We start from the raw sequence: 72,089 nt of genomic DNA on the forward strand, positions 1-72,089 counted from the left end.
GTCGTTTACGTGTAATCGCTATGGGAAATGTTTTGGTATATCGGTAACGCACTTGACTTCCTATCTCGAGATCCCTGGTTCGAGTCCGGGTGTCTCCAACAATTTTTTCTCCACCTTTTTTTCCTTTTGACCTTTCACTGTACCATCTCCTATGATTTTTTAAACACGTAGCATCGCAAATAATGTCATAAACAACCCTTTTTACTTTATTATTACCCTATTTTCACTTAATCCATTACTTTTTGCGTGTAATCCCTATGGGAGATGACTTTTTCTCAAATCTGGATTCTACATTCCTGTCTTTTGCGAGCAATATCGCCGTTATTTCGGGTTGGATTTTGTTGATTTTTGAGTTTGTTGTAGCTGAGACTATTTGCTATCTAAATCAACCCTCATTTTTTCAATAAGATGTCATGATCATGATCATGATCATCATGATCATCATTATCATAATGATGCTAATCATTTATCAATTACATTTTCATTTCTTTGAATAAGATAAAATCGTCAAAAGGTGTTCTTCATGATGTAAATTAGAGTCAAATGTGTAACTGGTTACTGCACAGGGTCAAAGGTCATATATTGTTTCAATCTATCTTCCCTAGATCCATGATGAGCAAGGAGACACAATTTAATCTTGACATATGAATAGATCATAATGGGAGAAGCATATGAATGGGAGAAGCAAAATAATATATCGTGTAATGCATTATTCGTTATGTAAACCATTATCATACGTATCACCTAATTCGTCTAAGTGACGAATTAAAGTCTAGTTATTAGGTGATACGTAACGAAGTCTACGTATCACCTATTGATTTCGTCAAGATTTTTATTTATTATTTATTAGGTGATACGTACGTAGACGTATCACCTTTTGATTTCGTCAAGATTTTTATTATTTATTTATTTATTTATTTATTAGGTGATACGTACGTAGACGTATCACCTTTTGATTTCGTCAAGATTTTTATTAGGTGATACGTACGTAGACGTATCACCTTTTGATTTCGTCAAGATTTTTATTATTTATTTATTTATTTATTTATTTATTATTATTCTTCCTCGAATTTGTTCGCAGGATATCTCAAGACTGAATAAAGCCATTATCGTGAAACTTGCCATGATGATAGATCTTAGTCTAACTTAGAACTGGGTGACTTTTTAGAGAGTCAAAATTATCGTGACGTCATCCAGGCGCCATTTTGTGAAAATCAACTAATGATCATATCTTCATAACGAAAAAGTATTTCTCATTCATAATTAACACGATTAAGATAAATATCCGTCCGGTCAAGTTGAGGTCAATAAAAGTGCGCAAATGCGCGCGTGCGCGTTCGTCCGCGCGTTTACGCGCGCGCAAAAATTTAAAATGCTCCAAATCATCCTAAATTTTTTTTGCATACGTTTCAGGCCATATGGAGCATTTGATAAAAAATTACGCGCACGCGCATGCGCGCGCGTTTTCGCGCGTACTGGCATTTTGCAACGTAGAATCGCCGATTTTTTTCGGTCATCATATTCGGTACATTTTTCCAAGCATTTTGATAATTTGTTCACCTTTTATTAACGCAATGAGCGTCCGTCAAAGTTGACAGCACGCGCGGATTTGCGTTATCTTTATCCACAATACATGGGCAAAAACATGCCTATATAAAACTCATTGTAACTCTTTAGAATAGATAGAAACTCCTAATATTTTTTCATATTTAGATAGATTATGAGTTGGAAATATGATTTCATGTCTCATTTTATCCTCAATTAACTCATGACGTCATCATAATGGCCTCCAAACTCAAAATTTCAATTTGCATATTATGACGTCAGCATATTTTTGGAAAATTGATTGTATCTCTGTAAATATGGATCAATTTTCTTTTTAATTTTGATATGTTCTAGCTGAGACAATTTTCTACAAATGTAGTATTCAAAATTTTATTTTTGACAAAAGTATCATGGTGCATTTTTGCGATTAAAGGAGGCATGCCAATTTTTCGCATTTTGCGTGTATTCTCTATGGGACATGACTTTTTCTCAAAACTGGATTCTACACTCCTGTCTTTCGCGAGCAAAATCTCCGTTGTTTTATCTTTGTTTTCGCTGAGCTTTAGATATGTTGTAGCTGAGACAATGAGCTATCAAAAGTGTGCCTTTTATTTTTCGATTAGATGCCGGGATCATGCTCATATTTCACTTGCAAAGTAGGATTTCTGAATTCCATTTCCCGTTTACGTGTAATCGCTATGGGAGATGTTTTGGTATATCGGTAACGCACTTGACTTCCAACCTCGAGATCCCTGGTTCGAGTCCGGGTGTCTCCAACACTTTTTTTTCCACTTTTTTTTTCCTTTTGACCTTCACTGTACCATCTCCTTTGATTATTTAAACACGTAGATTCGCAAATAATGTCATAAATAACCCTTTTTACTTTATTATTACCCTATTTCCACTTAATCCATTACTTTTTGCGTGTAATCCCTAGGAGAGATGACTTTTTCTAAAATCTGGAGTCTACATTCCTGTCTTTTGCGAGCAATATCGCCGTTATTTCGGCTTAGATTTTGTTGATTTTTGAGTATGTTGTAGCTGAGACTATATGCTATCTAAATCAACCCTCATTTTTTCAATAAGATGTCATGATCGCGCTCATGATCATTATCATGATCTTCATGATCATCATAATCATAATGATGATAATCATTTATCAGTTACATTTTCATTTCTTTGAATAAGATAAAAATCGTCAAAAGGTGTTCTTCATGATGTAAATTAGAGTCAAATGTGTAACTGGTTACTGCACAGGGTCAAAGGTCATATATTGTTTCAATCTATCTTCCCTAGATCCATGATGATCAAGGAGACACGATTTAATCTTGACATATGAATAGATCATAATGGGAGAAGCATATGAATGGGAGAAGCATTTTACAAAATAATATATCGTGTAATGCATTATTCGTTATGTAGACCATTATCATACGTATCACCTAATTCGTCTAAGTGACGAATTAAAGTCTATTTTATTATTATTATTATTATTTATTATTATTCTTCCTCGAATTTGTTCGCAGGATATCTCAAGACTGAATGAAGCCATTGTTATGAATCTTTCAATGATGATAGATCTTAGTCTAACTTAGAACTGCGTGACTTTTCAAAGACTCAAAATTATCGTGACGTCATCCAGGCGCCATTTTGTAAAAATCAACTAATGATCATATCTTCATAACGGATAGTAATTTTTGATTCATATTTATCATGATTAAGATCAATATCCGTCTGGTCAATTTCAGGTAAAAAAATGCGCGCAAAAATGCGCGTACGCTTTTGTCAGCGCGTTTACGCGCGCGAAATTTTTTTAAATGCTCCAAATCATCCCAATTTTTTTTTGCATACGTTTCAGGCCATTATAAGCATTTCATAAAAAATCACGCAAAACACGCATTTTTGCACGTTTTCGTTCGTCACGGCCGAACGAAAAATAATTTCTCCGCAAAAGCTTTTGACCGAATATTCCTCATGTTTTTCCGGAAAATTTGATACCATGTTTAGCTCTTTATCACTATTAAAAACGGAATGAGCGTCCGTTCAAGATAACCGTCCGTACGCGCGATTTTTGTAATACATTGCATATATGGGCAAAAACATGCCTATGAAAAGTCCATTGGGATGAATAGGGATTGCCCATTTTTTTTTCATATTTAGATAGAGTATGAGTCGGAGGTATGATTTCATATCTCATTTGGCCATTAAGTACATCTTAACGTCATCATAATGGCCTTGGAAGTCAAAAATACAAAATTGCATATTATGACGTCATTGTATTTATGGAAAATGTAGTGTATTTCTCTCAATATTCATCGATTCTCTTTGAAATGTCGATATGTTGTAGATAAGGCAATTCTCTACAAGATCACCTTTCACTAAGTTTCATTTTAATGAGGTCATCATAGTACAAAATTCAATTAAAGGCCACATGTCAGAATTTTCGTCATTTGCGTGTCATGTCTATGGAAGGTGAATTTCGTTCACATCATGAATCTACATGGCATTCATCTATGAGCACTATCTATCTTATGTGTGCTCTGTTTTCTCCCAAATTGGGCTATGTTATAGCTGAGACCATGGGCTATAAAAAAGGGTGACTTTGTTTTTTAATCAGATGTTGGGATCATGTTAAAATTTTCGATCGAAAGTTGAAATTGCAAATTTTGAAGGAATCATTAGGTGATACGTAACGAAGTCAACGTATCACCTTTTGATTTCGTCAAGATTGTTATTTATTATTATTATTAGGTGATACGTAACGAAGTCTACGTATCACCTATTGATTTCGTCAAGATTTTCTTTATTATTATTATTATTAGGTGGTCTGTTGAAAACAGATCACCTATTGTTTTCGTCAGAATTTTCTTTATTATTATTATTATTTATTTATTTATTCTTTATTTTTATTTATTTCCTACACTTTTTTGTTCATAGGATAACTCAAGATTGGTTATGTTAATTTCTTTCAATTTTGACACAGTGATAGGTCATTGTCATGAGACGTGACAGGAACATTTTCAAGGTCATCAAGTCATCGTGACGTCATCCAGGCGCCATTTTGTGGAATCACATTATCCATCATATCTTCATGATGCATTATCAAAGGTCATTCATATTAATATCATATATACTTCAGGTCAAGGGTCAACAAGTCATGTCATCAAAGGTCACATAAAGGTCATGACGCGCACGTACGCGCGCGTCAAAATTTTAAAATGCTCAAAATCACTAAACTTTTAAATGAGAGTACGAATCAGGTCATTTTAAGCATTTCAAAATTTTCCGTCCGTACGTGTCCCCGCGCGCGTTGCGCGCGCGCACGGCGCGTGGAAAAGGTCAAATTCAATTTTTTTACATGATTTAGATTCCTCCTACCGTAAATGACAATTTACAATAATTTCAGTTACTCTTGACTTTTCATAAGGCCGTGAGCGCGCGTCAAAGTTCAAAATCCGCGCGTGCTGCTATGGGCAATATTATGCAAATTTGATCAAAAACATGCAATTTTAAAAATCAAAATAGCTTTTCAGATAGTCCATTGACCCCAACTTTTATATCATGGTTAGAAAAAACATGAGTTGGAGATATGATTTCATGTCTCATTCGACCCTCAATTAACTCATGACGTCATCATAATGGCCTCCGAACTCAAAATATCAATTTTCATATTATGACGTCAGCAGATTTTTGGAAAATTGATTGTATCTCTGTAAATATTAATCAATTTTCTTTCAAATTTTGATATGTTCTACCTTAGAATATTCTCTACAAATGCAGTCACCACAATAATTCATTTTGACAATAATATCATGGCGTATTTTTGCGATTAATGGAGGCATGTCAATTTTTCACATTTTGCGTGTATTCTCTATGGGACATGACTTTTTCTCAAAACTGGATTCTACATTCTCGTCTTTCGCGAGCAATATCTCCGTCGTTTTATCTTTGTTTACGCTGAACTTTGAGTATGTTGTAGCTTAGAAAATAAGCTTTCATAAAATGCCCTTTATTTGTCGATCAAATGCCGGGATCATGCTCATATTTCACTTGCAAAGTGGGATTTGAGAATTCCATTTTCCGTTTACGTGTAATCGCTAATAAGGGAAATGTTTTGGTATATCGGTAACGCACTTAATTGTTCATTTTTATTTTTCCACCACTTTCTTTTGAGCGTGATTGCTCAAATTTGGGTTGATCAATTTTCATCAATTTGTTGTCAGTCATCAGGCTTATCAAGGTCAAGTGCAGGCATTTTTTTTAAGGTCATCAGGTCATCGTTACGTCATCCAGGCGCCATTTTGTGAAATCACATTATCAATCATATCTTCATGATGCGTCATCAAAGGTCATTCATATTCATATCACATATACTTCAGGTCAAGGGTCAATAGGTCATGCCATCAAAGGTCGTATAAAGGTCATGACGCGCGCGTCAAAATTTCAAAATGCTCAATATCACTTAAATATTAAAGAAGAGTACGAATCAGGTCATTTTAAGCATTTCAAAAATGTCCGTCCGTGCGCGCGGCGCGTTCAAAGCGTAAAAACGCCGTTTTTTTCGCATGGTTTGTATTCCTGACACCATTTTTGACAATTTTCAACTATTTTCAGTCATTCTCGACCTTCCATAATGCCACACGCGTGCGTCACTTTAAAATTTGTGCGCGCGTCAAAGGGCAATATAATGTTAAAAGTGGTAAACTTGAAGCGAAAACATGTCTATACAAAATCAATTGTATTAATCTCTTTAGGATGCAAGGTGACCCCAATTTTTTCTCATTTTTTGATAGAGTATGAATCGAGATATGATTTCATGTCTCATTTGACCATTACAAATGTTTTGAGGTCATCATGCCCTCGGAATTACCTAAAATACGAATTTGCATATTTCGACGTCAGCATATTTCTGGAAAATTAATTGTATCTCTGTAAATATTGATCAATTTTCATCCAAATTTGTAGCTTAGATGATTGTCTACAATTTTCATTTTGATGAAGTCATCATAGTGAAAATTTCGATTAATGGCGACATGTCAGAATTTTTTTAATTTTCGTGTTATGCCTTGTACGGAAGGTGAATTACGTTCACGTCATGCATCTACATGTCATTCTTTTTTTTAGCAGTATCTCGCTTATTTTTGCTCTATTTCCCCCCAAATTGAAGTATGTTATAGCTGATACTATGAGCTATAGTGTGCCTTCCGTTTTTTGATCAGATGTTGAAATCATGTCGAAATTTTCAATTGAAAGTTGAAATAGCGACTATGCCAAGGCCGTTTGTCAGCTTTGCATGTATTGTCTATGGGACATATTTTGGTATATTGGTTAAAGAACAAGCTTCCATTCCGGTGAGCCAGGTTCGATTCCTGGTGGGTCAATTTTTTTAAAATTTGCTTTCGTTTCTTATTTGATTTTATCATCTTCTTCGACTACTACCTCTCTCTCTCTCTCTCCACTATTTCACCCTCTCCCTCTCTTGCTCTGCCTCCCTCTTCTTTCTGCTCTGCATGTCTCCCTCTGTCTCTGCCTCTCTCTTTCTCTACTCTCTCACCTTCTACTTTTCCCGCCTTTGGCTCCATGCAGTCCCTCTTTTATGTCTTATAGGATGTTCCTTAATTTCCTCTAGCTCTTTCTTTTTCCCTTTGTATTCTTATTTCACCCCTACCATGTTTCGTTATACTATCCTCTCTCCTTCCAACGGTATGCATTCTTATTTCTCTTTCATCCCTCGGTTCAGCTCATGTATTTTTACATGACTATAACCGTCTTCCTCTCTCCTTTTCTATATTTATATCTCAACATTTTTCACTTTGATGACGTCATTATAGTGAACATTTCGATTAAATGCGACATGTCAGAATTTTCTTAATTTGCGTGTCATGCCTATGGGAGGTGACTTTTCCGAAAATTTGCATTGCACATTCCAGTCTTGTTTGAGCAATATCTGGATTATTCTTTTCTCGATTTTCTGCCAGCTTCGAATATTTTGTCGCTGAAAATTCTCTACACTTAAGGTCACAATTTTTTTTAAAAATCAGATGTTGGGATCATGGCGATATTCTAACTACAAGATGTGATTTGAGAATCCTATTTTTCGTTTACGTGTAATGTCTATGTATTTTGGAATTATAAACAACCCGACTCAAAGCCCCTGGACAACTCGACCAGACCAGGTCGACTTGTCCAGGGTGGGATGCTTCGGAGGACAGCTCGACCAACTTTTTTTCTCCTCATGATTTCATGATCTAATATCTCTCATCTCAGATAAAATTGTCATTTGATGTATTAATTATGCTTTTATAAACACCCAACCCTAACCTAACCATAACTCTAACCCGGCGATTGTACGTCTTCGGCTCGTCAAAAATATATTCTCGTTGCAAAGAATATCAGCTTTATTCTTTAGAACAGCTCTCAAAATACTCACAATTTCCATGTTCCCTGTCATGACTGTGCTAATTATAAAAGCATTAATACATAAAATGACAATTTTATCTACGATGAGTTATTTTCAGCCCATGTATACGCAATGTTTACGTCTCTAGCTCCCACGGACAAAGAATTGTTTACATGTCAATAAATTTCTCTTTCTACATATCTATCTACTCACATCTCGCTTTTTTTCTCCTCTCTTTCTACTCTTTCAGCCTCTCCCTCTCTTGCTCTGCCTCCCTCTTTTTCTCTTGCTCTGTCTCTCGATCCTTTTCTCTACTCTTTTACCCTCCCCCTTTCCAGCCTCTGGCTCTCGTTCTCCCTCTTTTATGTTTTTGGATGTTCCTCAATTTTTGTCGATAAAATCTATTTTTCTTATCTAAAGTCATCATCTTATTGAAAGTCATCATGACAACTTTTACCTTAAACAAAAATATTCTTTTCAAAAATAATTCCTAGGTACTGAGCTTCCTTCTCACATTCCTAGATATATACTTATAAAACAGTACAACATACACAAATCAATACAATAACTACATATCTCATGAAAATGTTTGGAACAAACTGTTTCAATTTTTACTGCACATAAATTATCAGTTAAGCTTTATCAAGGTAAAACTTTAAAGTCAAACATAACATTCTTCATCTTATCAACCATTTCATGATATCAGGAGATCATGACACTACATAGCTCATATCACTAAATACCAATCCTAGTCAATATAATAATAATAATAATAGTGGGTTCTTGTATAGCGCTCATGTCAGTCACATTTGACCCTCCTGGCGCTCCCGATTATTACCCTGGGTTTAGCACGGATGCCATACGGCGCTCTAGCATTTCAAGAAATAAATTCCTACCAGGTACCCATTTACTTAACCTGGGTGTAGTGTGGCAAATGTAGATCAATGTCTTGCCAAAGTTGTATATCCAGAAATCTCAGTTCTCAACCTATGGTTTAATCAACCAAGTTTTATAATGTACAATAAATAATATAACATTCTTACTTTTATCAAGTCATAAGGCTTAGATACATTAAATTTCCCTTGTATTTGAGTTGAAAATTTGCACATGCAATTACTAAAACGTGTTTTCAATGATCTGATTTTTCTTTTTTAAAATGATATTATATAGCACCCGTACCTCAGAACGTTAATATCATGGAAAAGGTTAAGCATGGTTATAAGTCTATAAACACCTTTGAATAAAACCTTTGCTAAAAACAATGCCAACATAGCACAACAATATCATGCTGTGGGATAATTAGCATAAAAACAATCCATGTATAAATATGTTGGACATATTCTGCACAAAGTTGAAAACCTATAACATGGCTATACGTTAATGTCCATAGAGTTTGTATGTAACCTGTTAATACAAAGTAGAGATTATCAAATGTTCACATCATCACCTGAAGACAATGTCTTTGACTCAAAATTAAACAATTATCCGGCATTAAAGAGCACAACCCAATGGCCCGAATTCACAAAGGAGGTTTGTTGACAAACCGAGGTTTATGTACGTCATATGACGCGTTTTGACGCATTTTTTTACAAACCTGGTTTGTAAATAACAAAAGGAGGTTGACAACCTCCTTTGTGAATTCGGGCCATTGTGTTCAGCATCATTAAGCCCTCTCTGATATATTTAGATACATAAGGTGGCTGTCTAATTATCATCTCTTTCTGTCTTTTCTGTTCAAAATGTAGTGACTAATATTCCTGCACTTGCATAAACTACAATGCGTATATATTGCTGTAATATTTTCTTCTTCATATCAAACTTCAGTAGTGAATTTCATGCATTTCTACAAAACATATGCTCAGGATAATAATTTTGTATGTGCTATCATAGAAAGTTTGATGTGTATACATTTGTGGCTGGCAAGATCAATATAAAATAAATCTCAACATTACATAATCCTGGTAAATGCAATATGTATTCAACAAATGACATTAACAAAATATGTTAAACCGTGATACACATCCAATAATTTACAATGGTAGACAGAAAAAAGAAATTGATGAGTATAGTGCATTTTACATTCTGCTCATATATTCTGTGTGTAATTTTTTTCCCGTGGTAATGACTTCTTACTCGCATAAGCAATCAGGAATTCTTCTCCTGAATGTTACTGCATAAGCCCAGCACCCACATTTACCTTCAATACAAACAACTGATCCTCGGCATTTTCCACAGAATCCTGACACACTTTCATACTCTCTGTACACAAATCAAAGCAGCCAGCCACTGACATGTTAACCTTCTGCCTGGGAAATTATTTGTTGAGAAGATTAATGTGATATGTCTTAAGAACACCACTGCCAATGTAGTCATAGTCTACTTTACCCCAGCACAGGGAATGGACCCTTCCATTTCAGCAACAACTTGTTCTGATCAGTGGGAAGCAAGATCAACACCTGATCTCCGATATTAAATTTCTTTTTTCTAGCATTCATATCCTAACACTTCTCGTATTTTCCTGCAGCACCTTTTAAGGCTTCCTGGGCTAACTCCCATGACTTCACCAACTTCTCACGGAGCACTATGTCATATTCATACTCATCTTTCAACTCCGGTATTACATCATCATTTGTCCTCAATTCCCTTAACATATCAAAGACACTCGCCAAGACCCAGTCTTCACTAAACCAAGTTCTCTGAAATGGTAGAAATTTTGAAGATATTCAATACCTACACATGGTGATAAAAAAAAGGTCATATAAATCAAACATTTCCATTGTCACTGCTAATATTAAAATATAATCAGTGTCTCCGTTACCTTTACTACTGCTATCACCTTCCCCAGTATTACTGTTAGTAGGTGAAAAGCATTACCCTTGTTTATCTTTCAGATAGATGTTATTACTGATCACTGGTTTAACGCTAATATAATCGTATTCATTTAATCAATGACTGAGGAAATTAAAAAAAATTAACAATTTGTGTACAAAGCAAAAGAGATATGAGCTCGCATGTGATGTCACAAAGTTTCCAATTTGTGCTTCACTGATTACAACTCCAACAATTCTCATTTCTTTTTGATTTTCCTCAACATTTCATTGATTTGTTTCTCTCATTTATCTGCTTTTATGAAGACCAACTTATTTTTGGGGCGGACTTCCCCTTTAACACTTTACATGTATGAAGATCAACTTATTTTCGGGTGGACTTGCCCTTTAACACTTTACATGTATATGTAAGCATCTTAAAAAATGCATATTTATAATTATATGGCTAACATCATTTAATCCTTACTGTACTTGGGGGGGGGGTGGTGTAAGAGCCCCCCCCCCCCCTCCACCCCACATTTTTGGAGATAGCGCCGCAACCGCTTGGAATTTTAAATTGTTGTTCTTGAATTTTTTTCCTCGAGTCTTACGCACATTTTGCTACCATTTTCATCGAATTAGGATACACCCGTCAGGTGTTACATAGCAATTAGTATGCGCATATCATCAAAAAGTGCTACAATTGCATATATCCATGTACAAGCAGAAATGTGAATACAGGTAAAAAGATGTATAAGTGGGAGATATGAATTGATATCAAATTGCTTTGATACATTTCTCAAAGTAACTTGATGTATTCCAGAACAAAACAATACATTAGAAATAAAACAATAGATTGAGGGCTTAAAAAACCACAACTGTCTATGTCCAAATATGCCATTTTGAGTAAAAATGCATTTGAAAGTAGTTTGATTGCAAGCATAAAATCTGACAAAATGAAGTTGTTATGTTCAATGCCATTAACTTATGAATAATACTTGGTCAAACATCATGCAAGGAAGCCATGACGTTTTGACCCTGTCAATGTCAAAAACTTACAAAATGGGAGTGCCAAATACCATCCATGGAACTCTTCAGGAATAGCTAGGCTATTGCACAAGTTGATGAGATCCTTTCTTCTTAAGGTTTAGTTTTTGTTTTAATGCTTCTCTTGGTAGACAAGGTCCAGATTACGTGGAACTGATGATCTATCTTCTTGTAGTCATCCAAGTAGTTATAGATGGTAGCAGATGGTGCCTTGCTCTTCCTTCCTGTATTGGAAGCTCTTTACATGTAGCCAGTTGAAGACGTGTCCATCTTCGTCTGGGCGTTTGTTATTCATGATCTGCTGTGAGAGTTTTTTCAGATCATAAGAGTCTCCATGGCACATGTTTATGACCTTGTATGGAAGCCGACGTCTTAATTTGTGGAAGCTTTTTTACCCAGTCATGCATTGTGAAGACATTGATGTTCTTTTTTTCTGTTTCAATAGCAGAATGCATGCTATTGTATTCCATGTGGGAATGCCCACTCTCCAGAAAATTGTGTGCGATGACTTTGAGATGTGTGTTCTGGATGGCATAGAGTAACGTTGCAGCCACATTTACTTTGCAAATCAAAAGAAGCCGAGACAAAAGTCCTCTTTCCAGCAACTACCTTGGCCTGGCATAGCTGCCAACATTTGGAATTTTCAATTAGTAACATTTAAAGTAAAAGTGAATATCATGTGCGCATAGCGCACATCACGAGCGCGAAGTCTCTTTGCACTAAGTACAGAAGCTGAGCAAGTTGATAGATAAGAAACTGGTTCTCCAAAGCATCTAGGGCACTGTGCTTGTCTTCTTCTTCCTGAAGCAGCATGCAGGGGAACTTGTTGATGAAGAACTTTAGAGAAGTGAATTTGGCATCCTTCTGACATGCAATGTCAGCCACTTGCACATGGATGAGAACATCAGACTTGAATGGAAACTTACTTATAATGTAGTCACATGCCTTGGTATAATATGAACGCACTGCTGCATAAAACTTATGGCAATCAGACTCATCTAAAGTGTTCACAATTTCTCTTGTTGCACTTCCTATGACCATTTCAGATTCTTCGAAAAGATTCTCCTTGTTCTTGTAGTCCAGAAGGGTCAAGTCTGTGGCTGCAATGATTGCTTGTGGAGCTACAATTAGCTGTACAAGTCACGCAGTAGACTTTCTCGTATTCCTTTCAGCTTGTGTATCAGAGGACTTCTCGTCTGGAAGATGACACTTTTCTTGTCAGACGCAATGATGCTGTGGCTGAGAAAATGTGCAATGGCTAATATTGGGTTTGAGTGCAATGACTTCAGAATTCTTTCCTGTCTTGTTTCATCCTTTACTGTCTGTCTTGTTTTCTTTTTTCCTCCACATCTTGTTTTTTCCATTTCCAGTCATTTTACTAGAAATCGTACTGGGATGACTGGAAGTTCCAGCCTTGAGCACTGTTGAGCCTGTTGCCTTGCCGACAACTTTCCCAGTCTTCTGCTTCTTGCTAGGTGTATCCGAAGTGTCCCTCACTTGTCGTTTTTCCCCGAGTAGTACAGCTTGAAGATGGTCTACTGTGTTGTGGCTGTGGTGCTTGAAGTTGAACCTGGGAGGAACAAAAATTATTGATTACCATATGAGAAAGAAATAAGACTACTGACACTGTTTACAATTAAAAAGATACACTACATTTGAAATCTTGGCACATGACTAGCATTATTGAATAAATGTTTATATCTGTAAACTGAACAGTGGAGTGAAGATGATTGGAAGAGAAAGAGCTAACAAGTAAATGAACTAAAAATAAGGAAGAATAAATGATGAAAAGGTACATATTTAACTGTCACCCTGTATTATATGATTAACTTTTGTACTCACTTGGGTCTGAGACTGGGCAGGTTTGCTTACATGTGGTGGATCTGCAGACACCTTCTTGGGAATGCGGAATGCTTCATGGAGTTGTGGAGTCATCTTGGTTTGGTGAGGAGGCTTTTCCTGTAGGACAAGACAGGTTTAAAAATTTCATGCGATGCCTGCAACACTATTGATAATGACTTTAATTTATAAGCAAACAATTTAATTACACATTAAATTAAATTTTGCAATTACCATTCTGGTTCATGTAGTTTTTTTTAATTTTTTTCAAACTATTTTACAATGTAAAATGAAAATAACTATTGCCAATTTGAGGAGTAAAAGCTGATTAATTCAAACATTTAGAAAGCTCTCTACTGCTTGGGATAATCTATTCAAATCTGGTAATTTTAATGATGGCCATATTTAAATGGAATAAAAAGGAGTAGATGCCTTGTAGTAATACATTTTCTAGCCTTACCTGTAGTTGAGATCCCTGAGCAGGTTTATTTTTCACAGCTGGAGTTGGCTTCTTTGGAACAAGTGCAGTCTGGACACAATTCTTGGTTGCCTTGGTCTGTTGAGTAAGCTTCTTCTGCTTTGTCTGTTGAGTAGGCATCTTCTGCTTGGTCTTTTGAGTAGGCTTCTTCTGCTGGGCTGACACTTCTCCTTTAAAAAAAGGACTAGAGCTTGCCATTGCTAGATAAATCTTGGCAAGCATTGGCCCAAGCTCAGCCATCTCGTACAAGCATGTTTCAGAATTGCCTGCACTAGCTTCATTCCCAATTAGCATCTGGAACTTTATGAGATTCAATTTCCTGTTCACGCTGGCTTCCAGATAGTAGAACACATCAATGAGGAGCGAGTCAATTGAATATGGTAATGCAGATGACACAGCTTTGGCAGCAAGATCAATTAGTTGATTAGGGCAACCAAGTTTGGCTGACACTTTCTGAGGCATGCCCCAATTCCCTTGTGTACACCAGTCATGCCTGATGCATTGTCTTATCCCAATGATGTGCAGTTGTCCCATGAGATATCATGTTTCTGCAGCTCTGTTATGAGCAATTGTGCAATATTTCCACCAGTTCCTGCCATTTCTAAGGTTGGGAGGGAAAGCAGAGTGCAAGAAATTTGCTTACCATCATGGTAGTTGATGACAATTGGGTATAGTTACTGTTGCTGACATTACTCCCATCAGTTGATATTGCAAATGGCTGTTCTCTCATGGCTGAAACGATCTGTCCTTGTTCATCTTTTGCCATTTCACACACAAGACAAGAAGTTTGGTCCTTGCACTGGAAAACTTCTTAACCTCCTCAGAATTAGGAAAGGCTTTCCTGAACAATGGTCCCATGTGACTTGCAGCTGACAGAGGAATATTGTGCTCCAAATAAAATGATGTAAATAAGCACTCAGCTCTAGTTATATTAAAATCCTTGGAGGTTGACAACCATGATGTTATTTTTCATGCTGACGATTCAGACTGGAAAGCAGTGATGTGTTGCTTTGATTTGCAATGAACAACAATGTCATTACAACCGCCATGCAAAATTGACAAATCTTGGCGACATTATTTGCAAGTTGCATGATGTTTGCTCTTTCCTGATGATGCAATAAAGTCAAAGTCAAGTCAAAGTCATCAGCATATTTCTTGTTGTAAGCTTGTCCTCTTTTGCGCTCCATCTTATTCACAATGATTTCCTGTCTTACACGATGCAAGGGTACTGCTTTGGAACCTTAAGCCTCTGTTTTTCGCACGAGATGGGTTTCCATGAAATTCTCCTTCTGTTCTCCCGACAACTGGTCATACTTCGTACATGTTGCACATTGGTCTTTTTTATTCATCATTACGTTTTTTCCGGGCAATGATATGGTGTTGCTTGGCCACAATCAGTGGAAGCTGCATAGGAAATCTAATCTGCTTAATTAGTAGAAAACTGCAAGTACTGCGCAATTCTTAATGAATGCATGAAAGTACTTGAAACAGTCTGGACATGAAAAGTAAAATGGCTAATGGACATACATGGGAATAGACAGTTCTGGCACACAAACTGAAATGAATATACAGTACTTTGATGGATTTAACTCAATTTCACCAAAAATGGACATAGACAGTTCTGGTTTTAAGCCCTCGAGATATAATAAGAAATAAAAAAACAATATAATATATATTAAAGAAAATAAAATGATGAAATTTGCATATTCATAATTTATGCAAATTAACCTTTGCATTTTCAAATATCGACAGCCCCCCCCCCCCCCCCCCCCCTGCAGTCAGGGGTTGCTCAAAATAGTCCACTACGGTAAGGGTTAAGTATCATGTAAACATCATTGACAGTATAACATCCATATAATCCTATAATCATCACTGTCCTACTCACTGAGTGATTTCAAGTTGGGTGTTTAAGGCTAGTGTTAGTGTTTAATAAACACCAACACCAGCCTAAACACCGAAATGGAAATCAGCTGGTGTTAAGGCTTTGACCTCTGAATATTGTCAACTTCCGGTAGCTAGTGTTATCGATTTTGCAAAATTGTCGTCTGCTGGACCGACCTTTGTGGCTGGTGTTAATATTTTACGTACAAATGTCCTATTCACTAACACTAGCCCCTAGGGATTAAGCAAATGTTGATTTCCAGTTCGGTGTTAGTGTTGTATCCGCACAACATTCAACGCACGAACGACGCCAATTTATTGTCTGATGATCAAATAAAAATAGGTGAAACAGGTAATTCATATATTCTTATGTGTAAAATGAGTTATTTTATAAGACCAGAGAAATAGGTGTAAATTTATTCTGTTCTTTTCATGATATCTTTAGTTTTGATGTACTATTTTTAAATCATCGTCGTGAAATCAAGTATGTGGTGACGTCACAGCTGGTGTTAAGCTATCGATTTTGATATCGGTATCGGGCTCTTAATTTCATCAGTAAATTTTCCGCTCGATTTAAGAGCTCTTGACTGCTCTAAACACTAACACAAACACCCAACTTGAAATCACTCATTGTCATCATATTTACCACCATGATCGTTGAGACAATATACTATAACCCTCCAATTTTCATTAACTCAAACAACTTAATACATCATAGTGAATAACATACTATTGAAACGCATTATCACTACCAAACAAATCATCTTTCAGAGAATAACATTCCAGCATTGCATCATGATATTAGTATTTATTCATTATCATTAATCTTCCCATTTTGATATTCCATAACCATAATAACAACCTCTTCTTTACTTAAATACTTGCATGTCTCATTGTCCAATCAAGCTTGATCTCTGATTTGAGTGTCTCCTTCAGAGTGATGGTTTCCATGTACCCTGTCTCCTACTCCAACTCAGTCAAAAAATGAGCACTTTGCAAGGTTCATGGAATGCTGCAACTTCAATATACGGATCAGGTCGACAATCCTTAACCTGGGAAGAAAAAGCATGGATGTATGATCTTGTTATCCATCTACCTATCAATCCAGTTTTCTAAATGTGTACCATTGTTTTAGATTTCTAAAATGTTATCTATCAGTTCGAAATACATGTACATGTCATGACGTGAGTGATATGTTTAAAGATACTAAGGTTTGAAAGTCAAGGAGTGACAACACATAAATCCTTCAACTCATCACCTTAAGAAAAGGGTTTTACCATCTTTACAACCTGCTTTCAATGTGATGTCCAAGGCAGATGATATCATTGATAAGTGTAAGGTAAGCCAACAAAATATTGACAACCATTTTAAGAAGGAAAATATTATTTGTTTTTATGTAAACATTTATTCATTTTTGCTAGCAATATTTAATATCTTGTTTTTTTTTGTATTTTTGTTCTTGTTACTGCTTTGATATTTTCATGTGAACATTTATTAATTTTTATATATTTGTTTTCATTTGCTATTTTTTTCTTTATATATGTATATATATATATATATATATGTATGTTTTGAAATGCCTTTTTTTTTATATGATTGTATGTTTGATGTTAACTTGCAATTTTAGTCTTTGGACTTTTTGACAAGTCTTGAATAAAACCTCATTTGAATTGAATTGAATTGAATTCATTTTTGCAAGAATATGAAGACATGATAAATGAAAATATTTTATTCATCAACAAAATTAAGAAATTTACTTGTTTATTCTTCTCATTTTACTACTAATATTAAAAAGCAACCTTAACAGCTTCATGGTAACTATAATATGTAGGGATGACCTCTGTTTCCAATAAATCTAGTCCCTTGCTGTACACATGATCTATCAATGTTCCCTTCTCAGTAGTAGCATTAACAACATGCTGTTTGTAACCTTTATTACACATTAGCTTGTTTACCTGTGAAGAACCTTTAAACAAATCCTCATTAAAATCTCCCATCACAATACACCTAATGTTTCTTTTGTGTAATGCATCTAGCAAATTGTCTAATGATTCACAGAATGATTTGATACTATATGATGGAGGTCGATAAACAACTGAAATCACAACAGAAACTGGTTTGGTGACAAGAATTGCGATAAACTCTAAGTTGTCGACAGATATGTTTAATCTACTTGAATATGTATTCTTGATATACATTGCAACACCTCCGTGCGATTGTTCTTTGAGTACATTTCCAACTCCAGAATTACAGTATGACAGATGTCGTGGCTGATGATAAAATCGAAAGTTATCTAAAATAACGTCACAGAGATCATCATCATTAATCCATGTTTCGGTCAAGCAAATACAATCTACATTCACAAATTGGCACTGGGATTTGAAATCAGTAAAATGCTGTTTTAATCCTTGTACATTTTGCATTACCAAAGAAAAGTTATAATTGTGAATATCTTCAGAAGTTTCATTCTCGATAAACGGCTTCATAATCTCAATGCGTTCTTTAATTTCTGGATTACAATATATACGTTTAGGATCGAAATGTTCTATCACAAGTCCAGATAACGAAGTAACGCGACTAAGACCAACATATGCCTGTCCAGATTGAAATACATTTTTTAATGATACAACAGCTTTGTCTAATGTCAAACCTTGTACTTTATGAATTGTGCAAGCATAAGCAAGCTTAAGTGGAAATTGTTTTCTCACATATTTCTTACCAATTGATTCTTGAGACATTTCGATTGAATGAATACCAATATCAGCCTTCTCAAAATTAACTTTGATGCAAACTGGATTCAAATTTGTATGATCCGTTATTATTTCTGTTACATTTCCGAAACATCCATTTGTCAGGCCTTTACTAACATCAATGTTTTTGAGCAACATCACTCTAGCATTAACTGCAATCCACAGATAAGGAGGCAACTGGGTTTTCATCTTTGTATAAGGTTTTTCCAGTATTTGATTTCCTTTTTTAACATCTTTGTCCATGTCTTGTGCTTTTACGCATATCACATCTCCACATTTTGTATGCAATAATTTCTTGTTCCAAGCATCTACTTCATTGTTACATGCATAGATATGCAGAGCATTTTCACATTCTTCGCCAGTTTCACAGGACTTGAGCATTGCTAGGTCTTCATCACAGAGAATTTCATCCCCTTCTTTTACACGTAATCTATTTAAGAGAAAAGCGAATTGGGTATCGTCTTTTTGTCTCATAATGTCTTCAAGTTCTACTTTCTTGAAATTAGCATTCCACAATGCACCATTGAGTGTGTCTTTATATAAAGGAGTTCCTAAGACTGGAGGTAACTGATACATGTCTCCCACAGCAATAACTGAAACACCAGCAAAAGCAGTTTGATCGCGTGATTGTTTTATTTGTCGTAGGCGGCCGTGAATGTAAGACATCATCTTTTGATCTACCATTGATACTTCATCTATGATTAAAATTTGCAATTCAGCCAGCTTATTTCGAAGGACACTTATTTTTTCATCACTCAGCGGTTGATACAGTTTTTGTGCTGTGATTGGAATAGAAAGAATACTATGTATAGTATTGCCATTGATATTGTATGCAGCTACTCCGGTTGGAGCCATTTTTAATACTGAGACATCATCAGGATGTGGCAACATTCGGGCTAGTATACGTGTTGCTTCATAGTAAAGACATTTGATCAAATGACTCTTTCCAGTGCCAGCACCTCCAGTTAGAAACATATGAAACGGTTCGACCGATTTTCCATTTACTCTATCTAAACACCACTGTCGTATTTTGTAAAAAACACTCTGTTGCTTCTCATTCAAAGACCTCATCAAAGAATGTCCATCTTGTTTGGAAATTTTTACTGAACGTAGTTCGATGCTATAGTCATCTTTTTTCGGTTCATTCTTTAAATCTGGAATATCAAGATCTCCATCACAATCTTCGACATCTACATTTTCTTTGGGATGTTCAAGACGCTCTACTTCCTTTTCCGGACATAAAAGACCCCATGCATCTTCGTGTGGACCAAATTTGTCAAGATGCTCCTGTGCATGATCAATTGCATCGGCATTCATTTCAAACTTCTTTCGGTTAGTACAGACAATTGACCAGACTTTCTCCAATTCACGTCCACATATTTTCACAGAACCTGTCTCGTAGAACTCTTCATGTGTTTCAAATGTTGGGGGCTTTAATTGTCCATCTTCAAAATATGGCAGAAAGAGTTGCAAAATGCTCAAATAATATTTTTCGGGTGAGATGATGGGTGAGAATCGGGGATATCTTACAACTGCATCTCCAGTACGAGTACGCTTCTGAATATACCCCAGATCGTTATCTAATTTAAAGACATTTTTACTTCTTGTACTTGGCGTTTGGGATGCAGTTAAGATTCTGTACTGAGAACAAAACGTTGCAAGACACATATCACTGAATTCTGCGTTTCTAGGTCGAGCTTTGTATCTGTCGAGCTTGCTAGGCATCCAAACATTCTCATCATCATCATTATCGTTTTCTGGTCTGCTTTTTATAACGCTTAATGGTAAACTCATTTTGACAGGGTCAGGTCCAACAGGAATGAATTCCACTTTCCTAGAACATTCTTTCAATCTGAGACTGCAAACACGATAGACGCTTTCTTGAGCAGACACTTCACGATTTTGCATGTACACCTGGCCAAGTTTTTTCATGCTTTCCTTTGCGTTCTCATTTCCCTCTTTCATTTCTGATAGTGTATGACTCAATAGCATTCCGATTTCTCGTTCAGCTTTTGACATGTAGGATACAATATAAGCCACGCATGCAAATACATTTGTTACAAACTGCAAATCCATGTTGGCATTCCAGCTTCTTAGTAGACTTGGATTAAACTGATTTACCCATACATCTTGTATTTCTCTTTTGATGATTATACTTTGTTGTGATGCTAATTCATGATGTGCATTCTCAAATTGATTTTGTGTAATGCCAAGCTTTTCAAAGAGATGGTTTACACTGTTGTACTCGATTCCATTGGATAATGCATCTTTAACTGACTTCAACAATTTCTCTGCATCATCTTTAGTCTTTTCAGAAGCTTTAACTTGATCTTTGTCTTTTCCCTTATTTTGCACTTTCCCACAATCTTTAGCTGAAATCTCTTCAACAGGTGTTACAATGAATGTTTTTCCAGATGGTGGTCTCGGGAAATTAAATCTACATGCCTTCCCTGTTTTTGTGCAAGATTTAGAATGTTTTTTACTGTGTTGTTGGACCTTGCTTACTATTTCATGCAGTTCTCGATCTTCCTTTTCATCCGGTTTCTGGCAAGAAATGTATTTATCTACGAATTGTACGACATCATCATCTTTATCGATACCCAACTGTGGAGCATTTTGAACCCAGAACAAGGCATGAATGTGAGGGGAACCACGAGCTTGATACTCTACTCTCCAAAATGAATCAACTATTTTACCAATCGGTGCAGCGGGAGATAAAATAACTCTCTTCATAAAAGTGTGAAATCTTTTATCAAACATTCTGGCAACTGTTACTGGATTTGATCTTAAAAGATTACATTTTTCTGTATAGTCTAATTCACTCGATTCCCTGGTGTCTCCTTTTTGTCTAAGCAATGTATTCATTAATTCCGGCCATCTCATATCGGCAGATGAGAAAGAAGCAAACCATGTGGGCTTTCCAAGCTGTCTTACCATTGCGAGAACATCTTTTTGTGTCTTTTGCCAGAATGGAGGTGTTCCACGAATTTGCTTTAAAAATTTATAGCCCTTGTCTGATTTTAGTATTTTTTTAACTTTCTCTGCATCTTTCAAATCTGAGGCAGTTATTGAAGACGAATCATCTTTTTTGTTTGGACTTTGCCTTAAAGCGATAGAAACTTGTGATATAACCTGTTGAATTCATAAATATATTGTGCATAAAAGATGTAATCTGTATTCTGAGCAAATCTATTGTCCACGTGCATCAGTCGGTTATGCAGATAACGTCCTAATGTTATTTTTTCATCTCTTCTATCATGGAATGTTGGTTGACCTTTAGGAAATAACACTGGGAAACATTTGGCCTCATTGCTTTCATCTTGTAGAATTGATACCGGGCTTCTTCCTTCACAAGGAGCACAACATATTATGTCTTCAAAATACTGATCTAATATTTCCTGTCCAATATCTACTGGCTGGAGACACGAGTCTAACTGAATACCGCGTAAGCGTTCTTCCATATCGTCTTCAGTGTCGTTGTCATCTATTTTTTGTAGTAGTTTACTGTTGTCTTGCATGTTTTCATTAGCATTTTTGTCTTTGGACAAAATGTAATCAATTTGTTCTTCCATTTCCTTCCAATATTTTGCTAAACGAGCTTTACCACCGATTTCCACTGCTTCTTCCTTTTCATTATCCTTTTCATTTCGTTCAAGTGAGTTTTCCCATTTATCATTTACTGTAACATCAAAATACCACTTATTATTTGCTTTTAAATACTGCAGAGCATTAAGCAAGTTAGATTTATCTACAAATTTGTACTCATAATAGCTTTTGTACGACAATTTTCGTTTGAGTTTAACACGGATCAATTGATCTTCAGTCTGTGGTCTTGGCAACATATCTACTGTTTCATAAGTGTTTGAAGGCACGCACACCACTGGGCCATGGACTCCATTTTGACCACCTTTAGGCAACGCCATTAACTTCATAAAAGGGATATTCAATGCAATCAAATGCTGTTCTAAATTGTTCAGATTGGCAAGTTCTTCTGGAACTTCATGTAATTGTAAATTGTTCATATTTGCTTCTGGAGGTACTTTTCCAGCTTTCAATTTTCTATGACAGGTGAAGCATATCCATAGTGACGATCTGGCTGACTGGCCTATTAAACATTTTGACCGGCATTCTAAATTGCAAACATGCAAATAATCTTCACTTATGCATGTCTGAATTTTATAATTATTCTTTTTACATTTCAATACTTGGTTCTCAAAGAGAAGTTTTAAGCATACACAGCACACATATTCTGGGCCATGAGAAATTATCTTTCTAAATTCTTCAAGTACAATATCAAACTCGGACAATTTTACTGTTCGAAGTGCAAACCTTTTTCGATTTTGTTTTATTACATTTTGCCTATATTTTTCAATTTTTTTATATTTCATTTTTAAGCTCATCAATTTCTTTTCCTTAAATTCTTTACCTTTGTATCTAATTTTTGACAATATTTTCATGGTATCTTGTTGTTTTTCCTTGAAATGTTGATCGTTTAAATATTTACTTCTTATTTTGTCTTTGTGCATTCGTCTGAAATGTTCATTGTTCAAATATTTACTTTTTATTTTGTCTTTGTGCATTCGTCTGAAATGTTGATTGTTCAAATATTTACTTCTTATTTTGTCTTGGTGCATTCGTCTGAAATGTTGATTGTTCAAATATTTACTTCTTATTTTGTCTTTGTGCATTCGTCTGAAATGTTCATTGTTGTGATATAATTCCTTTATTCGTTTTTTCATGGTATCTCTTTGTTTTTCTTTGAAATGTTTATCATTGCGATATAATTCCTTTATTCGTTTTTTCATGGTATCTCTTTGTTTTTCCTTGAAATGTTTATCATTGCGATATAATTCCTTTATTCGTTTTTTCATGGTGTTTCGATGTTTTTCCTTGAAATGTTCATTGTTCAAATATTTACTTCTTATTTTACTTTTATGCATTTGTTTGAATTGTTCTTCGTTCCAATATTTATTTTTCATTTTAGTCCTCATAACTGTTTTAACATTTTCTTTGAATCCTTCATTTATCAAATATTTCTGTTTATTTCTATACAAAATTTTCTTTTTATAATGTAAATCAGAATGATATTTGGTTTTCATAATATTTAGCTGTATGTTCCTGAAATTTGAATCCTCTTTATACATTTCTTTTTGCCTTTGTTTGACATAAGCTCCTTGCTTTATTTTGTGTGATAAATCAGTGTTGTAATTCTCTTTTTGTCTTTGTTTTACTTCATTTATTTTTTTGATTTTGTAGGTTAAATCATTTTGATATTTATTCTTCGATTTAATTTTCCTAATTTGCGCATTGTCAATACACTTTTCCTTTTTCTTAATGATTTCATCTTTGGTCAAGGCTCGTTTTTCTCTCATTCGCTGTCTACTGCGCTTCCTAATTTGATTAGAACTTTGTCTGTTTTTACGTGTTTTTTTTCCTGGGTCTACATTTCTAACATGAACTTCTCCAATTATTATTAATTTGTCATTACTATCAACACATTTGCTTGCATCAATTCTTAAGCTGTCGTTCTCATTCATTTTCACCCATTTGCATTTTCGAATTTCCTTGCCAAGGTCAACATCAACTTTTGCATCGCTTTCAAGATTACTCCATTTTCGTTTTCTGCTTAAGATAGAGTTGGAATTCTGAACTTTGGTCACTAAATTCAATCTATCAGAGTCATTTTCACATTTAGTACCATTTTTTGAGTCTCCCTTTTGTTCATTTTCATATTCTGTTTTCATGGAGTCATTTCCTTTCAGAAGACAACTATTATTCAGCTGTGGTTCTTTTAGTTTGGTTAAGGTAATTGTCACACTCTTCAGTTTTAATTCCTGACCGTTATAATGTACATCATGACTGATTGTTTCATTTGCTTTTTCAGGGAAGAGAAATACATTTGGGTTATCAATCATCTTTTGTGGGGAAACACTCTCATCCAATATTTGAACTTCATCAAAGCTTTCACAATGTATGGAACATCCAGAGCTTCCAGACTGACTTTCACTATGCGTATTTGACGAAGGAATTGGATTACAAACAAAATCCTGTAACTGTGGATAGCCTTTCAAGGTTTCATTCTTACCGGAAGTTGCTTTAGCACATACACTAGTTACTTCATATTCGGTGTGCAGGGGGCATCCCATTGATTTTGCTAACCTCATGCAATGCTTGTACACACCTTGCCAGCTTTGAGTACGAAGTACAACACTGTGTCCGTTACAACTCAGGAAACCTCGACTGCTTCTGGAATGTGAATCAAATATAAAGAAACCATCTTGACCAGATAATACAATGAAAGTACTTCGAGCAAATGTCACAAAACATGCATCAGAATCAGTACAGAGTTCTTTTTCAAGTGCTTGCTTCAATGTCATCGAAAGAGACTGGGCCAATATCAATTCATCTCCATCTAACAATCCAGTGACTGGTTCACGGCATACTATGTTAAACAATTCATTGTACGCATCCAAATATTCAAATAGATCAGATATCAATAAGTATTCGTTGTCGAGTGAAGTGGATCGCCGTATGTAACAGTATAATTCATTACCGTTATTCAAAATCCTGTCTAGATCTGCACTTTTCCAATCATTGGCATTTTTTACCTTGCTATACAACAGTGCAGATAGTGAATTGGTAACACACTGCTTTCCACTTAAGTGACCAAATCTTGTATCACCTTGATTGAATGTCCCTTGGGCAACAAGCGTTATTTGTGTATCGACTCTCGTGCATTTGTCTTTGTGATCACTTTCAAGGGTTTCATCCTTGGTGTTACGTTCGTTGTGAACGACTGATTCAGACTGATTACTTGCACACTGTTCATATGTCATGTCAAAAAGATTTGCAGTACTTTTCCTCTCATCGTGATTTATTGTACCAGTCTCCAACGTGAGCCTACGTTTTTTTTCCCTTTGGATCAGCATGGTTTTGAAATGTTTCAGGAGACTTATCCACTACTTCATCAATTTCTTCCTCTATCTGACACTTGGATCTACACTTCTTCAACAGATGCTTTACTTTAACATCAGCCTGAATTGATTGACATGGCAAAGTTCTCTTTGACGTTCTATCTTCTTTAGTTGTTCTTGTCTGTTCCAATGAATTGAAATTGACAAAATCTACAGATTCAACAACATTAAAATGAACATTTCCTGTGTACAGTATATAAATTCCCTTATCAGATGTTACAATATTTATTCTTCCAGGTTTCTTTGCAGAGAACAATTGCCAACATGGTACTTGGTCATTGTATGAATAAATATCAGTATCGATTAAATTTGCTAAAGCGCTAATTTCAGTGTCTGTAGCCCACGTTCCGTCTTCCTTTATTCTACGTTTCAAAACATATTCTCTGACTGTTCTATATTCTTGCCTCAATGTATTACTAAACATGTCCTTGGTTTGCAATAAATGTTTCACAGTGGCATTTCTTAAAATTGCATGATTACGCTCAGTTCCAGAAATTACATAGGAAATTGCACGAAAGAAACAATTGCCATCACCAGTAATTTGTTTACTCTGTAAAGGAACTCCAATACAGCTATTTCTATCTAACCTTGAATCACAGCCTTTGCCTATATATCTGATATTCAGTTTTGAACAAATGTTCCGTTTGTCATTATTCTGGAGGGGTACAAATTTGAAATCTTTATCTGGTCTATCACGTAATCCAAGATCTGCTACAAATTCAACTTCTGTTTCTGTTTCATCAGTACATGTGTACATATTAGCATCTATTGCCTTTTCAATGTCTTCATCTTTGATATTTGAATCTGAAGAAGATTCTAAAGGATTCCTTGAATAAGCATGATCATTAAATGACATATCAGTATCATTGTCTGTACCATCTTTTACTGTATCAAAGCTTCTATTCTTCAGGTCATTGTCAAACAGTACTGCATCTTCTTCTACACCATCTGAAACATATGAAAAATCATTTTTCATCATATCATCATTTTCCAATACTGATTCACAGATATTGTCTACTGGTTCATTTATGGGCATATCTTTTGGTCTATCACAAACATTCAAAGGCATATTGCGTTGTGGTAAAACACTTCTATCGAATAAATCATATCCAGGACTTGTGTCTGTATCACTATCAGATTCTATACAATTTCTTGCACACGAACGTTTCACTGGTATATGAACATCACTGCCACTATCATCATCTGTTTCAATTTCCCTATTTTCATCAAAATTTGATTTCAACAGATTATTCTTTGAATCGTCCTGCACAACTCCATCTGAACCTTTGTTGTTTTTCATATTGCAAATATGCTGGTCTGAGTGTTCATCATTTTTACATGTATTTGGATCAAGTCCTTGGTCACTTGCATTCATAGATTTCTTTGTATCCAGCTTCTCATTCTTTACTGCTAATTCTATTCCTTCATCTTTGTCAAATCTAATCTCTGATTTATCAGAAGAGTGATTTCCATCAGTGCCTTTTTTCCCCGCTTTGGAAGACTGACCTTTTTTGTTCCTTGCTCGACCTTTCTTGTTCTTTGCTTCTTTTTTCTTGCCACCAGCATGAACTCTGTACATTCGGAAATCCTTGATCTGTTCAAAAAGATTACGAGTGCAGGCATGAATATCAACACATGAATCTGTTCTTGATCGAGATGGCAAATAACCTGCTACGTCAGCCCAAGATCGTGTCTGCATCGTTTCAATTTGCACACAGGTCTCACTGTACAATTTCATTGAACATGGGGATTGCACACTGTATGCATATATAGCCAAAAGAGTTTCTACATAAGACTGCAAACTGACATCTTCTCTTTTCACATTCTTGTTTTCCTTACATACATTTTTCTTTCGGTTTCCATTTTTTTTCTCATGACTTTCATAGAATGTCTTCATTGCTTTGCCAATGTAAGTCACACCTGGTTCCAAGACTACACCATTCACTGATTTTCTTCTGATTTTCCTGTCTGTTTGATGATCATCTATTGATTTGGGATACAATTTTCTTGACTTTAGTTTCTCCACCCATTTCGTCTTCTTTGATTTCAGAGTTACCCAGTCATCCTCAAATTTTTCATTTTGCATCTCTTCGTGTTCTATTTGGGATGGATTTTCCATGGCCAAAGGATTATGTCTATCAGACTCATTTGTTTTCCTGTCAGTTATATGATGTTGTGTTCCTCTCAATCGATTGGTTTTCTTTCCCTTTTTACCATACCTCTTCTTTGATCTGCCACATTTTCTTTTGTTGGTCGTACTTGATAGGGTCCTTGATTGGTTCAAATCCAAGTAACAGTGTTCATCATGATCACCAAGAAGTTCGTATCTATTGAAATGAGAAGGGATACATACTTGATCAAACATGCGATGAGCCATGTTGTTATTTCCACACAAAGAACAAATCCAAATCAATCTCCTATCATTCAGTTTGTCTTCACAGGGCAGTTGCATACATGAAACATGAAAATGACTATTGCAAAACTCACAAACTGAACTTATTTCATTTCCGATCTCACTTTCACATATGCAGCATGCATCAAACTCTGAATTCATCAGCGGTGCACAAGTAGACAGTACATGTAAGATTTCATCAACAACTGTCTTGAATTCAGTAGTGTCTATCAATCTTCTATCATTTGTGTCATTGATTGTCTCCTTACATGGAAAACCCATACAAGTAACATGATAGGGACCAGTACATGACTTGCAAGTTACAGTAATCTCATCCTCTCCAATTAAATTCTTACAAACACAACATGTATCAGTGTATTCATCCATCACAAAATATCTCGTACAAAGCTTTGAACTATAAGATTACAACTGCCCTTTTGCTTCTTTGCCAAGACAAGGTTTTCCGTTCCAAATTATCTTATACAGTGTATCTGTATTCAAATTATGATGCACAATTGTAATTTGAAGTATCACTGTTATCAATATCAATTCAAAATCTTTACTGAAATTCAGTGTATATCAAAGCCTGAACTACAGACTATTATGTTTTTGTTTCAAGATAAAAACTCCTCTAGAGGAAGCCTTCTATTCGAGCTGTAATGTCTTGATCACCTCAAATTGCCTTATAATGGTCTTTGATTTGCTGTTCAAAGTGTTTGCTTTTGGGGGGATTTCTTTATTTTTTAAAGTTAAATGTATGGATTATAGGTCAATGTATGTTGTATTTTGTATAATAGACAATGCAATATCTTGTCAATACTGTATTCCTTCTTGGAATTATTTCCTTTCAACAAAAATGAAAATTAATGCCTAGAAAAATATATAGCTTTCGACAAAAGATGGCGCTCTTCGGCAATTGTGTTAAATATTAATCTAGAAGGTATTGATTGCGACGGAATTTCTCTTAATTATATTAGTTTGCCTTGTGATGGCGCTCTATTAACAACAATCTGTATTAAATCTCTGTGTAAAAAAAGTCCACTTTATATCCTAATTTAAATATTTTTCTGATTATCTTTCTAATCAATCAAGCCGATTTATATTTATAAAACTATATATATATATCCTGATACAATGTTCCTTCTCAACCTCTCTGCAATCGGCTTACTTATAATACTAAAGCTATGAACACTACAGGAGCCTATATCCAGACACAAATTTCTTTCTTTATCAAATCAATTCACTTTTTTTTCTCTGTACACTAACAATTTTCTCCAATATCTTAAACAAGCAATCAACCAGTCAACTTTATTTCTTTCACTAAAAATCAACTCAAAAAAGAAATTTTCTTTTATTTATTGTTTATTAACACTCTTGTTGGTCTTAAAGTTATGTTTCTATATTCAACCTTATATGCTAAAGGTAATATTCACGAATTTCACTTTTATCAAATCACTCAATCAACCAACCAATCAAAAATATCTCTATCTCTCACAATCAATTTCTAACAATTCAGTTATTCAATCAATTCACTTTTTTTTCTCTATACACTAACAATTTTCTCCAATATCTTAAACAAGCAATCAACCAGTCAGCTTTATTTCTTTCACTAAAAATCAACTCAAAAAGAAATTTTCTTCTCTTTATTGTTTATTAACACTCTTGTCCAATCTCGTTTCGTATCTTATTTTCTAGTTTTCACACAATTTCACACAGTTTGAGCAACACAACACAGAAATTGAAGATTCAATTTCAGAAAGACAGAGTAAGATCAAGATTGAGTTTCAGTAAGACAGAGTAAGATAATGAAGATTCAGATTGAGTAGATAGAGTAAGATAATGAAGATTCAGATTGAGTAGATAGAGTAAGATAATGAAGATTCAGATTGAGTAGATAGAGTAAGATAATGAAGATTCAGATTGAGTATAGATAGAGTAAGATAATAAAGATTCAGATTGAGTAGACAGAGTAAGATAATGAAGATTCAGATTGAGTAGACAGAGTAAGATAATGAAGATTCAGATTGAGTAGAAAGAGTAAGATAATGAAGATTCAGATTGAGTAGATAGAGTAAGATAATGAAGATTCAGATTGAGTAGATAGAGTAAGATAATGAAGATTCAGATTGAGTAGATAGAGTAAGATAATGAAGATTCAGATTGAGTAGATAGAGTAAGATAATGAAGATTCAGATTGAGTAGACAGAGTAAACAGACTTTAGGATCAAGGATAAAGTATCAAGTATAAGGTATAAGATGTAAGGTATAAGATATAAGTAGGTAAGTATGTAAGTAGGTAAGTAGGGAAGTATATTCAGATATATTCAGATAAGTATATTCAGATAAGTATATTCAGATATATTCAGATATTGATATGCTGTGTACCACAATTCGAATTGACTCACACCTAGCTTATAAGTGCTAGGGCTATTGTCGTGAATTGTGTATAAACAGACTTGAGAATTGCTGTGTACCACAATTCGAATTGACTCACACCTAGCTTATAAGTGCTAGGGCTATTGTCGTGAATTGTGAATAAACAGACTTTAGGATGGGATTCTGGATGAAATTTCAAATGAACTTCTGAATGAGTACTGCTTTTCTCAAAAACTCAGATAGCGAGTTCCGAGGGTGAAGATGGAATGGTATGGTATGGTATGTAATGATTTGAATATGATATCTGGAATGGGAATGGGATTCTGGATGAAACTTCAAATGAACTTCTGAATGAGTACTGCTTTTCTCAAAAACTCAAGATCACGAGTTTTGAGGGTGAAGATGGAATGGTATGGTATGTAATGTTTTGAAAAATGAAGATGATTTGACAACACAAACACAAATTGCCTTCCAAAGCAACCAGTACCTGCCAAAAGAACAGAGACAGAAAATTGAATACATAATCAACCTTACATACAGTAGCTCAAATCTCTTGGGATCCATAAAATAGCTTTCTGAGAGACTGAGGGGTCATAAAACAATAGGACAAAACAGGTTGGGTTCTGTGTAGACCTTCGACTTTGGCAAGTTTTGACTTATCCAAGTTCAACTTAGGCAAGGTCACATGTACAATATGTATTGCATTAGACTAAAATCAAGACATTTGTGCATGTTTGCACTATGTGTTTAACAACCACCCCCCCCCCCTTTTTTTTTCATCAGTGAAAAAAATACACGGGGGCTCGGGGCGATTTAGCCCCCAAAATGCCCAAAAGAGCCCCCGAAAACCAGAAAAGAGCCCCCATAAATTTGCATAGAGTTCAATGCAAAACAAATTTTAGAATGTTATATTCATGCAGGCAAGCTTGAAAAGTAGCCCCCGAAAAATAAATATTAATTTTTTCCCTGTTTTTCATCTTGACCAACTCCTTACATGTTTGATGGATTCTATTCAAATTTTGGCAACACCCAATGGAAGAGTCTACAATTGATGGGCTTAATATGATGGCTGAGACATGTTTCATTTAATTAGACTGTGTGCAGTCTACTGGTATGCCTCCTTCTTCCCATGAACCACAGTATTGCCATAGCCCTCAATATAATTATTTGACTTGTCAAGCAGAAAATGTCTATGTAAATATAACCTTGATATATAACACCAAAAACTATTCTTCCTTATTTTTGTACGAAGTGTGAAGATCTTGAAAACACAGGTACTATTGCACATTAAAAATGTAAACAGTGCAATGTAATATAGCCATAAAAAGCATAAACCGTGGTCTAAATCTAAACCACCTTTGTGAATTCCAGCCATTATGGCTAATAGCAGAATACCAAGTAATCATTTTAGTAAAAAATCATTTTGGACAGGATATGAAAGCTACAAGGTTAATTGTCACAATAGTCTAACCACTTTCCCCTATTCGGACAGAGGTATACACAGAATGTGCAATACAGGTTTGACAAATAAGGTTTTTCAATGTGTAAAATGTTTTTTATTCTTTAGTCTTGCAGGTATGCCATAACATTTGACCTAATTTAAACTTTGACCTACATAATTGACCCATGATCTCAACACAACATGGAGGTTTCCAATGAATGACTCATCCAAATTTTGGCCTTAAACAATCCCATGGTTTAAAACTTTTTCACCCAATATGCCAACAGATTTATTTGATCTCATTGTAGGCTTATTTCACAATGTAATCTCATTTTTTTTAAATTGCTGCATGTGCAATCAAAATCATAGTATTTGCTTTGACAATTGTTCATTTTGTGTCTTCCTATAGAATCAGCTCAACTGACCTTAAAGTCAAAACATAAGTAAAATTAAATCAGTGCCACTACATGGCATAACATAATTAATCCTTTTTGAAAAGTTACTACTATGGCCGTATGCTAAACACGATCAACTTAAGTCCCCTAATACTTACTTAAACACCACTACCTCCTTCCAGCAACTCCAACACTCGTCCTACATTGAAAAGAAGAAAAAAAAAAAAAACTAAAAACTAAAAAGTAAGAAATAAATAACTATCACTAAAAGTGATAAATACCCACACTATCACATTGTGGTTTATAATGTTAACTAATTACCCACTATTCACATAACTGTCTTGATCATGTACATCTCAAACTCATCAAATCTATCATGTTTCATTTCCAATGATTTACATACTCCGAAATCGCGTGAAAATTTTGCAGCACGCTTTCATGAGTTTTTTCATTCAAATCTTACGCATCTTTTGACACCAACTTTGCGAAAATCGGGCGTACCACTGCTAAGTCATGTGACCTTTTCTGACCCCATGTCAGCCTAAAATTGGAGGATTTAATGATTTTGTGTACAAAACGAATGGGAAACTGTATCTCTCATTTGCTTAGTAAATTAGCCATCGTTTCCCAATTCACAATCAATTATCCTCTTTTTTGTCTCAATATTGATCCTGATGGAAAAAACTATAAAAAAAACGAAAGAAATAAATAAAAATTGAAAACATTACAATACATAAGAAATTCATAAAATAAAATACATAATAGAAATTGAATCAAATGTTTTGTTAGTGGATGATTGCTTCTAAGCTTAATCAGAAACATTTCATACAAAAATTTGCTCAAAATAATCACTATTAACTGAATTATCAATGAAAATTTTAATAACAAAATCAAATATTTTCAAATAAATTAACAATGCAATCTTGTTCTTTACGTGAATAAGGAGATGCGTGCAAAATTTCGCGATGATCAGACATTCAATGGCCGAGATCTTGGGGGGGGGCCATCATGCCCCCCCCCCCCCCCCATCCTCAACACCTCCGAAATAGCCCATCCTTTTTAGGGTTAAGATATCGCGATAAAGAGGCCATTAGCTGTAAATTCATAACTTCACATTTTACATACTAGTATATACTACCTATAATTGTATGTCATACAATTAAGTTTTCCAATACAATGAAACCAAGATTACACATTTTAGCTAAACAATTGAGATGTTAGAGCCTACTGCCTGAGGCAGTACGCCTATATGATGAAGGAAAACCTTATTCCTAATGGTATTCTATAGAAATGGTTCCTTGCCTAATAATAAACATATGCATGATTTTCCTTCGACTGAGACATGGTCATTATTCAAAATAGAGGCATGCAGTATTGTCAATGTGGATGGGAAGATAACATCCTAATGGCGATTGTCACATTGATGAGTAGACTATTCTGCTTTTATTAAAACCACTGTTGCTTCAAAGTAGACTTCCCCTTTAACTCAACGTATCAAAAAAAGACGATATGTGTCAGAGTTCACTTAGCAATTTAGCATTAATATTAATTAGATCAGATTTCCTTCAACTTAAAAGAACATATCAATTTCCTTTTTTTTTTAATTGCACAACAAATGTGAAGCAACATTCTTTTAGAATAGACCAAAATCTATAAACCATGAATCTGCATAGCATCCTCCTCCAAGACCGGGGGAAAAGAATTTGCTATAATGAGCTCATGCTTTGGTTGTCTGTACAATTATGCAATTTGCTGGTCATACATGTAAATTAGTTTAACTACCTATCCTAACTCATGAAAAGGAAACATCTATTGATTTGGATGTCGGTGACCTCTTGCATAAATTATTTTTCTTTATGTTAAATGAGCACAAAACTACTTGGGTCATTTCATCAGGTTGGAACACACTAGGACTTAAAGGTGTGAAATGGCTCTGTATCATCACAGGTATCACTACTTTTGATACAGTTAATAGAAGAAGCACCTTTGGGTGTCCAAGAAATGGACAAAGTTTTAAGACATATGCAGGTGTCTTGTCCAAGATATGATAGAATACACATTTAAGTTTTTCAGACATTTACAGCATGCAGAATGGAACATTTACACATCAAACAGCATATCTGGTAATATTTGGTTTATTTGATGACAAACTAACGTAATTAATCTTTTTGGTGTTGACTTTTATGCACTCTCATTAGTAAACAAAATCATTTGGACAAATTCATGTTGTAAATGTCAGAATATCTTGAATGTGTGTGAAAGTACGACGTAACATTACGGCGGTGTAATGTTACGTCGTACTTTCACACACATTCAAGATATTCTGACATTTACAACATGAATTTGTCCAAATGATTTTGTTTACTAATGAGAGGGCATAAAAGTGTTACATCTTCCACTAAGTTTTTGATCATATCTCGGACAAAAAACAAGGGTATGTTTTAAATATTTGTAAATTTCTTGCACAATTGAAGGTGCTTTTTCTGTAAAATAACTGTATCAAAATAAGTGATACTTCTGATGATACAATGCCATGTCACACCTCTGCATCCCAACCTGATGAAATGACCCACTTTCCAATATACCTACACAGGAATAACTTGCTCTCTCCCACCACAAACTTTGCTCCTTGACCACAAATCTTGATGTCAACTGATGTCAGCTGTCTTCAAAAAACAAAACAGAAGACAAACATATGGGTAAAACATCACAAAAAGAAAAATACACAATTTTAATACATATACAGTGCATCTCAAAAAAAACTATACACTTTTAAAGGCTGCCAAATAAAAAATATATGGTTTTGGGGGAAAAACTGATTCAGGAGAAAATGATTCATGCTTGGATGAGCACTGCTCATATTTGTAAAGGGTATGGAAATTAGGGTGCACAGGAATGGGCCTTTCAATTTTGTGAGAGAAAAGTCCTTTGGAGCTTACGGAATTGAGGATTATATGAAAAAATTAAGATCAAATGTGATGAGTTTGGGTTTGCCGAGTGAAATTTGTGGTTTATGGGATTGATATTTTATGCATAAGTGAACAGGTATTGCATTTATTCGACTTAGGCAAGGTCACCTGTACTATATGTTTTGCATTGGACTAAAATCAGAATACATCTATACGTTTGCACTAGGTGTTCAATAAAAATAAAAAAATCTTCTTTATCAACTCCTTACATAATTCACTATGGATTCTCTTCAAATTTTGGCAACACCCAATGGAAGAGTATTGAGAATTGTCCACAAAATTATGTTACATACCTACGAAAAAAATGTTATATAGAAATTTCATTAAGCCATAGCTTTCCTATTCCACGTTCAATTATGTCCCCAATTATGCAGATCTGTTTCATTCCATTGTAGCTTTAATTTAAAAACTACTCGACTTCAGCCTTTTTAAGCAGATCAACTTACTCTCTGCAACTCTCTGCAACTCTCTGCAACTCTCTGCAACTCTGAAAACAGTCAATAACCTGAAAGAAAAAAAGAAAAGAAAAAAACAATTGCATTTTATAAAATACCAATATGAATATATTACACAAATAAATACAAATAGTGAGCCCTCATCCAATGCTTAAAGATACCATGTCCCTTTTGCAGCCAACATCAAATTCTGTAGAACTTTGCAGGAATTATGAATATGTCATGTATGTCCTATCTGTGAAATTTAAACATTAGCAGTGTCCTAATATTCAAATTATGCAAAGAAACCCGTTTACTTGCTAGACTAGCTTCACTGTCAGACACTATTGAGTGACTCACTGGCTTTTTTCTTCTTTGGTAATAACATACATGTACATAAAATGAGCTGTAAAGGGTATATGAGCATTTGTCAACATCAATATCCCACTTCTGCTTGTAATGGCCAAAATTAAACTGATTGAATCTTTGCGCAGCATAAAATGTACGACCATTCGGTACAATGGTCTGAAAATAAGACAATTACTTACTGGCTCTATAGTTCTTAAGTCGATTCGACAACTAATAGTCGTTATTTTCCAACTTAAAGACATTTTCAAGCCCCACATCTTTTTTAAGGGAAGTTCTAAATTAGTATTATCTTTCAAATGCCGTTGGAATGTAACCTTCTCATTTTGTTGGCCTGCAAATGGGACATAGTACCTTTAAAGGTAAAGACCAGTTTGGGTCATGCGATTGCATTGGGACGCTAAACATGTAAACAAAAATTAATGGCCTAACTCAAATCTTTTGGGACCCATAAAATAGCTTTGACTTAGACAAATTTTGATTTAGGAAGGTTATAAAATAATGGGACAAAACAGGATGGGCTACGTGTAGACGTTCAACCATAGCAATTTTTGACTTATCCAAGTTCGACTTAGGCAAGGTCACCTGTACTATATGTTTTGCATTGGACTAAAATCAAAATACATCTATACGTTTGCACTAGGTGTTCAATAAAAAAAAAAAAATCTTCTTTATCAACTCCTTACATAATTCACTATGGATTCTCTTCAAATTTTGGCAACACCCAATGGAAGAGTATTGAGAATTGTCCACAAAATTATGTTACATACCTACGGAAAAAATGTTATATAGAAATTTCATTAAGCCATAGCTTTCCTATTCCACGTTCAATTATGTCCCCAATTATGCAGATCTGTTTCATTCCATTGTAGCTTTAATTTAAAAACTACTCGACTTCAGCCTTTTTAAGCAGATCAACTTACTCTCTGCAACTCTCTGCAACTCTCTGCAATTCTGAAAACAGTCAATAACCTGAAAGAAAAAAAAGAAAAGAAAAAAACAATTGCATTTCATAAAATACCAATATGAATATATTACACAAATAAATACAAATAATGAGCCCTCATCCAATGCTTAAAGATACCATGTCCCTTTTGCAGCCAACATCAAATTCTGTAGAACTTTGCAGGAATTATGAATATGTCATGTAAGTCCTATCTGTGAAATTTAAACATTAGCAGTGTCCTAATATTCAAATTATGCAAAGAAACCCGTTTACTTGCTAGACTAGCTTCACTGTCAGACACCATTGAGTGACTCACTGGCTTTTTTCTTCTTTGGTAATAACATACATGTACATAAAATGAGCTGTAAAGGGTATATGAGCATTTGTCAACATCAATATCCCACTCCTGCTTGTAATGACGTGATCGTAACGAGAAAAAAGTCATTAAAAACTACGAGGGCGCAATTGGAACTACTGGAACTAATTGGAACTACTGCTCAAAATTACCATAATCAGATACATAACTTGGACAAAAAATTCAATAATTGCCCAAGAAATGCCACAGAAATTGTGATAATCGAGGAGTAACTGGGTACATTTTTATCGCCTGCTGCAAATACTAGAATCCTTTGTTCTACTGCTTTTCACCGTAGAGGGCGGTATTTGGTTTCTATAGCCTCGTGTTCAATTTAAACACGTGTAATTTTGACATATCAGCAGGCCCATTCCGATAATGATTGTACCTATAGTAACTCCTTAAATATCACTATTTCTGTGGCTTTTCTTGGACAACTATTGTATTCTTCCTCCAAGTTATGTATCTGCTTACGATAATTTTGGGTAGTTGTCTTTCCAATTGTGCTCTCGTAGTTTTTAATGATTTTTTTCTCGTTACGATCACGTCTTTGTTTGGGTTTGTTCTGGCACGCATTACAGCTAACGACGAGCACTGCGCATTTTTCCGAGACTAATCTGAACTTGCCTTGCAACAGCTATCCGTATCGAAACTTCATGTGATTACCAAGTAATTTTCAGCTTTTAAAAGAAGCATGCGGTGTTCAAAATCAAAGAAAAAATATATATTTTGTCTTTTAAAAATTATTCGATCGGTATGTTGTAAAGAAGTACTTTTTAGAAAGCCGTTTTATTATTCAAACATTAATGTTTCTTTCAACCTGATATATTAATCCTGCCGAGAGACCCGGCCAGTTCAGTAGCTAGCTAGCAGCTGGCAACAACCCCATGGGGCGAACTGCTTTGCAACCCATATTTATATCAGCAATTTGGATTGATTCAGGATGAACTAGAATATGATTGGTAACAATTAAATACTTATGTTTTAAGGTGGATTGATTTTAGTGGTGTGCAAAACTACAATTTCTTACATATTTCATTATTTTTTTCGGAGCGTCGGTTCTCAAAAAACGAAACCGGGTCCCGACGGCAACGGTCAGGTCCCGGTGTGATCGACCGTACCGACTCAAGCCTAGTTTTGATGCCATGTACCTTCATATCAAATTTGATTAAAATCTGTCAAACATTACTAAAGTTATCGATTGGAAACCAGATTTGCATATTTAATGAGCTATGACCTTTGACCTACATACTCGGAAATTGAACTTATGCTGTGTTTTTATACTATGTACCTTCATATCGAATTTCATGAAAATCCATCAAATAATACTAAAGTTATCAAACAGAAACCAGATTCGCATATTTAATGAGCTATGACCTGTGACCTACATACTCCGAAATTGAACTTATGCTATGTTTTTATACCATGTACCTTCCTATCAAATTTCATTAAAATCTGTCAAACATTACTAAAGTTATCGAATAGAAACCAGATTTGCACATTTAATGAGCTATGACCTTTGACCTACATACTCTGAAACTGAACTTATGCTGTATTTTGATAGCATGTACCTTCATATCAAATTTGATTAAAATCTGTCAAACATTACTAAAGTTATCGATCGGAAACCAGATTCGAATATTTAATGAGCCATGACCTTTGACCTACATACTCGGAAATTGAACTTATGCTGTGTTTTTATACCATGTACCTTCATATCGAATTTCATGAAAATCCATGAAATATTACTAAAGTTATCGAACAGAAACCAGATTCGCATATTTAATGAGCTATGACCTTTGACCTACATACTCCGAAATTGAACTTATGCTATGTTTTGATACCATAAACCTTCCTATCAAATTTCATTAAAATCTGTCAAACATTACTAAAGTTATCGAATAGAAACCAGATTTGCACATTTAATGAGCTATGACCTTTGACCTACATACTCCGAAACTGAACTTATGCTGTATTTTGATAGCATGTACCTTCATATCAAATTTGATTAAAATCTGTCAAACATTACTAAAGTTATCGAAAAGAAACCAGATTTGCACATTTAATGAGCTATGACCTTTGACCTACATACTCCGAAACTGAACTTATGCTGTATTTTGATAGCATGTACCTTCATATCGAATTTCATGAAAATCCATGAAATATTACTAAAGTTATCGAACAGAAACCAGATTCGCATATTTAATGAGCCATGACCTTTGACCTACATACTCGGAAATTGAACTTATGCTGTGTTTTTATACCATGTACCTTCATATCGAATTTCATGAAAATCCATGAAATATTACTAAAGTTATCGAACAGAAACCAGATTCGCATATTTCATGAGCTATGACCTTTGACCTACATACTCCGAAATTGAACTTATGCTATGTTTTTATACCATGTACCTTCCTATCAAATTTCATTAAAATCTGTCAAACATTACTAAAGTTATCGAATAGAAACCAGATTTGCACATTTAATGAGCTATGACCTTTGACCTACATACTCCGAAACTGAACTTATGCTGTATTTTGATAGCATGTACCTTCATATCAAATTTGATTAAAATCTGTCAAACATTACTAAAGTTATCGATCGGAAACCAGATTCGCATATTTAATGAGCCATGACCTTTGACCTACATACTCGGAAATTGAACTTATGCGGTGTTTTTATACCATGTACCTTCATATCAAATTTCATGAAAATCCATCAAATATTACTAAAGTTATCAAACAGAAACCAGATTCGCATATTTAATGAGCTATGACCTTTGACCTACATACTCCGAAATTGAACTTATGCTATGTTTTTATACCATGTACCTTCCTATCAAATTTCATTAAAATCTGTCAAACATTACTAAAGTTATCGATCGGAAACCAGATTCGCATATTTAATGAGCCATGACCTTTGACCTACATACTCGGAAATTGAACTTATGCTGTGTTTTTATACCATGTACCTTCATATCGAATTTCATGAAAATCCATCAAATATTACTTAAGTTATCGAACAGAAACCAGATTCGCATATTTAATGAGCTATGACCTTTGACCTACACACTCCGAAATTGAACTCATGCGGTGTTTTTATACCATTTAGGCCTGCGCCTAGGTCTACCTTCATATCAAATTTCATTAAAATCCGTCAAACATTACTAGGGTCTAAAGTTATTGATTTTAAACCAGATTTGTTACAGCACACAGAAGGAAGGGCTTCGACAGCGAGCAGCATATTAATACAGGGGTCTAAGTTGGATCCCCTCCTTCTTTGGTGAGGGGATAATTATTATCCCATGACTTTTACAAGCCGATCGCCTGTCAGCTGTGACCTGTCTAATTATCAACTATCAAGATATTTATGATTGGAATTAGAAATTAATAGATCTAGACTAGATCTAGGTCTAGTCTAGATCTATGATCTAGGCCTATAGTCAGATATAGTATCTAGATCTAGATCTAGTAGTAGGCTTAGATCCCTACGGACTTACGGTTTACCCTGACTTAGATCTAGAACTAGGTAGGTCTAGATCTAGATCTAGACTAGGTATACGGTCTACACTCTACAGTCTATTGGGGGAAATGAGTATGGTAAAACCGGTCACTCAAAGTCAAACTGAGTCAAAGATTTTCACTTTTTTGAAACACTTCCTTTTCGTTTTTCGTAGGGCTTCAAAATTCAATCACAATCACACTGAGCTGATGATAACACGCATGTACGCAGACCCGAAACATGTACCGTATACGTAAGATGTATCGCATCTCAGACTTGATTTGTAAAACTGCAAACATTATTATAAACACAGTCAATGCCTTTAAAAGTTTAATACACTCACACACTTATGCGATAACGCAAAATCTCCAACAAACTAATAAGAAAGGATTCACGATAAAGTAATACAATAGCAACAACCGAATTCTAAGTCTTACCAAAGCTAAGCTAGCAATCAGCACAACAGCACAACTAAACAGCAGTAGCGTACTCAGAAACTCATATGACCATATTGCATGCAATTCGAATCGGCCAAAATCTTGGTCAGATTAAATTCGCCCTACAGACAATTCGCCCAGTATATTTCTCGCGCATATAATTTCTCACGAAATGCATGATTTTGCGTGTTTATATCTAAGGGAAAAGGAATGTCAAAAATATGGATATCTGATACCTTGTCGTTTAGGCCATGTAAAAAAAATATACATGTTTAGCGTCCCCGCCCGCTTCCTTTTTGGGGGCCGCCTCCTATTATTTTTTTGATTTTTTTTTTTTTTTTGTTTAAAGAAAAAAAACATAAAAAAACCTGCTACGCAATGGATCTATTTCTGATTTTAAAAAAATAAATAAAAAATGTCGGCGGCCATTTTGAAAAGTAGTCCAACTGACAGGGAAAATGTACCGAGCGGCCATTTTGAGCGGCCATTTTCAACGAAAAAAAAAGAAAAAAAGGGCCTCCTTCCTATTTTTCCAAAAAACAGGACGCTAAACATGTTTTTTTTTTTTATTTGGCCTTATTCCATTTCTCCTTCATTTTCTCTAGCTCTTTCCGTTGCCTAGCTTTGGCTAGCTTTGTGTATACCCTACCACCATTTCCTTATCCTCCCGCTATCCTCTCCTTCCAAGACATATGTATGCATTTCTGATTCCTCGATCTTTCATCCCTCTGTCCAGCTCATGTATTTTTACATGACTATATACCGTCTTTCTCTTTCCTTCTCTTTATTTATATCTCACCATTTTTCATTTTGATGACGTCTTCATAGTCAAAATTTCGATTAATTTAAATGCAAAATGTCAGAATTTTCTGAATTTGCGTGTCATGCCTATCGAAGGTGAGTTTTTCTGAAATCTGGATTCTACATTCCTGTCTTTTGCGAGCAATATCGCGATTATTTCTGCTTGGTTTTTGTTGATTTTTGAGTATGTTGTAGCTAAGACTATATGTTATCTAAATGTCCCCTCATTTTTTCAATCAGATGTCAGGATCACGCTCATGATCATCATCATGGTCTGAAATCTGGATTCTACATTCCTGTCTTTTGCAAGCAATATCGCCATTATTTCTGCTTGGTTTTTGTTGATTTTTGAGTATGTTGTAGCTGAGACTATATGTTATCTAAATGTCCCCTCATTATTTCAATCAGATGTCAGGATCACGCTCATAAATGATCATCATCACTATCATCATGATCATCATCAATATCATCATGATGATCATCATCATGTATACGTCTGACGATGATCATCATCAAAATCATCAGGATCATGCATGATCATGATCATCAACATCATCATCATCATCATTAACATTATCATTATAATCATCATCATCATCATCACCATTACTATATCAAGATCATCATCTTCATCATCATTATGATCATCATTGTTTACATGTACATGTCTATATAATTTCTCTCTTAATTTCTCTATATGGGAGATGACTTTTTCTCAAATCTGGATTCTACATTCCGTTCTTTTGCAAACAATATATATCGCTGTTATTTCCGCTTGGTTTTTGTTGATTTTTAAGTATGTTGTAGCTGAGACTATATGCTATCAAAATGTCTCCCTCATTTTTTCAATCAGATGTCAGCATGATCATGATCATCATCAATATCATCATGATCATGATCATGATCATTAACATCATCATCGTCATCATCAACATTATCATTATCATCGTCAACATCGTATTCACCATTACTATCAAGATCATCATCATCATCATCATCATCATTGTTTACATGTCTATATAACTTCTTCCATTCTCAAATCTATCATAAGACTTAGACAGACCACCTTATTCGTCCTCGTGACGAATTAAATTCTAGTTATTATCAGGTGGGCTGTATAACGTACAGACCACCTTATAATTTCGTTAGAATTGCCTTTATCAGGTGGGCTGTATAACGTACAGACCACCTTATAATTTCGTTAGAATTGCCTTTATTTATTTATTTATTTATTATCAGGTGGGCTGTATGACGTACAAACCACCTTATAATTTCGTTAGAATTGCCTTTATTTATTTATTTATTTATTAGGTGGTCTGTCGATGACAGATCACCTATTGATTTCGTTAGAATTTTCTTTCTTTATTCTTTATTCTTTATTCTTTATTCTTTATTTATTAGGTGGTCTGTCAACGACAGATCACCTATTGATTTCGTTAGAATTTTCTTTCTTTATTTATTTATTCTTTATTAGGTGGTCTGTCAACGACAGATCACCTATTGATTTCGTTAGAATTTTCTTTCTTTATTTATTTATTCTTTATTAGGTGGTCTGTCAACGACAGATCACCTATTGATTTCGTTAGAATTTTCTTTCTTTATTTATTTATTCTTTATTTATTTTTATTTCTTCCGTACACTTTTTTGTACACACGTTCACTCGAAATCGACATGGTCAATTTCCTTCAAATTTCTGTCAGTCATCAAGCTCTATGATTTCAAGTTAAATCAACTTTTTCAAGGTCATTAGGTAATCGTGACGTCATCCAGGCGCCATTTTGTAAAAATCAGGTCATTATCATATCTCAATAACGAGTCATCAAAAATCAACCATATTTGGTATACATCAACTTCAGGTCAAAGGTCAACTAAAAATTTCATCAAATTTTGCGCGCGCACCTCGACGCGCACGTACGCGCGCATTAAAATTTTAAAATGCTCAAATTCGTTCCAAATTAATTTTGCATACGTTTCAGGCCATTTTAAGCATTTTCAAAATTTGCGCGCGCGTAATTATGCGCGCGCGTTTCTGCGCGTATCCGCGCGTCCTGGCATTTTGCAACATAGAATCGCCAAATTTTTTCTGTTATCATATTTATTACATTTTTCCAAGCATTTTGATACCTTGTTTACCTTTTTCCGACCAGTAATACCGCAATTAGCGGCTGTCAAAGTTGAACGCACGCGCCGACCTGCGCTATCTGTATCCACAATACATGGGCAAAAACATGCCAATACAAAATTCATTTTAACTCTTCAGAATTGATAGATAACCCCCAATTTCTTTCATATTTAAATAGATTATGAGTTGGAGGTATGATTTCATGTCTCATTTGACCCTCAATTAACTCATGACGTCATCATAATGGCCTCCGAACTCAAAATTTCAATTTGCATATTATGACGTCAGCAGATTTTTGGAAAATTGATTGTATCTCTGCAAATGTTGATCAATTTTCTTTCAAATTTTGATATGTTCTACCTTAGAATATTCTCTACAAATGCATTCTACACGAGATTTCATTTTGACAAAGGCATCATGGCGTATTTTTGCGATTAAAGGAGGCATGTCAATTTTTCACATTTTGCGTGTATTCTCTATGGGACATGACTTTTTCTCAAAACTGGATTCTACATTTTCGTCTTTCGCGAGCAATATCTCCGTCGTTTTATCTTTGTTTACGCTGAGCTTTGAGTATGTTGTAGCTGAGACAATAAGCTATCACAAGTGTGGCCTTTATTTTTCGATCAGATGCCGGGATCATGCTCATATTTCACTTACAAAGTGGGATTTGAGAATTCTATTTTCCGTTTACGTGTAATCTCTATAGGAAATGTTTTGGTATATCGGTAACGCACTTGACTTCCGACCTCGAGGTCCCTGGTTCGAGTCCGGGCGTCTCCAACAATTTTTTTTCTTTACTTTTTTTTCTTTTTGACCTTTCACTGTACCATCTCCTTTGAATATTAAAACACGTAAAATCGCAAATAATGTAATAAACAACCATATTTACTTTATTATTACCCTATTATCACTTGATCCATTACTTTTTGCATGTAATCCTTATGGGAGATGACTTTTTCTCAAATCTGAATTCTACATTCTTGTCTTTTGCGAGCAATATCGCCGTTATTTCGGCTTGATTTTTGTTGATTTTTGAGTATGTTGTAGCTGAGACTATATACTATCTAAATGTTCTCTCATTTTTTTCAGTCTGATGTCATCATGGTCTGTTAATGATAATCATCAACATCATCATCATCATCATCATCATCATATTCGACATCACCATTACTATCAAGATCATCATCATCATGATCATCATCATGATCATCATTGTTTACATGTGTCTATATAACTTCTCCCTTTCTCAATATAGTGAATATTATAATCTATCATGACTTGAAGACAGACCACCTTAATCGTCCTCGTGACGATTTAAATTCTAGTTTATTTTTATTTCTTCCGTACACTTTTTTGTACACACGTTCACTCGAAATCGACATGGTCAATTTCCTTCAAATTTCTGTCAGTCATCAAGCTCTATGATTTCAAGTTAAATCAACTTTTTCAAGGTCATTAGGTAATCGTGACGTCATCCAGGCGCCATTTTGTAAAAATCAGGTCATTATCATATCTCAATAACGAGTCATCAAAAATCAACCATATTTGGTATACATCAACTTCAGGTCAAAGGTCAACTAAAAATTTCATCAAATTTTGCGCGCGCACCTCGACGCGCACGTACGCGCGCATTAAAATTTTAAAATGCTCAAATTCGTTCCAAATTAATTTTGCATACGTTTCAGGCCATTTTAAGCATTTTCAAAATTTGCGCGCGCGTAATTATGCGCGCGCGTTTCTGCGCGTATCCGCGCGTCCTGGCATTTTGCAACATAGAATCGCCAAATTTTTTCTGTTATCATATTTATTACATTTTTCCAAGCATTTTGATACCTTGTTTACCTTTTTCCGACCAGTAATACCGCAATTAGCGGCTGTCAAAGTTGAACGCACGCGCCGACCTGCGCTATCTGTATCCACAATACATGGGCAAAAACATGCCAATACAAAATTCATTTTAACTCTTCAGAATTGATAGATAACCCCCAATTTCTTTCATATTTAAATAGATTATGAGTTGGAGGTATGATTTCATGTCTCATTTGACCCTCAATTAACTCATGACGTCATCATAATGGCCTCCGAACTCAAAATTTCAATTTGCATATTATGACGTCAGCAGATTTTTGGAAAATTGATTGTATCTCTGCAAATGTTGATCAATTTTCTTTCAAATTTTGATATGTTCTACCTTAGAATATTCTCTACAAATGCATTCTACACGAGATTTCATTTTGACAAAGGCATCATGGCGTATTTTTGCGATTAAAGGAGGCATGTCAATTTTTCACATTTTGCGTGTATTCTCTATGGGACATGACTTTTTCTCAAAACTGGATTCTACATTTTCGTCTTTCGCGAGCAATATCTCCGTCGTTTTATCTTTGTTTACGCTGAGCTTTGAGTATGTTGTAGCTGAGACAATAAGCTATCACAAGTGTGGCCTTTATTTTTCGATCAGATGCCGGGATCATGCTCATATTTCACTTACAAAGTGGGATTTGAGAATTCTATTTTCCGTTTACGTGTAATCTCTATAGGAAATGTTTTGGTATATCGGTAACGCACTTGACTTCCGACCTCGAGGTCCCTGGTTCGAGTCCGGGCGTCTCCAACAATTTTTTTTCTTTACTTTTTTTTCTTTTTGACCTTTCACTGTACCATCTCCTTTGAATATTAAAACACGTAAAATCGCAAATAATGTAATAAACAACCATATTTACTTTATTATTACCCTATTATCACTTGATCCATTACTTTTTGCATGTAATCCTTATGGGAGATGACTTTTTCTCAAATCTGAATTCTACATTCTTGTCTTTTGCGAGCAATATCGCCGTTATTTCGGCTTGATTTTTGTTGATTTTTGAGTATGTTGTAGCTGAGACTATATACTATCTAAATGTTCTCTCATTTTTTTCAGTCTGATGTCATCATGGTCTGTTAATGATAATCATCAACATCATCATCATCATCATCATCATCATATTCGACATCACCATTACTATCAAGATCATCATCATCATGATCATCATCATGATCATCATTGTTTACATGTGTCTATATAACTTCTCCCTTTCTCAATATAGTGAATATTATAATCTATCATGACTTGAAGACAGACCACCTTAATCGTCCTCGTGACGATTTAAATTCTAGTTTATTTTTATTTCTTCCGTACACTTTTTTGTACACACGTTCACTCGAAATCGACATGGTCAATTTCCTTCAAATTTCTGTCAGTCATCAAGCTCTATGATTTCAAGTTAAATCAACTTTTTCAAGGTCATTAGGTAATCGTGACGTCATCCAGGCGCCATTTTGTAAAAATCAGGTCATTATCATATCTCAATAACGAGTCATCAAAAATCAACCATATTTGGTATACATCAACTTCAGGTCAAAGGTCAACTAAAAATTTCATCAAATTTTGCGCGCGCACCTCGACGCGCACGTACGCGCGCATTAAAATTTTAAAATGCTCAAATTCGTTCCAAATTAATTTTGCATACGTTTCAGGCCATTTTAAGCATTTTCAAAATTTGCGCGCGCGTAATTATGCGCGCGCGTTTCTGCGCGTATCCGCGCGTCCTGGCATTTTGCAACATAGAATCGCCAAATTTTTTCTGTTATCATATTTATTACATTTTTCCAAGCATTTTGATACCTTGTTTACCTTTTTCCGACCAGTAATACCGCAATTAGCGGCTGTCAAAGTTGAACGCACGCGCCGACCTGCGCTATCTGTATCCACAATACATGGGCAAAAACATGCCAATACAAAATTCATTTTAACTCTTCAGAATTGATAGATAACCCCCAATTTCTTTCATATTTAAATAGATTATGAGTTGGAGGTATGATTTCATGTCTCATTTGACCCTCAATTAACTCATGACGTCATCATAATGGCCTCCGAACTCAAAATTTCAATTTGCATATTATGACGTCAGCAGATTTTTGGAAAATTGATTGTATCTCTGCAAATGTTGATCAATTTTCTTTCAAATTTTGATATGTTCTACCTTAGAATATTCTCTACAAATGCATTCTACACGAGATTTCATTTTGACAAAGGCATCATGGCGTATTTTTGCGATTAAAGGAGGCATGTCAATTTTTCACATTTTGCGTGTATTCTCTATGGGACATGACTTTTTCTCAAAACTGGATTCTACATTTTCGTCTTTCGCGAGCAATATCTCCGTCGTTTTATCTTTGTTTACGCTGAGCTTTGAGTATGTTGTAGCTGAGACAATAAGCTATCACAAGTGTGGCCTTTATTTTTCGATCAGATGCCGGGATCATGCTCATATTTCACTTACAAAGTGGGATTTGAGAATTCTATTTTCCGTTTACGTGTAATCTCTATAGGAAATGTTTTGGTATATCGGTAACGCACTTGACTTCCGACCTCGAGGTCCCTGGTTCGAGTCCGGGCGTCTCCAACAATTTTTTTTCTTTACTTTTTTTTCTTTTTGACCTTTCACTGTACCATCTCCTTTGAATATTAAAACACGTAAAATCGCAAATAATGTAATAAACAACCATATTTACTTTATTATTACCCTATTATCACTTGATCCATTACTTTTTGCATGTAATCCTTATGGGAGATGACTTTTTCTCAAATCTGAATTCTACATTCTTGTCTTTTGCGAGCAATATCGCCGTTATTTCGGCTTGATTTTTGTTGATTTTTGAGTATGTTGTAGCTGAGACTATATACTATCTAAATGTTCTCTCATTTTTTTCAGTCTGATGTCATCATGGTCTGTTAATGATAATCATCAACATCATCATCATCATCATCATCATCATATTCGACATCACCATTACTATCAAGATCATCATCATCATGATCATCATCATGATCATCATTGTTTACATGTGTCTATATAACTTCTCCCTTTCTCAATATAGTGAATATTATAATCTATCATGACTTGAAGACAGACCACCTTAATCGTCCTCGTGACGATTTAAATTCTAGTTTATTATTATTATTATTAGGTGGTCTGTCGATGACAGATCACCTATTGATTTCGTTAGAATTTTCTTTCTTTATTCTTTATTCTTTATTCTTTCTTTATTTATTTTTATTTATTCCGTACACTTTTTTTGTGTATACGTTTACTCGAACTCGACCTGGTCAATTTCCTTCAAATTTCTGCTAGTCATCAGGCCCTATGATATGAAGTTCCCGAAACCTTTTTCAAGTTCATGGGGTCATCGTGACGTCATCCAGGCGCCATTTTGTAAAAATCAGGTCATTATCATATCTCGATAACGAGTTATCAAAAATCAACCATATTTGGTATACATCAACTTCAGGTCAAAGGTCAACGAAAAATGTCAAAAAATTTTGAGCGCGCACCTCGACGCGCACGTACGCGCGCATTAAAATTTAAAAATGGTCAAATTCGTTCCAAATTAATTTTGCATACGTTTCAGGCCATTTTAAGCATTTTCAAAATTTGCGCGCGCGTAATTATGCGCGCGCGTTTCCGCGCGTATCCGCGCGTCCTGGCATTTTGCAACATAGAATCGCCAATTTTTTTCTGTTATCATATTTATTACATTTTTCCAAGCATTTTGATACCTTGTTTACCTGTTTCCGACCAGTAATACCGCAATTAGCGGCTGTCAAAGTTGAACGCACGCGCCGACCTGCGCTATCTGTATCCACAATACATGGGCAAAAACATGCCTATACAAAATTCATTTTAACTCTTCAGAATTGATAGATAACCCCCAATTTCTTTCATATTTAAATAGATTATGAGTTGGAGGTATGATTTCATGTCTCATTTGACCCTCAATTAACTCATGACGTCATCATAATGGCCTCCGAACTCAAAATTTCAATTTGCATATTATGACGTCAGCAGATTTTTGGAAAATTGATTGTATCTCTGTAAATATTAATCAATTTTGTTTCAAATTTTGATATGTTCTACCTGAGAATATTCTCTACAAATACAGTCACCACGAATTTTCATTTTGACAATGGTATCATGGCGTATTTTTGCGATTAAAGGAGGCATGTCAATTTTTTACATTTTGCGTGTATTCTCTATGGGACATGACTTTTTCTCAAAACTGGATTCTACATTCTCGTCTTTTGCGAGCAATATCTCCGTCGTTGTATCTTTGTTTACGCTGAGCTTTGAGTATGTTGTAGCTGAGACAATAAGCTATCACAAATGTGCCCTTTATTTTGAGATCAGATGCCGGGATCATGCTCATATTTCACTTACAAAGTGGGATTTGAGAATTCAGTTTTCAGTTTACGTGTAATCTCTATTGGAAATGTTTTGGTATATCGGTAACGCACTTGACTTCCGACCTCGAGGTCCCTGGTTCGAGTCCGGGCGTTTCCAACAATTTTTTTTCTTCACTTTTTTTTCTTTTTGACCTTTCACTGTACCATCTCCTTTGAATATTAAAACACGTACAATCGCAAATAATGTAATAAACAACCATATTTACTTTAATATTACCCTATTATCACTTGATCCATTACTTTTGGCGTGTAATCCTTATGGGAGATGACTTTTTCTCAAATCTGGATTCTACATTCTTGTCTTTTGCGAGCAATATCGCCGTTATTTCGGCTTGATTTTTGTTGATTTTGGAGTATGTTGTAGCTGAGACTATATACTATCTAAATGTTCTCTCATTTTTTTCAGTCTGATGTCATCGTGGTCTGTTGATGATAATCATCAACATCATCATGATCATCATCATCATCATCGTCATCCCCATTACTATCAAGATCATCATCATCATGATCATCATGATGATCATCATTGTTTACATGTCTATATAACTTCTCCCTTTCTCAATATAGTAAATATTATAATCTATCATAAGACTTGAAGACAGACCACCTTAATCGTCCTCGTGACGATTTAAATTCTAGTTTTTATTTATTCCGTACACTTTTTTTGTGTATACGTTTACTCGAACTCGACCTGGTCAATTTCCTTCAAATTTCTGCTAGTCATCAGGCCCTATGATATGAAGTTCCCGAAACCTTTTTCAAGTTCATGGGGTCATCGTGACGTCATCCAGGCGCCATTTTGTAAAAATCAGGTCATTATCATATCTCAATAACGAGTAATCAAAAATAAACCATATTTAGTATACATCAACTTCCGGTCAAAGGTCAACGAAAAATGTCAAAAAAATTTGCGCGCGCACCTCGACGCGCACGTACGCGCGCATTAAAATTTTAAAATGGTCAAATTCGTTCCAAATTAATTTTGCATACGTTTCAGGCCATTTTAAGCATTTTGCAAAAAAACGCGCGCACGGACATGCGCGCGCGTTTTCGCGCATAATTGCATCTTCCAACATAGAATCGCCAAATTTTTTCTGTCATCATATTTGGCACATTTTTTCAAGCATTTTGATACCTTGTTCAACTTTTTCTGCCCATTAATAACGGAATGAGCGTCCGTTTAAGATAATTACCGTGCGTGCGAGCTCTTGTAATACATAACATACATGTGCAAAAACATGCCTATACAAAATTCATTGTAACTCTTCAGGATGGATAGATACCCCCCAATTTCTTTCATATTTAAATAGATTATGAGTTGGAGATATGATTTCATGTTTCATTTGACCCTCAATTAACTCATGACGTCATCATAATGGCCTCCGAACTCAAAATTTCAATTTTCATATTATGACGTCAGCAGATTTTTGGAAAATTGATTGTATCTCTGCAAATATTGATCAATTTTCTTTCAAATTTTGATATGTTCTACCTTAGAATATTCTCTACAAATGCAGTCACCACGATATTTCATTTTGACAAAGGCATCATGGCGTATTTTTGCGATTAAAGGAGGCATGTCAATTTTTCACATTTTGCGTGTATTCTCTATGGGACATGACTTTTTCTCAAAACTGGTTTCTACATTCTCGTCTTTCGCGAGCAATATCTCCGTCGTTTTATCTTTGTTTACCCTGAGCTTTGAGTATGTTGTAGCTGAGACAATAAGCTATCACAAGTGTGCCTTTTATTTTTCGATCAGATGCCGGGATCATGCTCATATTTCACTTACAAAGTGGGATTTGAGAATTACATTTTCCGTTTACGTGTAATCTCTATAGGAAATGTTTTGGTATATCGGCAACGCACTTGACTTCCGACCTCGAGGTCCCTGGTTCGAGTCCGGGCGTCTCCAACAATTTTTTTTCTTCACTTTTTTTTCTTTTTGACCTTTCACTGTACCATCTCCTTTGAATATTAAAACACATACAATCGCAAATAATGTAATAAACAACCATATTTACTTTATTATTACCCTATTATCACTTGATCCATTACTTTTTGCGTGTAATCCTTATGGGAGATGACTTTTTCTCAAATCTGGATTCTACATTCTTGTCTTTTGCGAGCAATATCGCCGTTATTTCGGCTTGATTTTTGTTGATTTTTGAGTATGTTGTAGCTGAGACTATATACTATCTCAATGTTCTCTCATTTTTTTCAGTCTGATGTCATCATGGTCTGTTGATGATAATCATCAACATCATCATGATCATCATCATCATCATATTCGTCATCACAATTACTATCAAGATCATCATCATCATGATCATCATGATGATCATCATTGTTTACATGTCTATATAACTTGAAGGCAGACCACCTTATTCGTCCTCGTGACGAATTAAATTCTAGTTTTTATTTATCAGGTGGGCTGTATAACGTACAGACCACCTTATAATTTCGTTAGAATTGCCTTTATTTATATATTTTTCTTATTTCTAACCACTTTTTTGTGAACAAGATAACTTGGAAATGGCTCAATCAAATGCCTAGAAATTTGGCACACATATGTATAGACATATGTACAAAGCACAATAACGTTTTCAACATTGACCTTGACTGATGACGTCATCTAGGCGCCATTTTGTAAAATTTTACGAAAATCAACTCATGATCATATCTTCATAACCAAAAGGTATTTCTCGTTCATATTTATCATGATCAAGGTCAATATCCGTCCGGTCAATAAAAGGTCAAATAACGCGCGCCTGCGCGTACGTCCGCGCGTCAAAGCGCGCGCAAAATTTTGAAATGCTCAAAATCGTCTGAAAATCATTTTGCATACGTTTTAGGCCATTCTAAGCATTTTATAAAAAATCGCGCGTACGAGCATGCGCGCGCGTTTTCGCGCGTAAAACTTTTGCACAACATTGAATTGCTTTTTTTTTTCTTTCATAATATACCACATATATTTACAAACAAATTGATACCACGTTTGTCTCTTTATGACTATTAATAACGGATTGATCGACCGTTTAACAAAAATTTCCGTGCGCGCGAGCTCTTGTAATACATAGCAAATATGGGCAAAAACATGCCTATACAAAATCCATTGTAGCTCTTTAGGATGCAAGGTGACCCCAATTTGTTTTCATATTTTAATAGAGTATGATTCGGAGATATTGTTTCATGTCTCATTCGACCCTCAATTAACTCATGACGTCATCACAATGGCCTCCGAACTCAAAATTCCAATTTGCATATTATGACGTCAGCATATTTATGGAAAATTGATTGTATCTCTGTAAATATTGATTGATTTTCTTCCAAATTTTGATATGTTCTAGCTGAGACAATTCCCTACAAAGGCAATTGCTATTTTTTTTCATTTTGACAAAGGCATGGCGTATTTTTGCGATTAAAGGAGGCATGTAAATTTTTTACATTTTGCGTGTATTCTCTATGGGATATGACTTTTTCTCAAAACTCTATTCTACATTCCCGTCTTTCGCGAGCAATATCTACGTCGTTTTAGCTTCGTTTACGCTGAACTTCGAGTATGTTGTAGATGAGACAAAAAGCTATCTCAAATGTACCCTTAATTTCGTTAGAATTGCCTTTATTTATATATTTTTCTTATTTCTAACCACTTTTTTGTGAACAAGATAACTTGGAAATGGCTCAATCAAATGCCTAGAAATTTGGCACACATATGTATAGACATATGTACAAAGCACAATAACGTTTTCAACATTGACCTTGACTGATGACGTCATCTAGGCGCCATTTTGTAAAATTTTACGAAAATCAACTCATGATCATATCTTCATAACCAAAAGGTATTTCTCGTTCATATTTATCATGATCAAGGTCAATATCCGTCCGGACAATAAAAGGTCAAATAACGCGCGCCTGCGCGTACGTCCGCGCGTCAATGCGCGCGCAAAATTTTGAAATGCTCAAAATCGTCTAAAAATCATTTTGCATACGTTTTAGGCCATTCTAAGCATTTTATAAAAAATCGCGCGTACGAGCATGCGCGCGCGTTTTCGCGCGTAAAACTTTTGCACAACATTGAATTGCCTTTTTTTTTCTTTCATAATATACCACATATATTTACAAACATATTGATACCATGTTTGTCTCTTTATGACTATTAATAACGGAATGATCGACCGTTTAACATAAATCTCCATGCGCGCGAGCTCTTGTAATACATAGCATATATGGGCAAAAACACGCCTATACAAAATCCATTGTAGCTCTTTAGGATGCAAGGTGACCCCAATTTGTTTTCATATTTTAAAAGAGTATGATTCGGAAATATTGTTTCATGTCTCATTTGACCCTCAATTAACTCATGACGTCATCATAATGGCCTCCGAACTCAAAATTCCAATTTGCATATTATGACGTCAGCATATTTATGGAAAATTGATTGTATCTCTGTAAATATTGATCAATTTTCTTCCAAATTTTAATATGTTCTAGCTGAGACAAATTTCTACAAATGCAGTCAGTACTATTCTTCATTTTGACAAAAGGTATCATGGCGTATTTTTGCGATTAAAGGAGGCATGTCAATTTTTCACATTTTGCGTGTATTCTCTATGGGACATGACTTTTTCTCAAAACTCGATTCTACATTCCCGTCTTTCGCGGGCAACATCTACGTCATTTTAGCTTCATTTACGCTGAACTTCGAGTATGATGTAGCTGAGACAATTAGCTATCTCAAATGTGCCCTTCATTTTGTCTAAAATGTTAGCTGGACCAGCCCACCTATACTTGTACCAAACAAGTATTACAAATCTAGTATATTTTTCTTATTTCTAACCACTTTTTTGTGAACAAGATAACTTGGAAATGGCTCAATCAAATGCCTAGAAATTTGGCACACATATGTATAGACATATGTACAAAGCACAATAACGTTTTCAACATTGACCTTCACTGATGACGTCATCTAGGCGCCATTTTGTAAAATTTTACGAAAATCAACTCATGATCATATCTTCATAACCAAAAGGTATTTCTCGTTCATATTTATCATGATCAAGGTCAATATACGTCCGGTCAATAAAAGGTCAAATAACGCGCGCGTGCGCGTACGTCCGCGCGTCAATGCGCGCGCAAAATTTTGAAATGCTCAAAATCGTCTGAAAATCATTTTGCATACGTTTTAGGCCATTCTAAGCATTTTATAAAAAATCGCGCGTACGAGCATGCGCGCGCGTTTTCGCGCGTAAAACTTTTGCACAACATTGAATTGCCTTTTTTTTTTCTTTCATAATATACCACATATATTTACAAACATATTGATACCATGTTTGTCTCTTTATGACTATTAATAACGGAATGATCGACCGTTTAACATAAATCTCCATGCGCGCGAGCTCTTGTAATACATAGCATATATGGGCAAAAACACGCCTATACAAAATCCATTGTAGCTCTTTAGGATGCAAGGTGACCCCAATTTGTTTTCATATTTTAAAAGAGTATGATTCGGAAATATTGTTTCATGTCTCATTTGACCCTCAATTAACTCATGACGTCATCATAATGGCCTCCGAACTCAAAATTCCAATTTGCATATTATGACGTCAGCATATTTATGGAAAATTGATTGTATCTCTGTAAATATTGATCAATTTTCTTCCAAATTTTAATATGTTCTAGCTGAGACAAATTTCTACAAATGCAGTCAGTACTATTCTTCATTTTGACAAAAGGTATCATGGCGTATTTTTGCGATTAAAGGAGGCATGTCAATTTTTCACATTTTGCGTGTATTCTCTATGGGACATGACTTTTTCTCAAAACTCGATTCTACATTCCCGTCTTTCGCGGGCAACATCTACGTCATTTTAGCTTCATTTACGCTGAACTTCGAGTATGATGTAGCTGAGACAATTAGCTATCTCAAATGTGCCCTTCATTTTGTCTAAAATGTTAGCTGGACCAGCCCACCTATACTTGTACCAAACAAGTATTACAAATCTAGTTATTATTTATTATTCTTTATTTTTATTTATTGTTCCCACTTTTTTGTGAACAGGATAACTCAAGATCGGTTTAATCAATTTCGTTCAATTTTGGCACAGTCATAGGTCATTGTCATGAGACGTCAGTGTAACATTTTCAAGGTCATCAAGTCTTCATGACGTCATCCAGGCGCCATTTTGTGTTTTTTTTTGGTACTTTTTATTCATGATCATATCTTTATAACGAAAAGGCATTTCTCATTCATATTTATCATGATTAAGGTCAATATCCGTCCGGTCAATTTCAAGTCAGAAAACGCACGCGCATGCGTACGTCCGCGCGTCAGCGCGCGCGCAAAAAATAAAAATGCTCAAAATCGTCCCAAATTCATTTTGCATACGTTTCAGGCCATTCTAAGCATTTTTCAAAAAAACGCGCGCACGCACATGCGCGCGCGTTTTCGCTCGTACTGGTATTTTTCAACATAGAATCGCCAAATTTTCTCTGTCATCGTATTTGGCACATTTTTCCAAGCATTTTGATACCTTTTTCACCTTTTTCTGCCCATTAATAACGGAATGAGCGTCCGTTTAAGATAATTTCCGTGCGTGCGAGCTCTTGTAATACATAGCATACATGGGCAAAAACATGCCTATACAAAATCCATTGTAGCGCTTAAGGATGCAAGGTGATCCCAATTTTGTTTTCATATTTTGATAGAGTATGAATTGGAGATATGATTTCATGTCTCATTTGACCCTCAATTAACTCATGACGTCATCATAATGGCCTCCGAACTCAAAATTTTAATTTTCATATTTTGACGTCAGCATATTTTTGGAAAATTGATTGTATCTCTGTAAATGTTGACCGATTTTCTTCCAAATTTTGATATGTTCTAGCTGAGACAATTTTCTACAAATCCAGTTGCCACGATTTTTCATTTTGACAAATGGATCATGGCGTAATTTGCGATTAAAGGGGGCATGTCAATTTTTAACATTTTGCGTGTATTCTCTACGGGACATGATTTTTTCTCAAAACTGGATTCTACATTCCCGTCTTTCGCGAGCAATATCTCCGTCGTTTTATCTTTGTTCATGCTGAGCTTTGATTATGTTGTAGCTGAGACAATAAGCTATCATAAGTGTGCCCTTTATTTTTCGATCAGATGCCGGGATCATACTCATATTTCACTTGCAAAGTGGGATTTGAGTATTTCATTTTCCGTTTACGTGTAATCTCTATGGGAAATGTTTTGGTATATCGGTTACGCACTTGACTTCCGACCTCGAGGTCCCTGGTTCGAGTCCGGGCGTCTCCAACAATTTTTTTTCTTCATTTTTTTTTCTTTTTTGACTTTTCAATGATCAAATTGAAAACAGACCACCTAATTCGTCCCCATGACGAATTAAATTTCTAGTTTATTATTATTTATTTTTCTTATTTCTAACCACTTTTTTGTTGGCAAGATAACTTGAAAATGGCTCAATCAAATAACTTGAAATTTGGCACACATATGTATAGGCATATGTACAAAGCACAATAACGTTTTCAACATTGACCTTCACTGATGACGTCATCTAGGCGCCATTTTGTAAAAATTTACGAAAATCAACTCATGATCATATCTTCATAACCAAAAGGTATTTCTCATTCATATTTATCATTATCAAGGTCAATATCCGTCCGGTCAATTTCAGGTCAAATAACACGCGCGTGCGCGTACGTCCGCGCGTCAATGCGCGCGCAAAATTTTGAAATGCTCAAAATCGTCTCAAAATCATTTTGCATACGTTTTAGGCCATTCTAAGCATTTTATAAAAAATCGCGCACACGCGCATGCGCGCGCGTTTTCGCGCGTAAAACTATTAGACAACATAGAATCGCCATTTTTTTTCTTTCATAATGTTCCACATATTTTTACAAACAAATTGATACCATGTTTGTCTCTTTATGACTATTAATAACCGAATAATCGACCGTTTAACATAAATTTCAGTGCGCGCGAGCTCTTGTAATACATAGCATATATAGGCAAAAGCATGCCTATGCAAAATCCATTGTAGCTCTTTAGGATGCAAGGTGACCCCAATTTTTTTTCATATTTTGATTGAGTATGAATCAGAGATATGATTTCATGTCTCATTTGACCCTCAATTAACTCATGACGTCATCATAATGGCCTCCGAACTCAAACTTTCAATTTGCATATTATGACGTCATCATATTTTTGGAAAATTGATTGTATCTCTGTAAATATCGGTCAATTTTCTTCCAAATTTTGATATGTTCTAGCTGAGACAATTTTCTACAAATCAGTAGCCATTATTTTACATTTTGACAAAGGCATCATGGCGTATATTTGCGATTAAAGGAGGCATGTCAATTTTGCACATTTTGCATGTATTCTCTATGGGACATGATTTTTTCTCAAAAATATGGATTCTACATTCCCGTCATTCGCGAGCAATATCTCTGTCGTTTTAGCTTCGTTTACGCTGAACTTCGAGTATGTTGTAGCTGAGACAATAAGATATCTCAAATGTGCCCTTTATTTTGTCTCAAATTTTAGTTCGACCAGCCCACCTATACTTGTTCCAAACAAGTATTACAAATCTAGTTTATTTTTCTTATTTCTAACCACTTTTTTGTTGGCAAGATAACTTGGAAATGGCTCAATCAAATGCCTTGAAATTTGGCACACATATGTATAGGCATATGTACAAAGCACAATAACGTTTTCAACATTGACCTTCACTGATGACGTCATCTAGGCGCCATTTTGTAAAATTTTACGAAAATCAACTCATGATCATATCTTCATAACCAAAAGGTATTTCTCATTCATAATTACCATGATTAAGGACAATATCCGTCCGGTCAATTTCAGGTCAAATAACGCGCGCGTGCGCGTACGTCCGCGCGTCAATGCGCGCGCAAAATTTTAAAATGCTCAAAATCGTCTCAAAATCATTTTGCATACGTTTTAGGCCATTCTAAGCATTTTTTTAAAAATCGCGCACACGCGCATGCGCGCGCGTTTTCGCGCGTAAAACTATTGCACAACATAGAATTGCCTTTTTTTTCTTTCATAATATTCCACATATCTTTACAAACAAATTGATACCACGTTTGTCTCTTTATGACTATTAAAAAACGGATTGATCGACCGTTTAACAAAAATTTCCGTGCGCGCGAGCTCTTGTAATACATAGCATATATGGGCAAAAACATGCCTATACAAAATCCATTGTAGCTCTTTAGGATGCAAGGTGACCCCAATTTTTTTTCATATTTTTATAGAGTATGATTCGGAGATATTGTTTCATGTCTCATTTGACCCTCAATTAACTCATGACCACATCATAATGGCCTCCGAACACAAAATTCCAATTTGCATATTATGACGTCAGCATATTTATGGAAAATTGATTGTATCTCTGTAAATATTGATCGATTTTCTTCCAAATTTTGATATGTTCTAGCTGAGACAATTTTCTACAAATGAAGATACTATTATTTTTCATTTTGACAAAGGCATCATGGCATCAAAGGAGGCATGTCAATTTTTTTACTTTTTGCGTGTATTCTCTAAGGGACATGACTTTTTCTCAAAACTCGATTCTACATTCCCGTCTTTCGCGAGCAATATCTACGTCGTTTTAGCTTCGTTTACGCTGAACTTCGAGTATGTTGTAGATGAGACAAAAAACTATCTCAAATGTACCCTTTATTTTGTCTCAATTTTTTGTTGGATCAGCCCACCTATACTTGTTCCAAACAAGTATTACAAATCTAGTTTTTATTTATTTCTTCACACTTTTTTGTTCACAGGATAACTCAAGATCGATTCAATCAATTTCCTTCAATTTTGGCACAGTCATAGGCCATTGTCATGAGACGTGACAGTAACATTTTCAAGGTCATCAAATTTTCATGACGTCATCCAGGCGCCATTTTGTGTTTTTTTTGGTACTTTTTACTCATGATCATATCTTCATAACGGAAAGGCATTTCTCATTCATATTCATCATGATTAAGGTCAATATCCGTCCGGTCAATTTCAGGTCAAAAAACGCGCGCGGATGCGTACGTCCGCGCGTCAGCGCGCGCGCAAAAAATAAAAATGCTCCAAATCGTCTCTAATTAATTTTGCATACGTTTCAGGCCATTTCAAGCATTTTGCAAAAAAACGCGCACACGCGGATGGGCGCGCGTTTTCGCGCGTACTGATATTTTGCAACATAGAATCGCTGAATTTTTTCTGTCATCATGTTTGACACATTTTTCCAAGCATTTTGATACCTTGTTCACCTTTTACTGACCAGTAATAACGGAATGAGCGTCCGTTTAAGATAATGTCCGTGCGTGCGAGCTCTCGTAATACATAGCATACATGGGCAAAAACATGCCGATACAAAATCCATTGTAGCGCTTTAGGATGCAAGTTGAACCCAATTTTTTTTCCATATTTTGATAGAGTATGAATTGGAAATATGATTTCATGTCTCATTTGACCCTCAATTAACTCATGACGTCATCATAATGGCCTCCCAACTCAAACTTTCAATTTGCATATTATGACGTCAGCAGATTTCTGGAAAATAGACTGTATCTCTGTCAATATTGATCAATTTTCTTTCAAATTTTGATATGATCTAGCTGAGACAATTCTCTACAAATGCAGTCATCACGATATTTCATTTTGACAAAGGCATCATGGCGTATTTTTGCGATTAAAGGAGGCATGTCAATTTTTCACATTTTGCGTGTATTCTCTATGGGACATGACTTTTTCTCAAAACTGGATTCTACATCCTGTCTTTTGCGAGCAATATCTCCGTCGTTTTAGCTTTGTTTACGCTGAACTTTGAGTATGTTGTAGCTGAGACAATAAGCTATCACAAGTGTGCCCTTTATTTTTCGATCAGATGCCGGGATCATGCTCATATTTCAATTACAAAGTGGGATTTGTGCATTCCATTTTCCGTTTACGTGTAATCTCTATGGGAAATGTTTTGGTATATCGGAAACGCACTTGACTTCCGACCTCGAGGTCCCTGGTTCGAGTCCGGGCGTCTCCAACAATTTTTTTTTCTTCACTTTTTTTTCTTTTTGACCGTTTCACTCTACCATCTCCTTTGAATATTAAAACACGTACAATCGCAAATAATGTAATAAACAACCATATTTACTTTATTATTACCCTATTATCACTAGATCCATTACTTTTTGCGTGTAATCCTTATGGGAGATGACTTTTTCTCAAATCTGGATTCTACATTCTTGTCTTTTGCGAGCAATATCGCCGTTATTTCGGCTTGATTTTTGTTGATTTTTGAGTATGTTGTAGCTGAGACTATATACTATCTAAATGTTCTCTCATTTTTGCAATGACGAACCTTCGTCATTGCCTTGTTTTCGTTCACATTCTTCTTATTAATATTCTTGGTTCTTCTTCTTCTTCTTGTCGTCCGGAATCCCATTCGTTTTGCACGTAGTGCTTGTTATTCCTAGTTAGGTGCTTTCCTCATGTCCTTTTCCTTTCAAATTTCATAGGCATAGTCTCTAACATCTCATCAAGGTCACTACATTCTTCGATTTTCGAAATTACTCATGCATAACCGTCCAGGCGCCATTTTGTCCGTTTCTGGTCCATTTTAAGGCCTTTCTTTCTTCCTTCCCATCTCCACTATCCTAGATCCTACAAACTTCTAACAAATTCCTCTAGATAGTCTAAGAGATGTTCTTTCATCTGCGACGTATGACTTGACCTTCAAAATGCCATCTTCGTACTCGAAATTCAAATCGTAAACCGACTCCGTCAAAAAAATCTCAAGTTCTTGAAAAATGGACCCCTAAATAATCTAAAACTGCCATAACTTTCTCATATAAATTCCGTTTTGTATGTAAATCTCACAATATCTTTATCTCATAATTGCACATAGCCATGTCAAATTTCACGCTCCATTGGCTTTGCACAACATAAATAGCGCCCTCTAAAGTTCTGGGAATTGGCTTTCTCTCTGTGGCCGTATCTCCATAATGGCTTGGCAAATCCGTACCCTTTTTTGGATTTAGATACTTGAAGATATGCCCTTTCCAGCCATATACAAAATTATATACCCTATCACTGACCAAATTTGAGAAAATTGCCCTCCAAATTCGCCATTTTCAAGAAAATTCCGAAATAACTTCAACTTGCTCTAAAATGGCGATCGTTATACCTACATCAATGAAACTTGGCAGACATATGTATCCATATACGTGACAACTGTCCGCCAAGTTTGGTAAAATTCAAATATGTCAGCGCAAAGTAATCGCCAAAAATGATGAATTTACTAAGCATTACATAATAGCGCGTTTAATGCGTGCAATACATTGCGCGCAGATAATAATGGTGTCAAACTGACCGCAATGAAGTGCCCTTTCGAATGATACCAAGTATAGTATATGTTCACACAGAAAATTGTGAGTAAATCGCATTTGAACAAAGGTCACTACACAAATTCCGCCGAGTTTTTGCACGAATCTAAGGGGAGCCTTCCAAAGTTGCGACTGTGCCCGGACGCGTCGGGGCGCGATGAATAGAACAGTCGCGTCCCAAGAGACGCATTGAGGCGCAAAGGGGCGCGAAGGGGCGCAATAGTCACCTTCTCCTGATTCTTGCATATGAAAAGAAACTGTCTATTGTTGGTATAAACCCGCTCTATTCTTCTTGCGCCCTTTTGCGCCCCACCAGGCGATGGAAGATTATCTCTCCCGTCATTGTTCTCGCTCGTGATGCGCGGTACAGCTTAAACTTGATATACAGAAAGAATTTGTCGGCGAAAGCCTGTCTTCCCCTCCTCCGGTTTTCGTTCTGATAAACATTCCATTGTTTGTAAAAAAATAAATAAATGATGTATTCTTCTCGCGTCGCGATCTATTCTTCTCGCGCCGTTTTGCGTCGTAACGGGCGGGGTATTATCTTTCCAATCATTTCCGATGTACATTGCTACAGCACAGCATGAACTTGTCTGGTGGGATCGTCTTTGCTTTGGGGGGCAATCAACACACTCGTTCATCTTGATCAGAATAAATTATGATTTATTTTTGTTGGGTTTAATACGCCTCCTTTTAATTTTTGTGACGACTGTATGAAATGTGAAATAAAGATAACTATGCACGATTAATGGTTATTTAATTGCGAGCTTAATTGTCCCCAAAAAACAAAAAATAAAAGACGAATGATATGAATGACTACATGTATGCTACATGTTATAGTCGGCAAATGATTATCAACATATTTGTATAATTCCCACATCGCGATATGATTCTAGCGTCGAAATAATGGACAAAGGAATTATCTTTCTCTCCCGTCATTCATGATTCACGCTACGCGTTGCACATCGCCACAGCCTGAGCTTGGAAGAATTTATATTTTGTCAGTCAAATCCTGTTTTTTTCTCCTCCCATGACTTGGTTCTAATAAATTGAAGGTTTGCTTATTAGGAATAAGAAGGATAAAATCAAACAAACGATCTACTTAAGATGACGCTCTTTTCATCTCACCTCGCTGTTTGATAAAGTAGAGTTCTACGGAGCGAATACAAAAGAAAATTTCGCTCTAAGGCCAAATAAAAAATAAAAAAATGTTTTATTAGAGTCCTGTTTTTTTTCGAAAAATAGGAAGGAGGAGACTCTCTTTTTTTCAAAATGGCCACTCAAAATGGCCGCTCGGTACATTTTCCCTGACAGTCGGGCTATTTTTCAAGATGGCCGCCAACATTTTTTAATTTTTTAAAAAAATCAGTAATAGATCCAGTTTAGCAGTGTTTTTCATGTTTTTTTTTCTTTACAAAAAAAAAACATTAAAAAAAAAATTTAAAAACATTTCCAAAAAAATTTAAAAATAGGAGGCGGCCCCCGAAAAGGAAGCGGGCGGGGACGCTAAACATGTATATTTTGTTAAGTGGCCTCAGGGAAAAAAAACATAAAATGCCGTGGCAGGATTTCACGCCCGAGATTTGCCTTCGAAAATTGCCCGTCCAAAAGGCGTTTTAAATCATAATAATTCCATAGCTCTTTTTAAAAGTGGAATAAATAGAAAAAAGAGTCCGGGAACTATATCGAGATTATAAAACATGTGTGCCATGAAGATGTAAACAAAAAAGCGTAGCCTGATGGTGATAAAGTTGAGCAGCAATTGGAAATGCAATACAAAACATTAATCAGTTCATGGTGATAATTTATCATTCGACTTCTACTTTGCACTATATGTACTAAATGATCGCAAAACGGGCAGGGACACAAATACAAACATTGATTTCTGCTCTAGCATTCGAATAATTTATTCGTAGATTTGTATAATTAAGTGGCAAAAGTGAAATTTTGAAATCATAATGCACAGATACAAAAACATACCAAACACGTTTTGATTCTTATTCTAAAAAAAAAAAACGGCAAATTAAAAAAAAATCTTTTTAAAAGGAGGGAGACGCTATAGCCCAGTGGTAGAGCAGAGCAGCTCGTAACCGGGAGCTCCCTGGTTAGAAACCAAGTCGATATGCTATGATAAGGCATTAACTCAACATTACATTTCGTTCGGAGAGGTCTTAAACCCGCCGGTCCCCTGTTTGCCTAATTCAGAGCATACACATGCTTCATTTAGCAGTCAGGAAAAAAAAGCGAACGGAACAGGAAGCTACCTTTTATGGATAGGCCTAAATTGAAGGTTTGACTTAACTAGGGAGAAGAAGGATAACATCAAACAAAAGATCTACTCATGATGACGCTCTTTTCATTTCACCTCGCTGTAAAGGCCCGGTCACACAGAGGGGACGCATGGGGAACGCACGGCCAGCGCATTGGAAATTTGCAATTTTGGCCAGTGCGTTGTCGTGCGCCCAACTTTTGTCGTAGCTGACACCAAATTCATAGCGTGTTGCTAGCGCGCTGAGCGCATACAGGACGCATACAGTGCGCATACAGACCGTACGCAGAGCGCACATGATAACAACTTCCACGAATGCACAGCGTGTTGCTAGCGCGCTGGACGAATGGTCCACGCATGCACAGCGTTCTACGACGCACGGCCAGCGCATTGGAAATCGGAAAAGGCCGTGTGCCTAACTTTTGTCATGATTTTGGAAAAGCTAGCGAGCTGACATAAAATGCACAGCGTGTAGCTAGCGCGCTGTGCGTATACAGGGCGTGTGCTCCGCGTATGTCTGGCGCTGGTCTAGCGCGCTCAACGCACGTCTGGCGTGCCTTTGGCGTGTACATTCATGCATCGAGCTCCGCGCATACTTTTGAGCATGCTCAAAAAATCCCGACGCACACAGCGAATGACGACGAATGCATAGCGCTGGTCCAGCGTTGGTCCAGCGCGCTCGACGAACGAGTAACGAGTGATGACGCACGCCTAGCGAACGACAACGCACTGGCCAAAATTGCAAATTTTCCATGCGCCGGCCGTGCGTCCCCCATGCGTCCCCTCTGTGTGACCGGGCCTTTAGATAAAGTAGAGTTCTATGGAGCGAATACAAAAGAAAAGTTCGCTCTAAAGGTAAAAACATAGAATGCCGTGGCAGGATTTCACGCGGCCGAGCAAGGCTATTGTTTGATCGCTATAATTGTCCGACTTGCTATAGATTCTTGTTTAGCTACACATTAAGGCTGCGTATTATGTGTGTGTGTGTGTGATGGAGGGTTGGGGGCGGCGAAGTGAACGGCCGGACCAAAATGGCAGAGGCCCACCAGGAGGGCTCCGCTCGCTAGTTATAGGGACCGCTATTCATTGGACAACTATCCATGAAGACCGCTATTCGTAATTTGAGAACATGGTCATTATGTATAAGGGTCATGAATTCGTAATACGACATCCCCCCTCCCCAAAACTAGATAAATAAATAGAGAAAATGAATAGATTAATAAACTTAACTAATGATACAATAACAAATAATTGGGAATAACCGCCTATGAGCGGAACAATGGGCGCAACAACTATTAGCTGCTCAAAGAGCTGTCTTTTGTCATTGCGTTGCAATAACAAAGTGCTTGTAAAAGTTACATGTACTATAATATCCGTATGCTATATAACACCCAATGTGAACATGACGTGTTCAGGCCTTATAACTATATACAGTGCACGTTAAAACAAAAGATTTTACTAGCGCTAGCTAACAAATATGAAACGTCAAAACGTCACGAACAATTGACGACAACAAATTGTTACGACAAATGCCACCACCAATACATTTTGTTCGCAAAGAAATATTCGATCGAATTTCATGTTTGGAACAGATAAGCGATTTCGAATTGTTCCATCTACCGAAACGTTTTGATGATGCAGGCGACAAGACGACTATCATTTTTGTAATATCTTTAATTTGCAGATGTTTTTTTTTTCGTATGACATATTTATAAACGCCCTATAATCTTATTTCCAGCAGAATCTTTCAATCTCTTTGATTATTTAGTATCATTTTTAAATCACGGGTTTTGAAATAAAATAGCTGATTTTGCGAAGATTTAGAGAACCTACGTTTCTATTCTTTAAATCGATCTTGCATGAGAAAGAACAGATTGATGATATAGATATATGACCTATTTTGATCGGATGACAGAACAAAAAAAATGTAATATGAAACAAATAATGTGTCAAAACATACAAAAGAAATACAATTATACATATCGTTTTTGTTTTGTTCGTGAACAAATTAATATAATACAAGTATTGAACACATTAATGAACTGAAATGAACAATCATGCCAACGTCAACGCCTACACAACTTCGATGTTTGGGAGGGAAATAAACAATCAGAACAACAATCTATGTCTTGTACGTAAAATAATAATAAAACATATCAGTAGCCAAAGTGAAAATTTTAGAGTCAAATCTTTCAAGACGAGAGCGGACACACACGCGGGGATTACATGAATAACTAATGCGTAGGAACGGGCGTTCACAATTCACAAAAAGCGCTTCGCCGTTAAGCGCATCGCCCCCCCCCCCACACCCCCACCCCCCGATGAGTGTTATGTAGGGTACGCATATGCATTTTCCCTCCTTTTGAAAACAGTCCCCTAAGTCCGGTGTGTAAAGTCAATACGGGCCGGATTTGTGTGTACTAGACGAGCCGGACTTTGGTGCGTGAAAAGTACCCCTTTACCAGACAGTAACAATGAGTCTCCAAACAATAGCCAGATTTGATATTCATATTGTGAGCATGTGCTTAGTTATATGGGGATTCCCTGGTTATACTGAAGACGTGGGCTAATATCTGTTTGCCCAGCATTTATCCAACATTAAATTGCTATTGTCCAGCTGACTTTTCTATAGGCTTTTCTACCCTCGGCGCTAAAGGGATTGCGGAAAATTTCAACACTATTTGTGTTTCTTGATGACCCAGTAGAAGAGGAATAAGGACCAGCCCCCCCCCCCCCAAAAAAAAATGGCCCAAAACAACGCAATCATTATTAATTCCGTTTACTACTTTATACCAACACGTGCATGATGGATCCCCCCGGATGGAACCTTATTTAGACAGTGACACAGTTCTGTTACGAGAAGCAATTCAACGAACTGCCATGGCTTGTATTTTTTCTAACGCACTACGCTCTTTCGATACCACGTGGCCCCAATTCAGCACAATATATACGTATTTTAGTTCTTCTCAACAATGACCTAGATCTAAAACTAGTCGCGGATGTAACCCCCCCCCCCCTTCTTCGCAAAGAAATATTCGATAAAATTATTTGGAACATAATGATAAACTAATTTCTTCTTGAGATATGTTCGAGGTGAAATTTCAAACATCATTTCCTGGTAACTCTCTTCTTTTTTAATGCATGCTCTATTCTTACGATTTAGGCATAATTTAATATGTTGATTTGCAATTGATAATCTCCCTGGGAGTTTTGCGATATCCCCGATGATACGGGTACAGTGTATTTAATTTTGTTCGTAACATTAGTGTTTTGCAAAGAAAGAAAATTCTGAAAATGAGCGTCTTCCTTCTAACGAAACATATTGATGATGTTCCCGACCGAATACGGATATCATTTGCATTAAAAAAAAAATCGTAATACAGATAAAACGCTTTTTAAATCCAATTCAAGGAGAAACTACGACATTCTTGATTAAGTATTATTTTCAACATCACGGATTTAAAAATACGTTCTCTAATTTTAAGAAGATTCAAAGGATCTATGTATTGAAATAACAGACTGATGATATATTTATATGATTTATAATGATCATACGACAGAACTGTTTACAAGATGCAACACAAATTAAAGAAAACAAAACAAGAAAACCGAAACATGCGATATCATCGCTATAAGGCAATATACACAATTTTAATGTAATATGAAACAATTAAAGTGTCAAAACATGCACGAGGAAAACAATGTCAGAGAGAGTGGGGTAAGTTTAAAATAAAGTTGTTTTTTTCGTGAACAAATCAATTTGTATTAAAATTGATATATTGAGCACGATCATGAACAGAACAGGAGGAGATGAAATAATGAACAATCATGCCAACGTTAACGCCTACAGAACTCCGATGTTGAGAGGAAAATAAACAATCAGAACAAACATTGTAACCAATGTCATGTACGTAAAATAATATTAAAACAAATCAGTAGCCAAAGTAATGCTTTTCAGAGTCAAATCTCGCAAGACGAGAGCGACACACATGCAGGCACTACATGAATAACTAATGCGCCGGACCGGGCGCGAAAGGGCGCAAAAGCTATTCAAAGTTAAGCTCCCATTCACAAATGTCAAGTGCTTCACCGGGGCGCGCCCCGGCGGGGTAATTTCGTAACAATGAGACTCCAAACAATAGCCAGATTTTAATGAGCTGGCAACAAACTGAAGTCCTCTCGTATCCGACGCAAAAAGGCGCAAATGGGCGCAAAAAGGCGCCTCCTTTGTTCTCATATCCTGCTCTGCGCCCCGACGCGTCGCGGCACAGTCGCAACTTTGGAAGGCTCCCCTAACACGTGTCGGCTATGACGTAATTTTTCAGACTGCTTTTCGCCCCTTAAACGTCCTTTTTTTTCCTTGAAAATTTGCAGTGACATGCCGAGTTCCAATACGCAGGGCACCTCTTGGCCGGATTTTTGAAATTGGTCAATGGGGCCATTTAAGACGCCATTTTGTCCTATAAATCTATTTTACATCACGTGTTTCGATAGGATTATCATAGAAAAAAAGAGAGTGGTTTACAATAACAACCATGAAATTCTCTTTCTAATGATACCAAATACGGCCCATAAAGAGACATAAAGAGAGAGAGAGAAAAAACAATTAAACTCCGGTCATAATACAGATCCTGTACGTTTTCCGCTCATGCATTACACGCATTGTCTATGGGGCATATCGGGTTCACGCTTTTGACCCCCAGGACGATCTTTATTGCAATGAAGAACATGCACCAAATCCCCTTGGTTTTTGCACGCAGTGCTTGCGAGCCCTTTCTACGTCCTTTCCCATATCCCAATTTCTTTCAAACTTCGTAGGCATAGTCACTACCATCCCATCAAGGTCACTGTTGAGGCCTTTCTTTCGCCCTACCTATCTCCAATATCACAGAAGCTACAGACTTCGTACAAATTGCTCTGGATAGGGCGAGAGAAGCTCTTTCGTTTGACACGTAGAAACATGGCGTCATTGCACGCACATCGTTGTGACACGATTGCATTTCTAGTTGCAATGACGAACCTTCGTCATTGCCTTGTTTTCGTTCACATTCTGCCCCATTAATATTCTCCTCCTCCTTTTCCTTGTTTTCCTTATCGTCCGGAAATCACATTCGTTTTGCACATAGTGTTTGTTATTCCTAGTTAGGTGCCTTCATCATGTCCATTTCCTTTCAAATTCCGTAGGCATCATCTCTAGCATCTCATCCAGGTCACCTACTGTTTCGTTTTCTGAAATCACTCATGCGTAAACGTCCAGGCGCCATTTTGTCCTTTTCTGGTCCATTTTAAGGCCTTTCTATCTTCCTTCCTATCTCCACTATCCTAGATCCTACAAACTTCTAACAAATTCCTCTAGATAGTCTAAGAGATGTTCTTTCATCTGCGACGTATAACTTGCCCTTCAAAATGCCATCTTCATACTAGAAATTCAAATCTAAAACCGACTCCGTCAAAAATCTCTCAAGTTCTTGAAAAATGGACCCCTAAATAATCTAAAACTGCCATAACTTTCTCATATAAATTCCGTTTTGTATTTAAATCTCACAGTATCTTTATCTCATAATTGCACATAGCCATGCCAAATTTCACGCTCCAATGGCTTTGCACAACATAAATAGCGCCCTCTAAAGTTCTGGGAATTGGCTTTCTGTCTGTGGCCGTATCTCCATAATGGCTTGGCAAACCCGTACCCTTTTTTGGATTTAGATACTTGAAGATATGCCCTTTCCAGCCATATACAAAATTATATACCCTATCACTGACCAAATTTGCGAAAATTGCCCTCCAAATTCGCCATTTTCAAGAAAATTCCGAAATAACTTCAACTTGCTCTAAAATGGCGATCTTTATACCTACGTCGTTGAAACTTGGCAGACACATGTATCCATATACGTGACAACTGTCTGCTAAATTTGGGAAATTTTGATAACGTCGGCGCAAAGTTATCGCCAAAAATGATGAATTTGCTATGCATTACGTAATAGCGCCTTTAATGCGTGCAGTACATTGCGTGCAGATGACAATGGTGTCAAACTGACCGCAATGAAGTGCCCTTTCGAATGATACCAAGTATGGTATATGTTTACACAGAAAATTGTGAGTAAATCGCATTTGAACAAGGGTCACTATACGAATTCCGCCCGATTATAACACTTATCGGCCATGACGTCATTTTTTTCAGACTACTTTTCGCCCCCTAAACATCCTTTTTTTTCCTTGAAAATTTGCAATGACATTCCGAGATGAAATACGCAGGGCACCTCGTGGCCTGATTTTTGAAATTGGTCAAGGGGGCCATTTAAGACGCCATTTTGTCCTTTAAATCTATTTTACATCACATGTTTCGATAGGATTATCATAGAAAAAAAGAGGGTAGTTTACAATAACGACCATGAAATTCTCTTTCCAATGATACCATATACGGCCCATAAAGAGACATAAAGAGAGAGAGAAAAAACAATTTAACTCCGGTCATAATACAGATCCTCTACGTTTTCCGCCCATGCATTACACGCATTGTCTATGGGGCAAATCGGGTTCACGCTTTTGACCCCTAGAACGATCTTGATTGCAATGACGAACGTGCAACTAATCCCATTTGTTTTTGCACGCAGTGCTTGCGAGCCCTTTCTAGGTTGTTTCCCCTATCCCAATTTCTTTCAAACATCGTAGGCATAGTCACTACCATCCCATCAAGGTCACTATTGAGGCCTTTCTTTCGCCCTACCTGTCTCCAATATTACAGAAGCTAAAGACTTCGTACAAATTGCTCTGGATAGTCCGAGAGAAGCTCTTTCGTTCGACACGTAGAAACACGGCGTCATTGCACGCACATCGTTGTGACACGATTGCATT

At 35.8% G+C, this 72,089-nt stretch overlaps 3 protein-coding genes across 3 annotated transcripts; all 3 read right to left on the reverse strand.

Annotated features, from left to right (window-relative positions):
* Positions 1 to 11,909: 11,909 nt before the first annotated feature.
* Positions 11,910 to 15,791, reverse strand: LOC115927400. Its single transcript, XM_030993197.1, has 3 exons — positions 14,099 to 15,791; positions 13,642 to 13,758; positions 11,910 to 13,369 (listed from the first exon to the last, which is right to left on the reverse strand). Exons 1-3 carry the CDS (start codon positions 14,648 to 14,650, stop codon positions 13,271 to 13,273), a joined length of 768 nt encoding a protein of 255 aa, XP_030849057.1. The 5' UTR covers positions 14,651 to 15,791; the 3' UTR covers positions 11,910 to 13,270.
* A 4,553-nt stretch (positions 15,792 to 20,344) lies between these two features.
* LOC115927689 (glutamic acid-rich protein-like) lies at positions 20,345 to 25,370 on the reverse strand. Its single transcript, XM_030993856.1, has 3 exons — positions 25,356 to 25,370; positions 22,626 to 24,993; positions 20,345 to 20,383 (listed from the first exon to the last, which is right to left on the reverse strand). The coding sequence occupies exons 2-3, from the start codon at positions 24,909 to 24,911 to the stop codon at positions 20,345 to 20,347; spliced, it is 2,325 nt and encodes a 774-aa protein (XP_030849716.1). The 5' UTR covers positions 24,912 to 24,993; positions 25,356 to 25,370.
* A 5,076-nt stretch (positions 25,371 to 30,446) lies between these two features.
* Positions 30,447 to 42,142, reverse strand: LOC105442633. The gene is made up of 7 exons (XM_030993857.1): positions 42,133 to 42,142; positions 41,334 to 41,434; positions 37,028 to 37,066; positions 35,741 to 35,799; positions 34,903 to 34,991; positions 32,484 to 32,524; positions 30,447 to 30,976 (listed from the first exon to the last, which is right to left on the reverse strand). The coding sequence occupies exons 1-6, from the start codon at positions 42,140 to 42,142 to the stop codon at positions 32,484 to 32,486; spliced, it is 339 nt and encodes a 112-aa protein (XP_030849717.1). The 3' UTR covers positions 30,447 to 30,976.
* Positions 42,143 to 72,089: the final 29,947 nt, after the last annotated feature.

Source organism: Strongylocentrotus purpuratus, unplaced genomic scaffold (genome assembly GCF_000002235.5).
Source record: "Strongylocentrotus purpuratus isolate Spur 01 unplaced genomic scaffold, Spur_5.0 spur5_scaffold_20, whole genome shotgun sequence".
Taxonomy (NCBI): Eukaryota; Metazoa; Echinodermata; class Echinoidea; order Camarodonta; family Strongylocentrotidae; genus Strongylocentrotus; species Strongylocentrotus purpuratus.

Coding starts and splice junctions, on each gene's coding strand:
- LOC105442633 (XM_030993857.1), bottom strand. Junction 35,800..37,027: donor ATTGCAGAGAGTTGCAGAGA/GTTGCAGAGAGT, acceptor TTTTTCTTTCAG/GTTATTGACTGTTTTCAGAG. Junction 32,525..34,902: donor ATTCCTGTGTAGGTATATTG/GAAAGTGGGTCA, acceptor TTTTCAATGTAG/GACGAGTGTTGGAGTTGCTG.
- LOC115927400 (XM_030993197.1), bottom strand. CDS start 14,650: ATGGGACAACTGCACATCATTGGGATAAGACAATGCATCAGGCATGAC. Junction 13,759..14,098: donor CTCAGGGATCTCAACTACAG/GTAAGGCTAGAA, acceptor CTTGTCCTACAG/GAAAAGCCTCCTCACCAAAC. Junction 13,370..13,641: donor CTGCCCAGTCTCAGACCCAA/GTGAGTACAAAA, acceptor TGTTCCTCCCAG/GTTCAACTTCAAGCACCACA.
- LOC115927689 (XM_030993856.1), bottom strand. CDS start 24,911: ATGAGGTTAGCAAAATCAATGGGATGCCCCCTGCACACCGAATATGAA. Junction 20,384..22,625: donor ATGGAGTCCATGGCCCAGTG/GTGTGCGTGCCT, acceptor TTCTCAGTACAG/AATCTTAACTGCATCCCAAA.